Source organism: Triticum aestivum, chromosome 2D (assembly GCF_018294505.1).
Source record: "Triticum aestivum cultivar Chinese Spring chromosome 2D, IWGSC CS RefSeq v2.1, whole genome shotgun sequence".
Lineage (NCBI taxonomy): Eukaryota > Viridiplantae > Streptophyta > Magnoliopsida > Poales > Poaceae > Triticum > Triticum aestivum.
This window is the reverse complement of record NC_057799.1, coordinates 121,614,170-121,669,294: the sequence shown is the minus strand read 5'-3', so window position 1 is coordinate 121,669,294 and position 55,125 is coordinate 121,614,170. Positions and strand designations below refer to the sequence as shown.

Sequence of the window (55,125 nt, the reverse complement as noted above, 5' to 3'; positions counted from 1 at the left end):
ACGGCCGAGGCTCCGGTCCGTGACATGGAGTTCGGTTCTTTGAGAGGAGCGCGCAGGACTTGGGTCCCTCGAAACGTTGAGCGCGAGCGGAACACCCACTGGGCCGGCTAGCGGCAATCTGGCGAAGCCGGTTGGCGAGCAGCCGGTCGTGCAGCTGTCCATTTGGTGAATGGTGGGCCGGGTTGATCGACCCGGCAGCCTTTGACTTAGTGTATGAAGCGTAAAGGAGCTTCGGCCCGTTGTGCTTGCCAGCCGACAGCCAAAGCTGGATCTGTGGCTTTAGGGCGAAGTGGGCGACCGCGACATCCTAACTTCATCAGGAATCACCAAGTAAGGCGGCGGGGTGGCGACCGAGCCGGCCAGCCCCCGAGCCCCTGGGTCGAGCGAGTCGGACCGGTGGCCGGGTTCAGTGGTATAGTGATGCAAGAAAAATAGGGACACAATAAATTGGTCGACAAAAGGCAGCCCCCGAGTCTCGTTTGGGGACCCCATAGTTTCATGCGTTTACAAAAGGCGATGATACATACACTGGTGCGGCTAACTTTAAAACGGGCGGAGGAGTTTCGCGTTCCACGGCCGGGTCGTTTCTTCACCGGCGGTGTCCTTCTTGCGCTTCCTTGACTTGCGTGCGTCGATGAGGTAGTAGGCATTGCGGTCGTGCAAGGCCCTGCTCACGATGAATGGGCCCTCCCATGGAGGGGACAGCTTGTGCTGGCCTGCCTGCTCTTGGACGAGTCGGAGGACGAGGTCGCCCTTGCGGAACGCGAGGGGCTTGATCTTCTTGCTGTGGTAGTGCCTCAGGCCTTGCTGGTAGATGGCCGAGCGACTGAGCGCCAGGAGGCGTGCTTCTTCGAGCAGGTCGACGCCATCTTCGCGGGCTTCTCTGGCTTCGGCTTCGGTGTACATCACGACGCGCGGCGAGTCGAACTCGACGTCGGTTGGGATGACGGCTTCGGCTCCGTTGACGAGGAAGAACGGGGTGAACCCGGTCGACCGATTCGGCGTGGTGCGTAGACTCCAGAGAACGGCTGGCAACTCGTCAAGCCAGCTGCCGGGTGAGCGGATGAGTGGCTCGACGAGTCGCGGCTTGACGCCGGACAGGATGAGTCCATTGGCCCGCTCGACCTGCCCGTTGGACTGCGGATGCGTAACGGAGGCCAGGTCGAGGCGGATGCCGTAGACGGAGCAGTATTGCTCGAGCGCGCCCTTGGCGAAGTTGGTGTCGTTGTCGGTGATGATGCTGTTCGGCATGCCGTAGCGCACCGCTATGTCCTTGATGAACCGGACGGCTGTTGGCCCGTCCAGTTTCTTGATTGGTCTTGCCTCGATCCACTTGGTGAATTTGTCCACTGCCACCAGCAAGTGCGTCATGCCGCCTCGAGCGGTTTTGAAGGGTCCCACCATGTCGAGTCCCCAGACCGCGACGGGCCAGGCGATCGGTATGGTGCGGAGTGCTGACGCCGGCTGGTGGCTGCGTTTGCTAAAGTGCTGGCATCCCTCGCACTTGAGGACGAGCGACTCGGCATCTTGGAGGGCCGTGGGCTAGTAGAAACCATGGTGGGACGCCTTGCCCACCAGGGATCGTGATGCGGCGTGGTGCCCACACTCGCCCTGATGTATGTCGAGGAGGATGTCGATGCCCCGCTCCTGCTCGACGCAGCGCTGGAACACGTCGGTGGAGCTGCGCTTGATGAGCTCGTTGTTGATGATGCTGTAGGCGGACGCCCGGCGCTGCACTTGCCGAGCTTCGGTCTCGTCCATGGGGAGAACCCCGTTCTCCAAAAATTCTGATATTGGGAGGGCCCAAGATGGAGCCGTAACCACGGCGAAGACGGCCACCAGGGTGGGTTCCGAGTCGTCAGCCCCCGAGCCGGGTTGAGCAGCCCCCGGGTCGGGGTTGGCGACGGCTGGGTCTGGGACGATGGTGGCCGGGTCGAGCTGAGCAGCCCCCGGGTCGGGTTCAGCAGTCCCCGGGCCGGGTTGAGGTGCGGCCGGGTCGTCTGGAACGTGGATGGACTCGGAGTCCGGCGATGGCTTGACGGACGGCTTGCGCAGGTGCTCGAGGGAGACGTCGAATGGGATGGCTTGTCGTGACGAGGCGATCTTGGCGAGCGTGTCGGCTGCTTCGTTCTCCGCGCGCGGGACGTGGAGGAACTCGCGGCCCTCGAAGGATCCGGACAGCTTCTGGACGAGGAAGCGGTAGCTTGCCGTGTTGGAGTCGCGGGCGTCCCATTCGCCAGAGCATTGCTGCACCACCAGGTCCGAGTCGCCGTAGCACAGGATGCGCCGGATGCCGAGTTCCTTGGCAAGCCGGAGGCCGTGCACAAGAGCTTCGTACTCGGCGACGTTGTTGGATGCGGCGAAGTGGATCTGGAGCGCATAGCGGAGCCGGTCGCCCTTCGGGGACGACAGTACGATGCCGGCCCCCAAGCCGAGTCGCATCTTGGACCCGTCAAAGTGCATGCGCCAATGCGTCGAGTCGGGAGGCGGTGGCAAGTACTGGGTCTCGGTCCAGTCGATGAGGAAGTCGGACAGGGCTTGAGACTTTCGTGGTGCGGGGCTCGTAGAGGATGGTGTGGCCGGCTAGCTGGATCGCCCACTTGGCGACCCGGCCAGAGGCATCCCGGCACCCGATGATTTCTCCGATAGGCGCCGTGCTGACCATGGTGACAATGTGCTCTTGGAAATACTGCTTCAGCTTCTTGGCGGTGAAGTACACGCCGTAACACATCTTCTGGTAGTGCGGGTAGTTCTGCTTGGAGATGGAGAGCACCTCGCTCAGGTAGTAGACTGGGCGCTGGACGGCTTGTATCTTGCCCTTCTCTGGTCGCTCGACCACCAGCACCGTGCTGACCGCCCGCGAGGTCGCGGCTATGTAGAGCAACAGCGGCTCCTTGTCGGTCGGCGCGGCTAGGACTGGTGCGGTGGAGAGCATGCGCTTGAGGTCTTGGAAGGCCTCGTCTGCCTTGCCGTTCCATTCGAACGGGCTCGTCTTCTTCATTAGCTGGTACAGGGGTAGCGCCCTCTCGCCCAGCCGGCTTAGAAACCGGCTGACCGAGGCCAAGCATCCGGTGAACTTCTGGACATCGCGCAGCCGAGCCGGCTTGCGCATGCGCTCGATGGCCTTGATCTTCTCCGGGTTCGCCTCAATGTCGCGTTCCGAGACGAGGAAGCCGAGTAGCTTTCCGGCCGGGACGCCGAAGACGCATTTTTCCGGGTTAAGCTTGACCTTGTATTCGCGGAGGTTGGCGAAGGTTTCCTTCAAATCGTCGAGGAGCGTGAGGTGCTGCTTGGTCTTCACCATGATGCCGTCCACGTATACGTGGATATTGCGGCCGAGTTGCGGCAGTAGGCATTTCTGCATGCAGTGCTGGAAGGTGGCGCCGGCGTTCTTCAAGCCGAACGACATGGTGATGTAGCAATACGCCCCAAAGGGCGTGATGAAGGACGTCTTCAGGGCGTCGGCCGGGTCCAGCTTGATCTAGTGGTAGCCGGAGTAAGCGTCCAGGAAGGACAGGAGCTCACACCCGGCGGTCGAGTCGATGACTTGGTCGATCCGCGGGAGGGCGAACGGATCCTTGGGACAGGCTTTGTTGAGGCTAGTGTAGTCGATACACATGCACTAGGTCTTGTTCTTCTTCAGGACGAGGACTGGATTGGCCAGCCACTCGGGGTGAAACACTTCCATTATGAAGCCGGCCGCCAAAAGCTTGGCGACCTCTTCACCAATGGTTCTTCTCTTCTCTTCGGAAAATCGTCGTAGGGGTTGACGGACAGGCTTGGCGTCCTTGCGGACGTGAAGTTTGTGCTCGGCGTACTTCCTCGGGATACCCGGCATGTCCTTGGGGGTCCATGCGAAGATATCCCAATTCTCACGGAGGAAGTCGACGAGCTCGCCTTCCTATTTGCTATCGAGGCGGGCGCCTATGACAACGTACTTGCTGCAGCTGGGGTCTTCTAGGTTGAGCTTCACTTTCTTGGTCTCCTTGGAGGGCTTGAAGGCGGCCTCGTCGGTCGGGTCCGGGGTCGGGATCGACGCGGCGGAGGCCTCGCCTGCCAGGGCGACGATCCGGTCGAGCTGGCGCCGCTCCTCGGCAATGACCAGCGACTCGGCCAACTTGGCGCCGTCTCGGGCGCACTTCAGGGACTTGCAGTAATCGCCGGTGATGGTGATGAGGCCCTTGGGACCTGGCATCTTCATCTTCAGGTACGCGTAGTGGGGAACCGCCATGAACTTGGCGAGCGCGGGCCGGCCCAGTAACGCGTGATACGCGCTGGACAGGTCCACCACCTCGAACCAGATCGGTTCGCGCCGGAAGTGGCTGCTATCACCGAACAGGACATCTAGCCGGACCCGGCCAATGGGGGAGCAGGAGAGGCCGGGCACGATGCCGTGGAAGATCGTTCGGGTTGGCTCCAGGTCCTCGGCCTTGAGGCCGAGCTTGGTCATCGTGTCACGGTAGAGGATGTTGATGCTGCTGCCGCCGTCGATGAGGACTCGGGAGAACTTGCATGTGCGCCGCGCGACGATGGTGGGGTTGAGGACGAGGGCGTAACCACCCGGACTCGGCATGACTGCCGGGTGATCCTCCCGGGTCCAGGTGATCGGGCGATCCGACCAATGCATGAACTCCGGCTTGGCCGGGACGACGGTGTTCACCTCCTGCTGAAGGAGGCACTCGCTGCGCTTGTCATCGCCGAGGCTGGTGAAGACAACGTAGGCCGCGCTCTGGTCCGGGTAGGCGTCGTCGCGCATCGCGCCGCCAGCTGGAGGCGGAGGCGGCTATCCCGCGCCTGGAGCCGGAGCCGGAGGAGGCGGGACGTCGCCCCTCATGATGCGCTTGGTGATGGCGCACTGCCGAAGCGTCTGCGTGGAGGGTCTTGCGCCGCTGTGGTGCTTGCAGGGGGCGTCGAGCATCTGTTCGAAGCTCATGGCGGATTGCCATGCCATCTTGCCGGTTTGCCGGCGCTTCGCCGCCAGGTCCGCCGCGGGCTCGGTGGCTGCGACGAGCCGGTTGTCGTGACGCGGCGCCGGTTGGTCGGCCTTGCGCTTGTTGTTCTGGTGATGTTGTTGCCGGCTGCTTTCGCCGGCCGGCTTCGGAGGGGGAACCGGCTTCGCCTTGCCGGCTTCATCCAGCGCCACCTGGATCTTCATGGTGGAGTCGGCGTTGGCGTGCTTGTCCACCGTCATCATGAGCGCGGCCATGGTGGCCGGCTCAGAGCGTAGGAGCTTGTGCTTGAGGAGGGTGCCGTCTCGGCACCCGCTGACGAAGTACTGGATCACCTGGACTTCATGGACGCCATCGCAGCTGTTCCGGAGCTCGGTCCAGTGTGCGAGGTACTCGCGACCGGTCTCTGTAGGCCCTTGCACGCACATGGCGCGCTGGCTAGGGCGTCCGGGTCGCTTGTAGGTCCCCGTGAAGTTGCGGACGAAGGCTTCCTCGAAGTCCACCCACGTGTTGATGCTGCCCATCGGCAGGCTGTTCAACCACGTGCGGGCCAACCCTTGGAGCATGAGCGGTGCGTGGCACACGGCGAGACGATGATTGGCACCGGTGATGCCAATGGCCGTGGTGTAGTCGGTGAGCCAGTCTTCTGGCTTCACCGTCTCGTTGTACTTGGGGGTGTCGCGGGGGAGCATGAATCCTTTGGGGAAGGGCTTCTCCCGGATGCACGGGCCGAAGCACGCCAGCCCGATAGCGCCGCTCTCCTCCACCTCCAGGGAGCGAGTGAGCTGATCGAGGCGGTGGCGAGCGTCGGCGTCGTCGATGGCGCGCGGGCCGAGTCGACTTGCGGCCAGGCCACGGGGGGGCGGGTCGGTTGGAGCCGGACGCCAGCCATGCTGGCCGGGTCCGCGCTGAGTCTCTGGGACGGGCTCATCGCCTAATCCGCCGGCGGCTGTAGCGGTCGGGTAGCACCGAGTCCGGGCTCGGCCGGAGTGCGCCTCGCCGGGTGGCGAGGAAGCGGTGTGCAGAAGTTCGCCGGGCCCGCCGAGGCGGGCGGAGCCGGATCCCGCCGGCTTGGCGAGCTGGTTGAGGCGGTCCTGCTGGGTGTTGGCGGCATGGAGGAGTTCACGCATCCGCCCGATGCGCTCTTTTAGCTCCTCACCCGCGAGCTGGTCCAGGCCGACTGCGGCTGCCTGGGCAGCGCGCATGTTCTTCGCTGGGGTCTCGTAGATGGTTGGGACGGCGCCGAGGGCCCGGCCGATCGCTCCTCCCCGGGCACGCACATCGGCGACTCGGCTTGGCTCGGCCGTGGCGGGCGTGAATCCGTAGGTGGCGTCGCGCTCCAGCTGAGCGGCGTCCAGGCGACGCTGAGTGCCAGCGAGCGTCTCAGATAGGTCCAGCATCTGCTGGCGCCTTTCCTCGAGCTGGGTTCGGGCCTCAGCGACGTTGGTGGCGTCGACGTCGGTGCCGATGGGGATGCGGAGGATCTGCATCGCGCCGCGCAATGGATCGGACGGCTCGATCCGATCCGCTGCGGCCCTGGCTTCGGCAGCCTTCCTCGTCTTGCTCGACGAGGAGGAGACGCCGTCGCCGGTGACGAAGACCTCCACAAGGACGTCCATTGCCCCGGCGAAAACGCCGCCGCCGAGGGAGAGGGGGGAGTCGGAGTAGCTGAGCACCTCGCTAGGGTACTCGTCGGCCGCGGACGCATCGGAGATGCACAGCACGGCGAAGGAGGCGGCAAGCGCGCCGACGACGTCGTCCGCCTGCGCGACGGACTCGTCGGCGTAGAAGAAGGGCCCCGTCTGAAGCATGCTCCCGGCCAGCTCCTCGAGCTGCCCCACGGTGGGTGCCAACTGTCGTGGTGGGCGTACGGCAGATGCCAAGGGATGGCTAAAGAGAGGAGGAGGCTCGAGGGCACTGGCCGAGTCAAGTCGCGTACAGTACTCTCCGTCAGGTTGCCGCTTGCTCTCGTCAGCGGTGAGGGCGGGGGCACTGTAGCCACGCCGGCCCCGGTTAGCGGGTAGGTGAGGGGCACTATTGCCTCGTTCCTGCTGACCAGAGGCATGGGCGGGGCACTGTTGCCTCGGTCATCGTTGATTGAAGTTTCGTCCCCATCATACGGCCTGGATGGGACGGGAGTTGACCCGCGGCTGGTTTGCGCTGCACGCCATGGGTGGCGCTGGCTTGTTAAGGATGCTTTGGCCATGCCGGGTTCGGCTGTCTTGCGCCAGTTGTTGAGGCTGAGTCGACGCGTCTTGCCGAGTCAGCTAGTCTGGCCAGCTTGCGGGGCTTGGTCGGGTCGAGCGACCCGGCCAAGCGCGCGCCGGTATTGAGGGGCGGTGCCAGCCCCGTTATTTTTGAAGAGGATCCGGGTTCCGTTGCTTGCCCGGGGTCCATCCCCCCGATAGAAAGCAACCCGGGAGACTTGGAGTCCACGTCAAGAAAGCAGCGAGGAAGGCACGAGGCAGGAGGGCGCGCCCACCCCCCTGGGCGCGCCCTCCACCCTCGTGGGCCCCTCGTGGCTCCCCTGACGTACTTCTTTCACCTATATATATCCATATACCCTAAAACCTTCGGGGAACAGAATAGATCGGGAGTTCCGCCGCGGCAAGCCTCTATAGCCACCAAAAACCTCTCGGGAGCCCGTTCCGGCACCCTGCCGGAGGGGGGAACCCTCACCGGTGGCCATCTTCATCATCCCGACGCTCTTCATGATGAGGAGGGAGTAGTTCACCCTCGGGGCTGAGGGTATGTACCAGTAGCTATGTGTTTGATCTCTCTCTCTCTCTCGTGTTCTTGATTTGGCATGATCTTGATGTATCGCGAGCTTTGCTATTATAGTTGGATCTTATGTTTCTCCCCCTCTACTCTCTTGTAATGGATTGAGTTTCCCCTTTTGAAGTTATCTTATCGGATTGAGTCTTTAAAGATTTGAGAACACTTGATGTATGTCTTGCCGTGCGTATCTGTGGTGACAATGGGATATCATGTGATTCACTTGATGTATGTTTTGGTGATCAACTTGCGGGTTCCGCCCATGAACCTATGCATAGGGGTTGGCACACGTTTTCGTCGTGATTCTCTGGTAGAAACTTTGGGGCACTCTTTGAGGTCCTATGTGTTGGTTGAATAGATGAATCTGAGATTATGTGATGCATATCGTATAATCATACCCACGGATACTTGAGGTGGCATTGGAGTATCTAGGTGACATTAGGGTTTTGGTTGATTTGTATCTTAAGGTGTTATTCTAGTACGAAATCTAGAGCTGTTTGTGACACTTATAGGAACAGCCCAACAGATTGATTGGAAAGAATAACTTTGAGGTGGTTTCGTACCCTACCATAATCTCTTCGTCTGTTCTCCGCTATTAGTGACTTTGGAGTGACTCTTTGTTGCATGTTGAGGGATAGTTATATGATCCAATTATGTTATTATTGTTGAGAGAACTTGCACTAGTGAAAGTATGAACCCTAGGCCTTGTTTCCTAGCATTGCAATACCGTTTACGCTCACTTTTATCTTTAGTTACCTTGCTGTTTTTATATTTTCAGATTACAAAAACCTTTATCTACCATCCATATTGCACTTGTATCACCATCTCTTCGCCGAACTAGTGCACCTATACAATTTACCATTGTATTGGGTGTGTTGGGGACACAAGAGACTCTTTGTTATTTGGTTGCAGGGTTGCTTGAGAGATACCATCTTCATCCTACGCCTCCCACGGATTGATAAACCTTAGGTCACCCACTTGAGGGGAATTTGCTACTGTCCTACAAACCTCTGCACTTGGAGGCCCAACAACGTCTACAAGAAGAAGGTTGCGTAGTAGACATCATACAGCTACAGTAGGTATTTCCCTCAGTTACGAAACCAAGTTTATCAATCTAGTAGGAGAACCAAGCAACACTATGTAAACGGTACCTGCACACAAAGAACAAATACTTGCAACCCAACTCTTAAGAGGGGTTGTCAATCCCTCCATGGTAAAAAGATAGATTAAATTATATGAGATTGGATAAATAGATCTAGCAAGAACACAAAATAAAATAAGTAAAGAAAAAGTGCAGCAAGGTATTTTGTTTTTTCTTTAAATATAGATCTGAAAACAATATGATAAAAGATAGAACCAGGGCCCTAGATTTCACTAGTGGCTTCTCTTGAGAAAATAGCATACGGTGGGTAAACAAATTACTGTTGGGCAATTGATAGAAGAACAAATAATTATGACGATATCCAAGGCAATGATCATGTATATAGGCATCACGTCCAAGATTAGTAGGCTGACTCCTGCCTGCATCTACTACTATTACTCCACACATCGACCGCTATCCAGCATGCATCTAGTGTATTGAGTTCATGGAGAAACGGAGTAATGCAATAAGAACGATGACATGATGTAGACAAGATATATTCATGTAGGAATAGACCCCATCTTTTTATCCTTAATAGCAACGATACATACGTGCCTCGCTACCCCTTCTGTCACTGGGTGAGGACACCGCAAAATCGAACCCATCACAAAGCACCTCTTCCCATTGCAAGAAAAATCGATCTAGTTGGCCTAAATAAACCAAAGATTCGGAGAAGAAATATGAGGCTATAAATAATCATGCATATACGAGATCAAATAAAACTCAAATAATATTCATGGACATAGATCTGATCATAAACTCGAACTTCATCGGATCCCAACAAACACACCGCAAAAAGTCATTACATCAAATAGATCTCCAAGAACAACGAGGAGAACATTGTATTGAGAATCAAAAAGAGAGAAGAATCCATCTAGCTACTGCCTACGGACCCGTAGGTCTATGGTGAACTACTCACGCATCATCGAAGGAGCACCAATGAGGATGATAAACCCCTCTGTGATCGTGCTCCCCTCCGGCGGAGTGCCGAAATAGGGCTCTAGATTGGATCTCGTGGTTCTGGAACTTGTGGCGGCTGGAATTGTATTTCATCGACTCCCCTAGGGTTTCTGGAATATTTGGGTATTTATAGAGTTGAGAGGTGGTGGATGAGACCCCCATGGGCCCCACAACCCATCAGGGCACGCTAGGGGCCTCTGGCGTGCCCTGGTGTCTTGTGGGCCTGATACGTCCATTTTGCATCATGTTTACCTACTGTTATTTATAATGTTTTTTCTCTCATAATATGCAAGGTTCACACAAAGAGGGAGAATTCCGGCAGCTGAAAATCTGGACCAGAAAATGCTACGCCTGGCTACCTATTCTGCACAACTCCAAATGAGCTGAAACTTCACCAGGAATTTGTATGAAATAAATAAGAATTATTGGAGCGAATAACTACCAGAGGGGGCATACCAGGTGGGCACAACCCACCTGGGCGCGCCAGGGAGCCCAGGCGCGCCCTGGTGGGTTGTGCCCTCCTCGGCCCACCTCTGGTGCCCATCTTCTGGTATATAAGTCATTTTGACCTAGAAAAAAATAAGAGGAGGACTTTCGGGACGGAGCGCCGCCGTCTCGAGGCAGAACTTGGGCAGGAGCACTTTTGCCCTCCGGCGGAGCGATTCCGCCGGGGGGACTTCCCTCTGGGCGGGGGAAATCATCGTCATCCTCATCACCAACAACCCTCTCATCTTGGGGAGGCCAATCTTCATCAACATCTTCACCAGCACCATCTCCTCTCAAACCCTAGTTCATCTCCTGTGTTCAAACTTTGTACCGGAACCTCAGATTGGTACCTCTGGGTGACTAGTAGTGTTGATTACATCTTGTAGTTGATCACTATATGGTTTATTTGGTGGAAGATTATATGTTCAGATCCATTATGCTATTTAATAACCCTCTGATCATGAACATGTTTATCACTTGTCAGTAGTTGCTTTTGTTCTTGAGGTCACGGGAGAAATCACGTTGCAAGTAATCATGTGAACTTGATATGTGTTCGATATTTTGATAATATGTATGTTGTGATTCCCTTAGTGGTGTCATGTGAACATCGACTACATGACACTTCACCATATTTTGGCCTAAGGGAATGCATTGTGGAGTAGTTATTAGATGATGGGTTGCTAGAGTGACAGAAGCTTAAACCCTAGTTTATGCGCTACTTCGTAAGGGACCGATTTGGATCCAAAAGTTTAATGCTATGGTTAGTTTCTATCTTAATACTTTTCTCTTAGTTGCGGATGCTTGCGAGGGGGTTAATCATAAGTAGGAGGTTTGTTCAAGTAAGAACAGCGCCTAAGCACCGATCCACCCACATATCAAATTATCAAAGTAGTGAACACAAATCAAGCCAACATGGTGAAAGTGACTAGATGAAATTCCCGTGTGCCCTCAAGAACACTTTGCTTATTATAAGAAACCGTTTTGGCCTGTCCTTTGCCACAAAAGGATTGGGCTATCTTGCTGCATATTATTTGCTGTTACCGTTACGTGCTCATTACAAATTATCCTGCTACCTATTTATCGGTTACTTACAATTTCAACGCTTGCAGACATTACCTTGATAAAAACCACTTGTCATTTCCTTCTGCTCCTTGTTGGGTTTGACACTCTTACTTATCGAAAGGAATACGATTGATCCCCTATACTTGTGGGTCATCAGGGCCCCACGGGCCTCCCCTCTGGTGCTTCATTGGCTCCCATATTGTCTTCTGGTCCAAAAAAATCTCCAAAAAGTTTCGCTGCGTTTGGACACCATTTGGTAATGATATTCTGTGAAGTAAAAAATAAGCAAAAAACAACAACTGGCACCGGGCACTATGTCAATAGGTTAGTCTCAAAAAAATGATATAAAGTTTTTATAAAATGATTGTAAAACATCCAAGAATGATAATATAATAGCATGGAACAATAAAAAATTATAGATACGTTGGAGGCGTATCACACATCAATTGTGATGTGTAAGATCATAGAATGGAGAGAAGGATCTCACCACCGACCGAATGAGGTGCCCTAGCTCAGGACATGTGGGAGGATATGGCCGAGCGCTCGCGGTCAGGCCGACGCGTGCGGTCACTGCGAGGAGATGAGTGGGCTCAGGCGGTGGGGGCGAGGGTCGAGAAAGCGAGGCGGCGGGGCGATGGCGAGGATGACAGGGGCTCGACAACGGTGGCGCCAACTCGACTAATTGGGGAGTAGAGGGGGCGTGAGACTTTTGAGAAATTTTGGCTAAGTCCCCGCACGATAGGGGATAAGTAGGCATGGCTTCCCATTGGCAGGTGCCAAGAAGCACCCAACGCTGTTAATTCTTGTTAGTGGTAGGCAACGTCGTCGTCCCACCACTGCTAATAATTACTAATGGCGGGTATTTCCTGGGGCCGCCACTTGTATTTTTTGCATGTTTTTAAGATCTTAGGGTTTTAGAGTCCAATTTTTCTACACTGTATATACACCATTTGAAGTTGCATGTAAATTTTGGCACCTTTTGGGTTTAATTTCTATCTTTAGTGCATTAAATGAATTTTTGGGTATTTAATGTAGGTAAATTGTTTTTTTCTTTTAGAAAGGTGGAAATAAAGTTTGAAAAGGGTGGAACTTGGCATGGTGTCATGGTATGACCCCAAGAGGGCGTGGTAAAAATCTGAGAGAGTTATAGAAAATTTGTGATGCACTTTGCTTAGAAACTGAACCATCTTCGTGTAAGAATCCAAGTTTCGAAAGGAAAGTGCGAGGTTTGTAGGCAACTTATTTTTTCATTATTTATTCTTGAGACTTTTTCTATGTTCAATATACACCATTGCAAGTTCCAGAGAAAATTTGGGACTTTTTTGGATCAATTTCATATTTTTAGGGCATTTAGTAGATTTCTAGTTATTTACTAGATATAATTCAAATTTGAACTACATGGTTATTAAAAATGTCCAGACATTGATGGATAAATCTTATTTAATTTCTTGAGTATATATCTAGGTCATATGCAAGAAACTATTGCAAAAACTAGAGGTCAATTTGACATGCGGCATGCCTCGAGGTCGTCTTTAGTTTCTAAGCGACCCACATCATAAATTTCTTCAGACTAACATATTAATCTAGTGCCAAAGTCCAGTTGTTGTTTTATAGTTTTTGGGGGATTTTCAAATTATCTAATAGAGAGATCAAAATAATTTTGCAAAATAAAAATAGTCAATAGATTGAGGAAGGATTGGTCTAAGAAATTAGATGGTGCACTCTAGGCTTATATGACTGCATATAAGAATCATATGGGAATGTCACCGTATAAAATGGTTTGTAGTAAAGCTTGTCATTTACCTATTGAGTTAGAATATAAATCTTATTGGGTTGTTAAGCAACTTAATTATGACTTTAAACTTTCTGGTGAGAAAAGGTTGCTTGACATGAGTGTTTTAGATGAATCGATGAAGGAAGCTTATGAGAATGCTAAGATGTTTAAAGAAAAGGTTAAAATGTGGCATAGCAGGAAAACTCAGAAACGTGAATTCAAAATTGGTGATAAAGTTCTCTTACACAAGTACCATTTTAGATATTTTGTAGTTAAGCTTGTATCCAAATGAGAATGATCGTTTCATTTTCGAAGATGTTTACCGGTCTAAACCTATCAAGATCAACGACGCCGAGGGGACCAAACCGAGAGAGAAGAATGTTCAAATACTTAACCATTATATTGCAGGTAACCCTGTTGAAGTGGAAACAAGTGTTATACAGGCAACGACTCTGGAATACTTCATTGAAAATAAATTCCAGAAGGCTCTAGAGCCCTGAAAAAGAATAGGTATGTGTTCAGGTAAGAAAAAAATATCAAAAAATGGGAAAATTATATTTGGAAGTTTCACATTAAATAAATAATACCGGGCAAAAGAGGCTGCCGAGGGGGTGCCTGTGGAACCCACGTGCCCCCTGGGCATGTGGTGAGGGCGTGTGGAGGCTGCTACTTGTGAGCTGCGTTGAGATTTCCCCCGAAGAGGAAGGGTGAAGCAATATAGTAGTTGATAAGTATTTCTCTAGTGAGAACCAAGGTTATCAAGCCAATAGGAGGACCACGCAAATCGTAGTGAACAGTACCTGCACACACAAGAGCAAATACTTGCACCCAACACGGGCAAGAGGGTTGTCAATCCCCTTGAACTCGTTACTTGCAAGGATCATATCTGGCAGTGTTAGATAGATAAATTCCAATGCAAAATAAAAAGAGTAAAATTGTAGCAAAGTGTTTTTGGTTTTTGTAATATGATAAAAGTAGACCCGGGGGCCATAGTTTTCACTAGAGGCTTCTCTCTTGAATAAATAACATGCGGTGGGTAGACAAACTACTATTGGGCAATTGATAGAAAAACACATAGTTATGATGTTATTCATAGAAATGATCATGTATGCAGGCATTACGTTCGTGACAAGTAGTTGGCTAGTATCTTATCGTCACGTCCTCGACAGCCTGCACCGCAATGGTGTAGATGCTTAGGAACTCTAATGGATGAGTCTTGCCGTTGTATTTCTCCAGCACTTCTGGTTTGAAGTTCCGGGAATTGGGCCACTAGACTTGCCGCAGCTCACGAGTAAACGTTGGGCAGCCCACCTCATAAGGTAGGCCCCCAAGGTACCCTAGCGCACGCTCATCTACAGTGGGCCCCGCACATTCGTCGTACTGACGGCGCGCTTCCCGGCGCCGCTCGATGGTGGTGCGAGCGTTTTCTCTGCGCCCTTCTTGAAGAACTTGCCACTGGTCGCGGTGAGCTTGCGGATCAAACGACGCCATGGATACATCATCATGGGTGTCGAACCACTAACTCTGCCGCTGCTGTCGTCGTGGGGGAGGCTGCACCGTGTCCATACAGCCTCCAGTATTTTCGCCAGCAGCACGCACCGGCGCGGTGGGCTACTGCTGCGTGGGTCCCGCCTACTGCGGTCTGCCACTGTTGGCAAAGCCAATGAGACTCTGGATAGTAGCTCTCCACTCCTCCATCTTCTTCGCAGCAGGAGGAAAATCTAAAAGCAACTGTGCACGCGCTAGGGCTTCTTCTAGCGTAGCTAGGAGGGAACGGTGCAAAGAACGAGAGGTGTACTTGCTTCTAATAGAGTTAGAAGGAGCTCCATCTCGATCGTGTAGTCGTGGCCTGTTTTCACCGGCATGCCGGCGCGCATGTTGGCCATGTACATCTTGAGAATGATGTACAGCGGCTTTGCAGTGAGGCCGCCTGGAACCGCCGACGTCGTGGTGCTGCTCGTCGCGCGTGACCTGAGATGGTTGCGGCGTGTGCGCCGGTGTTGGTGTCTTGGATGGCACTGCATCGTCCTTGGAGTTCGCCACGCCGCCCGTAGGCAGCACGGCTCCTTCCTTGACCTGGTGGCGTGCGGGTTGTTGTTGTTGTTCCCGCTCCAGACGATATTGCTCGCCTGGCTTGGATCGCCAGAACGTCGAGGAAGTTGCTCACGGCCTCCGCCTCCTCCGTCACCACCTACGCCATCGCATGTCTGCGTTGGCATCAGTAGCTTGGACATAGACAGACCGGTCGCCGTGGCGCCCTTCTTCTTGGGAGCCATGGCGACGTGCTGACTGCTAAATCAGGCACAAGCGATCCCCCTGCCTGGCGCGCCGAAGATGTCGTGCGCACGACAATCTATGGGACCGGCAAAGGCCCCTTTGCGGTTCGACTAGGGAGATCAACGTGCACAAAGAGTAGATCTGGCAATCAACACAGAGATTTACCCAGGTTCAGGCCGCTGTGAAGCGTAAAACCCTACTCATGTTTTGTTGTATTGAGTGTATGAAGCTCAAATACAAGGAGCGCAACTTGCCGGCAAGATTGCGTGGGAAGTGCAGCTACGCGTGTAAATGAGCAAAGTTCCGACCTTTGTAAAGGTAGCCATGGGCCTCCTTTTGTAGGGAAAGGGGTCACAGTGGCAAAATGGTCTTTACATAAGGCAAATAGTGGCTACGGTGCCAAATACCTAACTCTGACGGGTTAGGACAAATGCATTAAATGCGTCGTGATGTGTCACGCCGGTGAAGCTCCCCGGCAAGGATCGTCTCTCCTTCTGTGTCGTTCGCCCAACTACCTCGTATTATCTTGACACGCTCCTGGGACGGGTGTCATTAAAGTTGTATCTTCGGCGGAGAGCTGACACGTGCCCAGACAGAGCTCACCTAACTGCCTGTCTGCTCGACACCTACTTCACAAGTGACAAGCTGGTCGCTAAGGTGGAGCGCTGGCAAGGTAGTGGGATCTTGCCGGCACAGAGCTTGCCAGGTCTTTATTTGCTTGCCGGCAACTCCAGCCTTGCTCTTCTGTACTCTCCTTAGTACTTTTCGACCACCTGCTTGGATGTCTTCTTTATGACTTTATCAACTTGTCTTGTGCTTTTTCTCAGCTGCCCCCCGACAAGCCCTGCCGTCTGGAAAGCTACTACTGCCTGTGCACAAGTCTGGGCTACTAAAAGACCCAAACTTTAGTACACCGACAAAGCTTAAATTGGGTAGGGTAAGGGTGGAATGACTTCTGATCCAGAATCTTAAACCTATTCTTCAGAGCTCCGAATGCCCTCTCAACCATCATTCTAAAGCTAGAGTATCTGGGATTAAACAGTTCCTTTGGCGTCATAGGATATTTTCTAGAAGAGAACTCGTTCAGATGGTAACTGATTTTCCTGAAGGGTGGAAAAACACCAGGCCGACATGCATAGTCAGCATCTCCAGGTAGAACTTGCCATCAGGGATATTGATGCCATCAGGTCGAGTCATGATGTTAGTTAGGATGTTAGCATCATGGGATGATCCTTCCCACCCAGCTAACACATAGATGAACTTCAAATCGAAGTCAATCACATCAAGAACATTCTGACTTGTGCAGTGCTTTCTATCTTATGGTGCGGACCTCGACACTTCAACAGTCACATGAATACCACCTATTGCGCCAATGCAATCCTGAAAATGGTTAGGTGGATAGTGTCCCCTACCCACCAGAGTTCAAGTCCTGATGCTTGCAGTTATTCTGGATTTATTTCAAGATTTCTGATGATGCGCATTCATAGGGGTGAATGTATGCGTGTATTTACGGGCGTTTGCGTCTATAATGTGTTAGAGAAAGAAGATGAAATTTGCACGAGCGTGACTGCAAATTTTGTTCTCATCGGTGTAGGGCCAACAACATCATCCTCTCCTTGTCCTTAACTGGTTTCTGACATCATCACACTCACTCAGTCGATCATCCACTATCCTTCCGTTCCCAGCCAGCAGCTAGCATAGCAATCAGTCCCCCCTTCGCGATTTCATCCTCCCGACATCTCCGATAGCTGCCCATCCTCCCCTAGAGTCCTCAATCTCTACTACAGGTATGGTGCTTGCCTGCTGCTCCACGCACGATCCCCTCCTTCAGTTCGCTGTCTCGTACGGCCCCCGCTCTCGCTCGATTTGCTGTCGATCTCCGGCTGACCGGCTGCTCTGCGAGACCCCGTGGGGGGCCTGGCAGATGAGACCGCCGTGTTACTGTGGATCTTGAATGATCCCCGACTGTGAGGTGCAGTGAAATGATTGAAGTTGCGCCGGAGATTCAGTGGCGATTATATGCCCGCTGTTTTCTTCTCAATCTGTCCCTGGTCTCGCCAGGCCCGGGGTCTTATCTTTAAGCTCAGTAGGACAACCTTATGCTGTTCCAGGCAGCAGCATGAACAAAAGCTTTGTAGTCCCGGAGACGTGCGTCCTCCTTGATCATCTCGATTAGCCCAGCCTTGATTTGAATGTGGATGTGTATTTTGTGCGCCGGGGTAGTTGGTAGTGAACTTTTGAATGTGTTTTGTGGTTTCAGGTGTCGAATGTTTGTGTGAACTGGTGCTAAGCCGTAGCTCAGCCTATCCATTTTTGGAGACGTAGTAGAGGAGTACGAGTACTTTTTATCGATAGGCCGGCTCACATCAGGTATGCAGTCACACTGTCAAAGGACTTTGTACTTGAATAGTTTGATCTGGAGCCATTTCGATCTGCCTTGTACTCTTTGATTCCCTACAGTTGTCAGTGACCAACAGTAGAAACTCACTGTTTTGCCCCTTAAATTTGCATCTACCCCGAGGCCCAACAAAAATCCTCACCACTTTGTATCGGTTCGGCCGTTTGGGCTTTATATATAAAGCTGGGCTGAATCCTGTTTCGAGGAGACTGAACAAAAATGAGTTATGATACGCATTCTCGCAGTAAAACTTTCTCTATGTAACTCCTAACTTAAAAACAGTAGAATTAGATTATAGAAAATGTTGACAAGTTGTAGTGCTCAATTATTGGCAAGTTTTTACACCTGAATGGATATTAAGTCAAATTTTGCACCTCGAGTTCAGAACTGTACTCTTGTTGCATTGCTTCTATAAATGTACCTTTCTATAAAATCTGCAGAATTAGAATTTTAACCATCTTGGCTGTGTCCGTTGTGATCGGATTATCTTCTTTAGAGAAGCTATATGATTAGATTGTCAGTAAGCTTTTGTACCAAATTGAATAAATCAAGTTTGGCACTGCAAATGTTCGTCTGACGGCACTTTACTCCATAAATGGTATTTGCAGCGTGATTCAGATATTTCAGTTTACAAACATGTTTTATTAGTACAGCTGCATCATCTTATCACTAGTACTTTGGCCTCACTCGCCTGGCTATCTTTTTTCAAATGCAATAGGCTGATTTTCTTCTATGCTTCATAGCATAATCTTACAAGAAAATAAATTTCTTATAAATTCAACTTCAATCAGCAATCAGACCTTTTTTGGATTTGACGAGTCAATAGGAATCGAAACAAGAAAAAAATCTGCTAAAAATAATTCTGCCCGAGGTCGACCAATGGAAGATGGCAGGGGCCGTGGCCTTAAGGAGCTTGCCTCTGCACGCTCGGCCTCCAGTCCTAGGTAGCAGTAGGGCTTTGGCCTTCTTCTTTCAAACCTTTTAGGCTTATGTTGGTTTTTTTGGTTCTTTCTGGTTTTCCCGGTTTACGCATGTAAACTTTGCACCAATCTAGGCGTTCTTTTCTAATACCGAAAAAGAGTTTCCCCCCGCTTTGTATACAAAGCAACCAACCGATACATCCAACGATAGGTGCTGGGGCGGAAGCAGCACAGTCACGCCCAAAAGAAAAGAAAGAGAAAATACAAGAGAAACTAATGCCAACAACGGCGTCGACAAAAAAGAAGAAGCCTCGTGGCCGCTGCACCCACCGGAGATCGCCCACCAAGCTCCGAGCCTCCGAAGCGCCGGTACCAATCAGCACCTCCAAGAAGGGACACAACGATGACGACGCTGCTGCCAAGGGTTTCCCCTGGTACGCTGTGAGGAGAGAGGAAGGGTAGCCCCGACGCCCTTCAGGAAGGTCAGGCGGTAACCACAAGCGCCACCGCGTCGGTGTCGGCCAAGCCAACAGGGATTTCTCCCGATCCCAACCTCCACCTCGGGCACTCCAGAGCTCGCCACCAAACAGACCCTCACCTTGCGCCAACCCGGTCACGAAGCTTCCCACGCCGTCTCACCACGGCACCGTGAAGCATGGTCCGCACAAAGAAAGAGAGGAGCCGGGACTAGGGCAGCAGCACCGTCGACACGCGGGAGGGCCCCACCTCCACCGTCGAAGACGGTAGCTGACCGGACGCGATAGCAGGAACATACCAGGCCCGTGGCCGCACAGGCCCGGCCGGGATCTCCGAGGCCACGTTCTTTTCTAATATAAAACACGTGTTCGAGAAAAAACAAATTGGCTCAAAGATCAGGGAACAGAAGCAATAGGTTGTCTACTAAAAAGGAAAAGGGCAGCTCTGAAAGGTGGCCAGTACTGTATTTTATAGTTCTTTCGGACGTATATATAGACTTCAATTTAGAGCTCTGTATATGTATAAAAGATGTAATGGTTTGGTACTAAAGTACTGAAAAATATGCATCTAGTTGGACAGTTGGTCATATGTAAAGAAAGATCTGAGCCGATGTATGGTTAAAATTCAGATATTTGCATCAGCTGAATGACCTCTAAACATTATATGTAGCAGAAATGGAGAATAATCTACCAGTCAATATTCGCGAGTATCAAGAACTCGCCAAGAAAGCACTGCCAAAGATGCACTATGATTATATCAATGGAGGAGCGGAGGATGAACACACATTGAGGGACAATATTGCAGCATATGGAAGAATTTTGTACTGTTCCTATACTACCTCTTCCTGGTAAAATCTTCATTGACCTGAAGAGTTTGGACTTGAAGATTTTCTCGATGTGATTTCTGCAGGTTGCGACCTCGGGTTCTTGTAGATGTCAGCAATATAGACATGTCGACAAACTTATTGGGATATGACATGCCCTCCCCCATAATTGTTGCACCAACAGGATCACACAAATTGGCAAATCCAGAAGGTCTCATAGTTCGGAACTTATTTCAGAACGTCAAAATATGATATTTAAACTCTGTAATATCTCTACATCTCTTGTATCAATGCTAATTTCAGGGGAGGTGGCTACAGCAAGAGCTGCAGCATCATGTAATACCTTAATGGTTGGTGTCAACTGACAATTCATGATCTTTCAGTCGTGTTTTATTTCACCCGTCGATTGCTATATATGTTCATATCTGTCAAGTACAGGTGCTATCCTTCTCAGCCAGTTGCAAAATCGAGGAAGTTGCCTCCAGTTGTAATGCAATTCGTTTTTATCAGTTATATGTATGACATCTAGACTTCAAGCTCAATATATTTCCTTTCGTGATAATGTGATCTCTGATTTTGTTTCATTAAAAACATTTTAGGTGTTTAAGAACAGAGATATTTCAGCAACATTGGTACGGCGGGCTGAGAGTCATGGATTCAAGGCAATTGTTTTGACAGTTGACACTCCTATGCTCGGTCGACGTGAAGCAGATATCAGAAATAAGTACAATTTTATCTTCAAAGTTCTTTTAAATATTTTGTACAACATTATGTTATTTTCCTTCTACATATACTAACCTACTTTTTGCATCAACCACATGACAAGACAATATGCTTCTATTTAAAGATAAGAGTTTTTTTTTACGGGTGAAAGATAGAGTTTATGCGTTAGAACTTAAATGTTTGCATATACTTTTAACAGCTCAAAGTATACCTGATCAATCTGCAATGTTATAGTTTGAACCCACCAAAATAACCATATGGGAATTACCCTCTTATAGGGAATCTGGTGATTATGTTAGTACCATCTTAATAATATTCTTTGTTAGAGAATACCAACTTAATAATATGATATAACTCGATTCACTGAGGTTAAAATTTGATAAGCCTACAAATGTCTCATGCCTGAAATCATACCTAAAAGATATTTATATGGCCTTTGAATGTCGTAAACGGACACCATGGCACAGAATTCTTATGTTTGGTTTGCTGATCTTATTGTTCACGCAGGATGGTTGCTCCTGCGAATGCAAACCTCGAAGGTTTGATGCCAATAGATGATCTCGATACTGTGAGTCAATGCCTGCTTGATGGAATATCTTACCTTGAGCATGTTTACTCGAGGATACTTTGTCCGTGCTGGACAGATGAACAAAATAGTTTATGACATTTTTTCTTTCTGAAAGGCTCATATTTCTCATCTGCAGGCAGACGGGTCGAAGCTTGAGAAGTATGCGCGCGACACGCTGGACCCGTCTTTATCATGGAAGGTACAGCAAAATTGGCACCCATATGCAAATTAAAGCTTTAGATCCTACAGCATGTGCGCCAGTACTCCATAAGTATAGTCAACAGTAATTTCAAGGACGATTCTGCCACTCTGCATGACCCATCTAGAGGCACGCTATACATTCAAAGCCCTCTGGCAAGAACAGGGTTGCCTCTCAGTAGAGAACGCGCCTTACATATAGGGAGACAGTAACCTTGAATTGCTCCAGTACTTGGCTGCTGCTGCTGCACTGATGTCCGAAAACAAGGAGCCAATCCTTCAGGAGCATAATGGAAGTTGGAACGTGAATTCTGACATTCTCTCTCCGGTAACCCTGTGTGCAGGACGTGGAGTGGCTGAAATCCATAACTAGCCTGCCCATTCTACTGAAGGGCATCGTGACCGCCGAGGACGGTAAGTCGGTAAACGCTGTTCGGCATCTTCACAGTCATTCAGAGGATAAATTTGTTGATCATCTTTTATCTTTTATACATGAAATGCTGAACAACCATGGGGAACAAACAGCCAGGAAAGCGGTGGAGGCCGGGGCAGCCGGCATCATCGTGTCCAACCACGGCGCTCGGCAGCTCGACTACGCGCCGGCCACCATATCCGCCCTCGAAGAGGTACACCGCACCATGCCCATCGTTTTCCATTTTGTTCAAAGGGGGGGTGTGTGTGCAGCATCATAAAGCACGTTCTGAAGGCGGTGCTTCGTGTGTGTGTGTAGGTAGTTAAGGCGGTGGCGGGGGCGGTCCCGGTGCTGGTGGACGGCGGAGTCCGGCGGGGGACCGACGTGCTCAAGGCGCTGGCGCTGGGTGCGCGGGCAGTCATGGTGGGGAGGCCGGTGCTGTACGGGCTGGCGGCGAGGGGCCAGGCAGGGGCGAAGCACGTGATCGAGATGCTCAACAGGGAGCTGGAGCTGGCCATGGCGCTCTGCGGCTGCCGGAGCGTCGCCGAGATCACCCGGGACCGCGTCCAGACCGAGGGCGACCGGTTCAGGTCGCTGCTCTGATGAGGGATGCGCGGCGGCAGTCGCAGCACATACTGCATACTGTGAAGGACACACTGCATGTGCCAGCGCCCTCATTGGTCATTCGAGATGCTGGTAGTAATTAGCTAAGGATCTGTAAAATGGAAAATTGGAGTAATGCTTTGTGCAGCCCTGAGAACAAACTTTGCATTGTTTTGCTGAGAGAAGGATTTTATCCAAACACCCAGCATATATAAGTTGGATTTTATCCAAAGAATCGTATGAGGTTATTACTTTTGAGAGTTCATATAAGGTTTGAATGGACGCGCTTGTATTTATCTGTTCCCAAAAACTTCCCACTGATCCAACCCTAGCACTCTGGTTGATCTATTCAAGTCATCTACTACGAAACAATCTCTAATGCTACACCGAGCTAGAAATGCGAACACTAAATAATCGACAGAACGTCCTGCACCACACCCACAAAAAGAGGTTAGGATAGGTGTTCATTCGCAACTTGTAGCTGCATGCCAGCAATGGTCCAAGCAAACTAACGCAACCACGCAATTGGTTTACAGTAGTAGCACAACACAATGGGCAGACATAGCCCACACATGTTACGATAGCATAACATTGTCACAGCAGTTCAGTGCTAAACATTGCATATAGCTACTAGGGCAAGGTTTTGTTGCAGCACAGAGTCTTCCATTCAAACAGTCTACCAGCTTTAGTCCCCGCCAACCTGACGCTTCCACGAGTCCTCCACAATGAGCTCGTCAACTCCCCAGTCCTCGTAGCTATTTCAAAACAAAGTAAAAGTGAGGCTATAGCACATGATAAGCCAGCAAAGAGAGGTGATGATTGGCTTTTCCCTTTCAATCTCACCTTCCATCAGGTAAGTACCGCCTAATCGTGAAGGGGATCTTGCGTGCTCTCAGTTCTTTCATGGCAATCTGAAGATGCACAAAGACACAAAGATCAGCGGAGCAGGCAATTTAATAACTAGAAATGAGTCAAGCGATGGTATTACTATGTTCCACAGTAAATGGGAGCAAAAACCATCCGGGTAGTGTCTGTAATGGACTATTGACAAACAAGGTCGAATTTCATTTCATTTACCCTTTGCAAGAGCATTATTACTTCTCAAAATATCGACCATTTCATGGTTTTTCTGCTCTTACCTAAAACTATTCAGATTCTTTTTGTTCCGACAAAACAGAGCACATATTGTAGAATGTGGTTTCAGAGAAAGGGGTAGAACCATATAGGTGATTAACAAGGACATCCTTTTGGTATAAAATGGTGTGAGTGGTTTACTATTTACAATCCCTGTTCATACAACTGGAGTAAATAAGAATCCTAACTAGCTAGTAGCTACATGTACATAGGTACAATGACTAAACCAGATTCAGTGGACAAATAGAAACGCTTATTAACTTCTGTTATATCTAGCTCTATGCTTTATAAGGAAAACACATACTTACAAGGTAGACTAATACAGCAAGAACATTTCCATAATTGCACATAAGAACATTTCCTTGTGCTGGCATATTGAAACTTCAAACTAATAAGTGCCTAATTAGATGCAATATTACAAAGCAAGAATCCCAATAATTCAGTAGAACAATGAAAACACATCAGTAACTGTCTGGATTGCTGACCCCGTGATCCTAAGAGACTATACACTATCAATTATTTAACTAAACATATCTACGTTATCAAATTCATAAATATAAATATTTCCAACAATGTTGGATATTCATTGGTTAGCACAGAGTAGTTCAATATAAAGTACTCCCTTCGTCCAGAAACAAGTGTTGCTCAAACGGATGTATCTAGATACATCCGTTTGAGCAACACTTATTTCCGGACAGAGGAAGTAGATTCCTAGATCACCACATCAGAATGTCAATCTTCTCATTGTAAAGCCTATTCATAAGTTTATATAGCTCCATATAAAGTAGATTCATAAATAAGCATGGCCGTCCTTATACCTGGCACACGACTAATTCCACAGTATCAAGGCAATCAATCTCTACTTTAAAAGTAAATTTCCATCTAAATATACTATCAGAATTTTTCTAGAAAGAGAAGTACAACAAGACAAGTGGAACTAAAGAATGAAAGCAAACAGCCAAGGCCATCGTCTAACTGGAAGCCAACATTAAAAGCATATGTAAGCAAAAAATTATACGACTTTACCTCAAGAGGATCAGTTTCGCCCTCAAGCTCAACCATAACTGGGGCATTCATGCTACAAAAATCAATGGGTCGATTACTTCATTAAATGAACTCATTAACAGGAATGTGTACTCAGATATAAGTATACCTTATCTGCAAAGCACGTGTGCCAAGGATGCGTGCCCGCTCATACTTGGTCATATATTTTGTTGTATTGCGTGGACGGGCAGTCTTTTCCTGTTCCTTTTCTTCACCTTCACCCCCTACCACGTCATCAGGGGCATCCTCGTTGTTCTCAGGATCTTCTTCAACCCCTTCCTATTCAACAGTAATACATCAGTTATACTTAAATGAAGCTGCAAGCTCTTCCTCTTCAGGATACCATCAGTATAGGAAAATAGTGACGGATCTGCACCTCAATATCAGCCTCTGGAGGCTCATCCTCGTACCTGCATAAGAAATGAGGAATTGTAACTCAAAATTCAATCAAAGAAATAAACTCTGATAGGTACAATGGCATGAGAAGAGAAATAGAAGGATCAAGATTGACCCCAAAGTAAGTTAAGTACAAAATATCTATAAATGGTAATTCTACTAAAGTTAGCGACCATATATTTTTGTTTAAGCAATTAGACACATAGTGTCACTTGATGACGGTGGCATCCTGAAAAGATAGACTTGAGTACTTGACCAACTAATCCATTAAATTCTTAACCACCAAATCACAAATGCAAGGCCGAGCTGAAATTTTTATCCCAGTTAGAAGCAAGACCTTACAGCTCCTGCTAACTTCAATGGAGCATGTGCAACTAATCTTTTAACTCAAACATTTTCCACCTTAAAAATTTGTATACCCGCAATTCCAGGGCACAATTTCCAAATCAGATGAGGAACAAAGCCTACAGCCATGTCCTCCGGCCACCGGAGGGCCTTGTATTTCACATATTAGTCAACTTGAAGACAAAAATTTGCCCTGCCAATTGACAACACACGAGCTTATTACCCTTGAGAACCAGTGCGAACTCAGAATCAGCACCGCGCGCTTTCGAAACCCAACCAACCATACCCAGGGCCTGATTCTCGCCACTACTTCCGTGCGGAGCGCCAAATCAATCATCAAAATCAAGTTTCTGCAACCCGAATGCTATCAAGAAACGAAGGGAACAGGTTCGTCCTAACGAAGACGCTACCTGTCCAAACCCTAGCCTAGATTACGGTGATCACGAGAGAGAGAGAGAGAGAGAGAGAGAGAGAGAGAGAGAGGCGAACCCCATGTCAACTTCATTGTAGTCGTCGTCCGCCATGGCTGCCGCCGCCGAGCGCTCCGGTCGCTAGGGTTTCGCCGCGGGAGGAAGCCTCGGGCGTGGGGATTGTGGTGGGTGTTCGCCGACAATGTGGAAAGGGGAAGAAGTTATTAAGGGAGTACCGATGCGGCTGCCTCTACTTAATCGGGATCTGGCTCGGGTTTGCGCCCACTGTAGGCCCAGGAAGGTAGGGCAGGATGATGGCCTGGCCCGGTTTTGCGCCCTCTTCGTGCTTGGACCGGATCGTAGCCAGCTCAATCGGCCAGGAGGATAATTCAAAAAAAAAAAAGATGATCTAACAACGAAAACATTTTCCCATATATATATATATATATATAATAAATATAATCTATCCCTCCCTAATATATTATTATATTATTATATTATTTATATATATATAATATATAATAATAATAATAAAGCACGGATTGACTTTGTCGGGTTCACCGTCATAATACGCTTTCTTCTCATGTCATAATACGCTTTTACGATTTGTATAGACAAAATCGTAATATAAACGAGGTGGTACTAATTTTATGGAATTTTTATCCATCGTCTACGAAAATTTAGTCCGAAGGCCGCTACGCGCCCAACAGACTGGGCCTCAACCTGATGTTCCGCACGCTGCCTCGGCCACATCGTCAAGATGGAAAAACGATTCCTGATGGCCGGCTCCTGCCACCGTCAAGGCGGAAAAAGAATGAAAACTAATCCAATCCACTTGTGAATCAAACTCCCAACCTCGGCTTCCATCTATGGGGAAGTAGCCAGCCGCACGGTACTATGATAGCATGAGATTCGATTTCTATTAGTCCCATATCGCTTCTTTAAATAAAATCAGCCAAGAGAGACCCGATAAATCCCACTCAAAAAGAAAGAAAAGATAACATAGAGGCAAGGAGGGGACAATCCAGACGCGGCGGATGGCGGGATTCGACGGTCGGCAGCCGGCAGGGTGCTCGTGCTGCCGGCGATGAACACACCACATAGAGGCAGGCAGGGAGGGGCCGGGGCAGTGATCGAGGTAGACTATGTCGGCGGCGGCTGCACATCGGGACTGGCGATCAGGAGGGTGCGGTGGCTTGTGTTGATGGGGACGACAGATCCAGAGTGGAGGCCAGCTCCGGACGCGGCGGATGGCGGGGTTCGTCGGTCGGCGGGGTGCTGGACGCTGGTGCTGTTGGCGACGAACACAACACAGAGCAGAGGAACTCAGGTACCAGCAGCACAGTCCGCCACCAGCTTCTCTCTTTCCATGTCGCGGACAGCCGCAGACTTTGCGGTTGGGCACGTACTGAGGACTGGAAGAGCGCACGCACGCTGCGGTCGTTTAGGACCCCACACCGGCACGTTGCCGAGACACTTGAGGAGCTGGCCTGCAAAGGCGCAGTACTGTGCGAGCACAGCCGCGCGGCCCTTCTCGATGGCGGCGGAGCCGGCGTCGGCGAAGGCGTACATGGTGGCCATCTGAATCTGGTAGTGGTATGTGATCCTGTTGAGGATGGACAGGGGATGTACTGACGCCTGACAAGACATCGACGGCCAGCGTTGTATACGGTTTAACTCCATGCAATCAAGTTGAATCGGTGACGAGGAGTTTGCTTGATAGCTGCTTGTGGATTCTCCCGATCAGAGAGAGTAGGCTGGTAGTACGAGTTATTCTGTATTTTTATTGGACGGAGCATACGCGGAATGTTGCGACGCCCGCCGGACAATGCGGCGTGTCCGCTTGAACCCGTTTGTGATGATGCAGTCAGCCCTGTGGCAGCTTTGCGGGTTTTTGTTTGACGGCGGAGCGGCGGGATGACCCGTCCATCTTGCAACCTGACGCAAGGGCGCGGCAGGCGCTGCTAGCCGGCGGTGCGGGACGCGGGAGCTGTGGCATGCGGTCGCTGCGCTGTTGAGACGTGGAGGTGGATTGGATTGGGTCTTCCCTGACGAAGACAATCTTCATGGTACCTGATGAAGACTGCCGCTATAGCTGCATGAGCGCGACCCCAAAAAAATGTAGATATACATTTTTTTTGCGGGAAGAAAAAGTGTAGATGTACACGTACGCACAGGACGCTCTTACTCTTAATGAAAAAACTAACTATACACATGAGTCTTTGTTTTGCCACAAAGATAATCCTATTTCGGGTACAATGACCAACCAAGATCATGTAAAAAATAGACTTTGTGTCACAAAAATTAATAAACTCACAATGACAAAATAAATTTTCAATATCTCTAAGAAAAAGAATGAATTTGAGGTAACCTAAATTAATTATTAGCCTCCTTAGATTTCCTCAATTTAAAATTGTACCAGCAAAAATAAGGTTTGAAAATGCAGAAATTTTGTTGGAAATGTCATCAATGAGATTTTGTATAGTAAAAAACTCTCTTATTTTGTGCACAAAGACTACAATTAACATGCTAAAAATCGACACTAGCAGTAGATACACTATAGCTATAAATCTATGTATGAAATAATGCATGTCTTAGTAACTATTTTTGGCACTATTAAAGTTGAATTGTAAATTAAGCTTTCACTGCTTATGCTATTAGTGCTTCACCATATTGAAGTGATGGGCATGTACCCATAGAGTGTCTTAAACAATTATTATTACGCCAATGATTTTATTTCTTTCGTTGCAACGCACGGGCATGTTGCAGTACAGCTCAAGGCAGATCGTAGATTACATGGCTAAGCAGCCCACCTGTTTTTTGTAATTGTTTGTTGTGTTATTTAAATTAAATTGGTTTATGTATTCTGCTGGAGCAGTCACATGTCATACTAATTTCAGAAGAACAATTTCTAATTTAATGGTTAATGTATTGTTGGTCTAAAATGAAAATCCCAAACAAAAACAGAGTCACAATTTGTATTTATGCGACGAATAATGGAAGTTTCAAATGCTAAATTTAAACTAAGATTTTTGGAATAAACTGTTGTCTCTAAAGCTTGTCTCATGTAAGCCATCAACTAAATGTATTATATTAGCATGAATAATTGTTAAGTGCAACCAGTGGTCAGTTTTATTTGATTTTGAATAAACAAGGTGGGCTATACATTATATGATCTCAGTAGTGGGCCCTTTTGCTAGTAATCTCTAAAGCACCGATTGGGTCCGGCGGGTTCACCGTCGCGGCGTTTTTACACAAAGGCCCCTCACTCTTTTTAAAATCAACCCGCACTCCATGATGGTTCATCTCTTAAGTGAAACAAAAACAATTCTACAGGAAAAAAAGGATTCTACATATGCCCGTCTCTCTATCCCCACGAGAACACGAACCATCCCGGCCGCCCGGCGCTAGGGTTCCCTCCGCCGCCGCGCCCCATCCCTCCGCTCCCAGCAACCCTCTCCACCCTCTCCCATCCCCAGTCGTCGTCGTAGCCCCTCGCCGCCGTTCGATATCCAAGACGGAGCCTCGGCCGACAGCTCCTTGGAGCACGCCGCCCGCCGGTGGATGCCCTGATTCTGCGCGACCCCGCCGGAGACTCACCTCGCCACCTTGGCGCCTCCCGCAGGATCTCCGCCACCGCCTAGCGCTTCTGTGCGCAAGGATGCCGACGCCTCTCCCTGGTACCTCTATCTCCACTCCCTCGGGGCGCTGCTCACTGCTCCACACCCCTTTCCTCTCCCATCCAATACGGCTCACGGCCTGCTACAGACGCCTGCCGGCTCCCGTGCAGGCCCTCCTGGTGGACAGCCTCCAGCCCACACAAGCTTCCCTGTTCTGGCTCTGTCGCCTACCATGGTTGAGTAGAGCGAGGAGATCGAGACGGGAAATAGTCACTTGATTTTTGCGGATTATGTTGAGCATGGAGATTGATCTTAACTTTTTGGTTGTCCGCAGATTCAATGATGACAACACGCACACCTTTCCCTGATGCTTGGGCAAAGGCATGTATGTCCGATGTGCAGGCAAAACTTTATAGATGCAGATTACATACATTAGAAATTGCCAACTCGGTGGATGATACCTACTATGACTTGGGACCCAGAAAAAAGATCAACACGTAGGTATGGGAGTTCGGAATATCCAACATTCCCTAGCTACTTCCTAATTGCTTTGCGCACTACCTGCAATTGCAAGCTCAATGTGCTTACATTTCAATTAGCTAAATCTCTTTGTTGGCAATAGTTAATGGGTTAGATGAAGTTTAGAACAGTATGTCAATATGGTAAAGCCTTATTTTATTTAGGCTAGCTGCTATATAAATTATAAGGTGTGTAAAAAATCTCAGTTAGCTGTGCATGGTTTCCTTTGATCGGATCGATTTGCCGTACACCAAGCTACTACAGGCTGATCACAGTTTGGCCAAGACGAAACTCTCACATATGAGATAGCTACTAGATCAATAGTTCAATTGTTTGCCTCAGGCCATAACCTTGATAACGATAATTTTTTCTTGTACTTACAGATGCAGATTACATAGATCAGGACTTGCTAACTCGGCGTATGACACATACTAAACGACATCAACACGTAGGTATGAGAGTTCGGAATATCCAACACGTAGGTGAGGCACGGGCTATCACCGAGGTGAAGAATTCTCTCCCGGTTGGTCTTACACATGGATGGCGCGCACTGCAATTTTATTTTCTTTTGAGCTGGATGGCACTGCGCAATCTGATGTAGTGGAGTGGTTCAGTCTATAAATTGGTTTTGGCACATTCAAAATTATTAGCTAGATTTAATCGTGAATTCATCTGGTTCTATACATGTTCTAGAGGTTTAGAGGTTTAGTTGCAAGGATACCATATCGTAAGATGCACATTCACATCTGAAGGTTAAATGTATTCAACAAATCGGGTGACCATGCGGTTGGATCGCTGTTATATATTGGTGAAATAGGAACTTCTCTTTGAAATATGTACATGATTATTTTTTGTCATACTTGCAAAAATCTCCTCCATAATCACTATGCATCCAATGTGTACTTCTTATCGAAGATAAAACTAAATTTTACATGCTTTTATACTGATATATTTGACAGCAGAATTTTTAATTCTAATATTTTAAATTGAAGAAAAACTTTGATATTTTGTGTTTCCCAAATTAAATAGCATATGAAATCAAAAATAGAATCTAAATTACTATCATATGCAAATCGCTGGTTTGTTGACTATTTTTATAATAACAAAAAGGAGTACTTTTTTTGCCGATGTTCCATCCTTTATCGCCCTTTAAATAATTTTAGATCTTTTTTTGTGGGAGAAATTGTTTTTATTTGCATGTTTTATTTGGCTGCAATGCAATGACAACATGTTCAGAGTGTATTCCCGTTGCAACGCACGGGCAATTTTCCTATTTCCTATTTCCTATATATATATATCTCCCTAATAATAAAGCACGGATTGACTTTGTCGGGTTCACCGTCACAGTACGCTTCTTCCCAATAAAGCACGGATTGACTTTGTCGGGTTCACCGTCACAATACGCTTCTTCCCAATAAAGCACGGATTGACTTTGTCGGGTTCACCGTCACAATACGCTTCTTCCCATGAATTTACGTTTTCAGTTTTTTTCACCTATATTATTTTCTACATCCGAGGTGATACTATTGCTTCTTACCATCGAAATTCCGTCCGCTCAGATCGAACACAAGCGACCTACAGCATATTGGGCTTCAACGTGTTCGGCCCAACAAACAAATCGAGCGAAGAGACCGATTAGAAGAGCTTCTTCCCATGAATTTACGTTTTCAGTTTTTTCACCTATATTATTTTCTACATCCGAGGTGATACTATTGCTTCTTACCATCGAAATTCCGTCCGCTCAGATCGAACACAAGTGACCTATAGCATATTGGGCTTCAACGTGTTCGGCCCAACAAACAAATCGAACGAAGAGACCGATTAGAAGACGAATCAGAGGCCCAAAACAAGACAGATCTGAACACGTCCTCCGTTCCTAAGTCGGCCAACACGCACGTTCTTCTTTCATCTCCCACCCCGCAGAAAAATTCAACCTCCACGGATCCATCGCCGCCACCATACCAAGATCCGGCGAGAGAGCGATCGTCCCGGACGTGGGCGACCATCTGGAACATGGAGCTGCCATGAAAACGCTCGATGTCATGGAGGGCGAGGTCAAGGTCCGCTACCTCGGCCACGAGCCCACGATCTCAACTTGAGCTTGTCGAGGCAGATGTTTTGCGAGCTGCTGGCGCGCCGTGTGCAGCCCCAGCGCCAACAATAGCCCGATCATCCCAGCAGCCGAGGTAGCCAACCGGCTTGGCCTTTGCCCTCGCTGCGCCGCCGTCGAAGTGTGCGGCCGCGGTGGAGTAGCTCTACAGGGCGGCTGCACGGAGGCCGGCAGAAGCTTGTGAAGAGCCATGACTGTGATCGATAGCAGCAATCGCGATTTTGAATTCTTCTTTTGTTTCCCTTTGAGTTGATGGGGCTAGATGTACTTCAGACAAGGCTTCAACAAGGAAGAGCGGAAGACCACTAATACTTTTTAGTATTGGATGATGTAGTGTACTATCTATCTATCCATTCAAGAAAATTGATGGCGATGGAATCCGCGTGTGTGCGTGTGTGGCTGTGCCTCTGGTCGCTCGATGGTTTTTCGGGTTCAGTAAAGTAAGAAACTGTTGGTCCTATTCTGAATTCTAATAATGTTGATCACCAGGGAGAGGGAGATCAGAGGACGGATGGAAGGGATGGCGATAACGTTATATTCGAAAGGGAATAACGCTGAAATACCTTGCTATTGCTACCTGTTAGAGTGCATAATTATGAAGTAAATTACTTGGCACTGCTTAGTTGCCAAACTTGACAGTTGCTAAGACCTTCTGTCGATAAGATACACAAACATACAATTCCATGGTAAGTTAACGTCTTCTGATGGATTTTGTTTGCCTTTCTTGACAAGAAAACTATAACTATTTGCTTATAGTTTATCAAAGGTAATCTGCCAGCGACATGAGAAGTATGTTCATTGATTTCATGTGGACTAACTTACTGGATGACTTTATTCATTTCTTATAGCTTCACTCAAATAATTCTCCCTATATTTTTGGATAATTCATTTCATCCAATAGTTGATAGTTGCTTCATTATTACAAAAATTGATCAGACCGGAAAAGAGATCTTATGATAGTTTTTTCGTTATTACAAAAAATTCATCAGAGAGAAAAATAAATCTTATCTGAGAGTTTGATCTTTTCCCCATTATCTGAGAAAAGTTCTCCCTAGATTGCGAATGCAATCGTGGCATGAAATTGTTAAGAGTGAAGACATGCATATGGGTACTTTCCACTGGCACATCACTCTGTAATGAAAAGAATAGCATCATATTTTATTTACCCAACTATTGTTCTCCAATACTAATCATATTATTTGCTTTCTACAGGTACTATGTAGAGTATTCAAAGAGGTCATCTTCATGAAGCTAGCAGAGGATAGACATTAGGAAAAATGAGAGATGAGGTGAGTTTTTGTTGTTCACCATCCAATTCAAGCATCACACAAATTAAGCATTACTATTCAAAAGATGCAGAATTAACCCGTTCATCCTTTCTAGAGGAATTAATAAGTTAAAATTTGTGTCCCGTTGCAACGCACGGGCTCTTTTTTGCTAGTAATAATAATAATAATAATAATAATAATAATAATAATAATAATAATGTAATAATAATAATAATTAATAATAATAATAAAGCACGGATTGACTTTGTCGGATTCACCGTCACAATACGTTTCTTCCCGTGTATTTACGCTTTCAGTTTTTTTCTTCAACACGTCTATATTTATTTTCTATATCCAAGGTGGTACTAATCTATCTATATATCCCCGCTGGATTGTTGTTTTCGTCTACCCCGTTTAGGTGATTTTTTTTGTCCTATACATGTTGCTCTACACACGTGTAAGGGAAAAAAAAACACAAAAGCACTGCAGACAAAGTCTACACGTTTGGCTTGATGAAGAATAAAGGAAAAATGAACTACAGTTTGTCTAATTCACATCTAGATTTTTTTTAAGGATGTCGAATCTAAGCTTCCACGAGTATATAATGTAGCAATAAGAAATAAAAAAACTAGGACAAAAAAATAGACCACAAACAGAGTGAACATTAGCTTAGATGTGACATAACTAGATGTGTCCTAGACAGACCCAATGAACTAGGCATGTCCTGCTGGACTCGATGGAAAAAAGGAAAACAACTCTTGACGACTCGGATTGGAATCCTACCGTGTAATATCCCTTCCTTAATCTGACCGTCTCTGTTTGTACCTATTTGAGACGAAAAGGAGATCACGGTGGGTTAGGTCATTGGCGATAGCTACCTCCGATGCATCTGACAAGATCTGTGTCTCGCCTACTCAAGGTTCCGTCGATGAGGTCGATCGGCTCAACCGCCGATGCGAGCCCCCGCGGCTCGATCCTACATCGACTACAATCTGAGGCCTGCACGATCACAGTCCCACGCGAAGGAACGACGGAGCTCCATGACCGAGCGCTGCGTCGGCGTACAGACACAGATTAGAGGTGGCCGCAAACCAGCAGCGCTTGGTGGATTCATTGTGTCCTGCCGATGATGCTGGTTGGACTGGACCTGGAGAAAGAACACTCAGCTAGGATGAACATCCAGCATGACTGTATGATGACGACGAGCCCTGATTTACTGAAGACTGCGTACGAGTGGATCATCGCCACCTCCGAGGCCAACTCGCTCATCTTCTCCAACTATGAGTAGCTCCTCTACGAGTTCAACATAGATATTGCCAGGTAAATACATCGTACAGGTATAGTACCGCCATGGTATTGAACCTGATTCTCATCGATATGCCTAGATGCACTTTTTGTTTGCATGTACTGTCCTTACTCTGTTGCCCACGGTCTTCATCCACAGTCATGAATCATGATCAGTGCTGGTCGGATGATTACTTAGGCCATCGAGCTGCCTAACGGCGAGGCGAGGAAGCCATGTTCCTATGTCAAGCTGGTGTCTGACCTCGTCAGCGCGGAGCCACAGTGGACAAGTTCACCAACACCATCGACGAGGAGGCATATAACAGGCACCACCGGAGCACCTACACCCACCCCCTCCGGACATCGAACCGGAACTCTATTTGACAGCCCCAGTGTTTCATCAGGTACATGCAAAAGACAGTCATAGGGCGCTTCCTAATCAAGTCCTGATCAAGTCGTGGTGTTGATGAACGTCTATTTGGCACTTAATTACCCAACGAAAGGTGAAGCGTTTGTGAGGCGCATGCATGCGAGAGAGTCGACGACAAGTAATTGTTGGCGGCAGCTTCATCACATCATCATGTTTGGTTTGTTCTCTACACGTACGTATGCAAGGAGTTGAAAAAGTACTCGCCGGCGGCAGCTCATCATCTGCTAATGTTTGCTTTGGCCTCTGCATCGACACGTATGTATCTCCTGTTGCACTCAAGTTGATGTGGGAATCATGCAGGTTTGATCTACGCCCATCCTTAAAAACCCGATGTTTGATTATTACTCAGTATGCTTTAGATCTTCTTTTCAAAAAGAAATTATACTGATTTTCTCTGAACCAAGTATATTCATACGACTGCTGGGTTAATAATTGAAAGCACGAGGGTACATATTGTTTGCTAACATCAACCCTAGATCCAAACCTCTTGTGATTTGGTCCATGCTGTAGTTTTTTTTCCTGATCTTACAATTTAGGTCGGGTCTTGTGCGGTGATAATCTTTGCCAGACAAAATCGTCCGGATGTGGCCGTGGTGGAGTGCGTCTTTCGACACGATGAGTCAGAATCCGAATGGAATCAAAAGCGAAGATAGCGGATCAGATCAAAAAAATCTCTCCTGTTTCCGACACTAACTTCTCACTCTTCCCTATTATATTATATTAGCGGCAGGATGGAGGAAGGTGGAAAATTATGCAAGGAAATTAATCTTTGTTGAAAGTTCCTATTAGGCGTTCTCAATCTCGTCGAATGTGAATCTTGACCCTTTGACTCGGCTAATTCTGATTTATGGTAATTGATGTTGGCTCCGTATCGAAGCACCGATGAACCATGTAGTGGTTGTAGAAATATGAGCTATTGAGCTTCCTTCCCAGTGGGCGAGTGCCTCGAGAACAAGAAGGGTCAAATAGGATGGACGATTGATTTTGGCTTCGGTTTTATTCGCATTGAGGGATGGAGCAACGGAGGAGAGGACATGCCAAAGAGAGAATATTCGAGCCTCCTTGAGAAAGTCATCTTGAAATAGAAGATATGGACATGTTTGTTTGGGAGGGAGGGATTAAGGCATGGTTATAAGCTATGAGTGTGTGATTCTTCCGTTGCAACGCACATGCATGTTTGCTAGTTCATATAAAATTATTTATCTTTAATCTTTATCTTTAATATATATATGTTCGTGCACCCCTGCATCCCTTCGCTACCATCCATCCGAATCAAATCCTGCGCATGTAGTTTGTTGGCTCAATTCTTGCAAAAAGACGCCCGCCTCCAACCCAGCTCACCTATGCGATTTGCGAAAAGATCCCTCATCCCCTGGCCTGTCTCCCACCTCCGGCTCCTGAATCATTCTCCTGCCAGTCCAACTCGGCAACTCCGGTTGCAAACAGGACCTAGATATCTGGCTACCACATCCCACCGACGACATGCGGCGCATGCGTCGATGGAGACACGCCAGAGGCGGCTCATAGATCCCAGCGACGACAGCCCAAGACGGAGATCCATGTGTGTGGCCGACTGGCCGTCTCATCGGCCGCCTTCACATCTCGTCGATGGCAGCCCGTGAGCACGAAATTTGGATGACTACGTTTACGTCCACATAGCTAGCCCTATTAGATGATCTCCCCTTGGCCCTTGCCGATTAGTGCCCCGCGAGATGTGACTGGCATGTGTTGGTGAATGTAAATTTCTGAAATAATCTGTTGGTTCTACTTTCGTTTTGGTCAATGTCATTTTCGATGCTGATGTTGTTTTGTAATCGGAGGTGCTCCATGCTTGATTTGCACTGCGCAATTTATATTACAAGTCTGATATACTGATGGCAAATATTTGCCTATGATACATGCTGCTCCCGGCACTAAACACCTAATGGCTATGCTTGTAATTTCTTCTAACTGTTAGCTGCTGGCCATAGGCACGAAATTTCTGAGCATGCTTCAGGTTTTGAGCATTTGTCTCGACTGTTTGCAACTTCAGTAGCTAGGTTCAGAGTGTTTGAGTACATGCCTCCATCTCAGCTTGATATGCATCCTGTAGTTTCTGAAGATTCCCATAAGACATAACAAATGGTTGTCCTTCGCTACATGACCCCAACCACTCTTATCAAACTGACGAATACAGGATTGCTTCCATTTTTGGTGCACTATATTCTCCCTCACTTTGTTGGAGTTTGCAAGATAATGACCAATTTCGTGGCTCAAGGAATGTATTTACACGATAAGTCTTCCAAACAACAAGTACAGTTCGCGTTCTGCAGATGTAGAATTTAGAGAGACAGATCACGGCATGGGAGATGGGTCTGCAGATGAATAAGTAGATGGGAAAAAAAAATTAGGCCGTTCTGATGTCTAAAGGGACGAGGGAAAGCAAGTTTCTGTTATCATAAAATAAGATTCTCCGTCCATAATCGCGGTGGCCGCCAGATGGGTCGCAATGCATCATGGGAGCAGATTTTCTCCGCCGTGCTGATCTGAACGATTCAGGAGCCGGAGGTGGGAGACAGGCCCAGGAGATGAGGGCTCTTTTCGCAAATCGCATAGGTGAGCTGGGTTGGAGGCGGGCGTCTTTTTGCAAGAATTGAGCCGACAAACTACAGACGCAGGATTTGATTCGGAGGGATGGTAGCGAAGGGATGCAGGGGTGCACGAACATAGGCAGATTCATAGGATATGACGCCTATATATTATTTTATTTTTATATAATAAAGCACGGATTGACTCTGTGGGTTCACCGTCACAATACGCTTCTTCACGTGATTTTAAGCTTTCAGTTTGAATTTAAAACATATTTGAGGTGGTACTAAATTTCTAATGGTCCAAAAATCTATTTAAGAACTTACACTTGGTTGCTGCATTGGGCTTCGGCGCGCCTAGGCCTCAGCCCATCAGACCCGTCCGATCTGAGGAGGCAAAAAATAGGAGCTGGCGTGGTGGATCAAACTTCCGACCTGAGATACTAACACAAAGCCCAAGTCCATCTGAGTTACATCATTGTTGTTAATAGAAAAGATTATTTGTTAACTTATTAAATAGTCCCACCTCGCTTGCTTATACTGCATCAGAACAACTTATATACGTTTATAATTTGATGTCAATTAGCCTCCTGAAAAATCAATTGACAGAAAGAAAAGTCATAAAAGAGGGAATCAATTTCGATATGGTCCAGGAAGGAAAGGAATAAAGAGGGCATAAATTCTCTTCTATGAGAAAAAAGGAAGGAAGGATATGGAAATATAATATGGGCCAATGGGAGAGACGTGGAAACAAAAATCTTAGAAATGTGTACACAAGGAAGGAGATGGAAATTAATATCTCAAGGACCAATGAGGCGAGGAACACACAGTGGGCTATACATGAATTGCGTTCCAGGTCGGCCAGTCGCGTGGCCGTGGCCATGGCGCCGCTGTAGCTCCGGCGACGCAAGGCAGGCAACGGGCGGCGGCGGCAGCTGATGAGCTGCGCGAGATCATATTGCGTGCGTCTAGGGACTGTCAAACATATGCACAACAGCCGTGCATAGTTGGTACACCTGCATGCAAATTAAAGAAAATCGATCCAATACTATGGACTCATGTAAAACGTACAACGGCCGTGCATTAATTGGTAGACCTGCCTAGAAAAGCAAAGGTAAGTAAAATTCTCTTTTCGCAAAAAAAATAAGTAAAAAGGCTATTCTGATTTATATGTTTCTTGTTATTATTTGCTCCCAGTCAACAATATGTTTCCTGTGCCGAGGTGACCGGCGGATCGGTGGTGCCCTAGTTGCATCAATGACATGTTTTACTATATACGCCAAATCAAGGAGGAGGACCTCACGATTTTAAGGTGCTCGACAAAGCATGTGCCGCCTAGCAGAAGTTGGCCACGCTAGACCCGCTGGCACAGTGGCACCCTTCACCATCGCACGAGGAAGAGAACCCATTGTTCAGTGTTTACTCTATAGCGACGCACGAGCGTTATGCCATAGTATGATCACAAGCACATCACTTTAGATTGATCATGTTAGTCGTGAATAGATGGACAATATAAGCATCATTGGCGATGGTGACATGGAGGAGAAATGATATCATAATAGAATAAGTTGCTAAGCGCATATGAGGATTTGTTTCTTCCGTTGCAACTCACGGGCACATTTCCTGTTGTCATTCATTTCAAATGAGGGGGGAGGGGGGATAAGCGGTAACATGGGGTGCTGTTTTGAAATAGATGCCATGTACCTATTTTTGTGGCAGGAGGGGGTTAGTCATGTGATGTTTCTCTTTCTTCCCGTTGCAACGCACGGGCATTTTTGCTAGTTTATTATAAAATATACTTCCTCTGTTTCAAAATAGATGACCCAACTTTGTACTAACTTTAGTACAATTATTTTGGAATGGAGAGAGTACATGGTATGCGCTGTGGGAAAATAATAGTGTGGTCGCGCGCTCAGGTTCTTGTTATAAACTGGTGTGTAGAATTGGGAGGGCGTTGGCGGCACATTTCGCCCGCGTCGAACATTGCAAGGTGGACAAAGCGGACGAGTGTGTGAGAGTTTTGTAAAACTCATTCGAAATTTATGTATAACTTTATTCAAGTTGACTTTAGACTACCCACAGTGGGAGTAATATAGGTGGTAACATCACACATATCTAGATAAAATAGATGATGTGGCAAATAATTAATAAAGAAAGAGAGGCATGTGGTAACATGGCTAGTTAGTGGTGGAGTAGGGCATTTTGAAGACGAGCTCCATGGAGCCCTTTATTTTGAAAAATTCAAAATTCATATATTTCAGTTTCGAAAAATTCTGAAAAAAATACACATGTATACAAGGATGTAAAGTGTATGTGTGAAAATTTTCAGGATGAAATACATTGAACTGCGAGCTGCACAAAAAAAACAAATCATGGACTTTAAAGATGAACAGTACATATGTTAAAAAGCTCTAGATTTGTCTTTTTTGTGTAGCTCACATTTTAATTTTAACCTGAAAATTTGCACACATGTACATTATGTATCTAGGTATAGGTGTATTTACTTTCAGAATTTTTTTGAAACTAAAAAAAATTGAAGTTTTCAAATAAAGGCCTCCACGGAGCTCGGTCACCGTTTGGCATTTTCGGTTATAGTATGAGTAACATCACATTTACCAAAGAAAAATGAGTCTATAACCTAATAAATGAAGTGTTGCATGACACCACACATATGTTACTCCCCACTATAGAGGTAGTAACATATGCATGTTACTAGTTAAGTTACTCCCCACTGTGGCTAGTCTTAGAAGGCCAGACCTGAGCTCATATCATCCTTTTTTTGCATGGTGAGCTCATATCATCCTGGGGCCTCAGAAACCATTTAGGTGATGCTCGTATATTTTCCTCTAAGATGTACTCCCTTCACTACACTAGTGTCAAAAACACTCTTATATTATGGAACGGAGGGGGTAGGATATATCTGTTTGGTTAGAGTTTGGACACACGATTCATGAACAAGAATTCCAGAGCTCGCTATCGATGTTTTTAGGCGCATCGGCAGTTGTGTTTGACAGCACCAACGATCAAGCACTTGAAGCTTGCAGAGAGTGAGGCGATGGTCTCGCCGAGGATCTCCACATCGCCAAACTTAAGTCATTTGCAAGCTTCATAGCATGGTAATGTGAGGGTATCCATGAAGGGAATGTAGAAGCGCGTAATTTGGCTAGATGGGCTACTTTAGCCCACGAGGGGTGCCATGTTTGGTTATGTTCGAGATCGACAGAACAAATGATCGAACTATCTCTTTGCATTAGATGAAGTGCTATATGTAGCACTGGAACAAGCGTTTACAAAGGGGGTGTCGGTTCAGACATAACCGACGCAACGGTTGGAAAAGTAACCGCCAAAGGTTAATACAAGCAAGGATTAATCCCTTAATTACTATGTTAATTAATCTTAACACTCCCCTAATCCATGCTTGTCCAGGTAGCATCATCATTTTGAAAGAGACTCCTCCAAAAATCCTGTGGGAAAAATATGAGGAGAAAAGAGTTTGATATGTTGCTAAAAACTCCTTCAAACCCTCCGGAAAAATAAGGAGAAAGATGATGCAACATATAATGGTTATTGTCTCTTTCAACTCAATATGAGAAACTCATAGAATTTAGAGGACAATAGATATGTCGTATATACTTTCCTAAAAAAACCCGGTGGGGAAAACAGAAAGTATGACATATGATCTCATGTTGATATTACCTCATTAAAAACTTTTATGAAAACATGTATAGTAAACTCACGAAGGGAAAAAGAGTATAATATGATGCATTGAACAGGAACAATTCAGGAAGATACTCCCCCTGATTCTTGCAAATTTCAAAGCCGTCACATACCAATTCCAAGAACATATATCTGTAATGTAGAAGTTGGTAGAGACTTCGTGAACAAATCATTCATATGGTTTGACTTGCAAGATATGCAATATAGCGATATTGCTTATTATGTAACCTGTTTGCATCCGGGCAACACAAGAAACATTATCGTTGAGATAATGGTTGGTGGATGTAGCCATGAGGTCTGCTTCGAAGACTCTTCATGAGAGGGCTACCACACCTAGTAGAAACACTAAGCTTGTCTACGATCTGACATAGTGGGGATCTGATTGATGTATCCAATTATCGGTGTTCACATTTCTGTGAAACTGAAAAACCAGGACAAGATGTTTGATGCCTTGGAGATATCGAAAGATATTCTTGAGTGCCAACCAATTGTGTTTGGTGGATCCAATGGCATTATGGAACGTTGGGTCCCAATATCTCATTTCCCTCATCTCTTGGTCTAAATAGATCTTTCTCTACGTCTAGAGAATGAACTGCCATGAGAGTTATGGATGGATAAGATTTGTCCACAATGAATTTCTCCAATATATTATGGATATAGACAACATAGTATACCATAATGTATGAATGAAGGTGCTCAATTTGTAGTAACGAGCGGTAATTTGGTTTACCCAAATCCTTCATTTTAAACTCTGCCATTTAGATGATTACATGTGTCGTCATTGCAGACACACAAACATGGATAATCATCATTGTACGAGTAATCCTTGTGAATAAGGAACTCACTACATCGGTTGTACCAAATGTACCGACGATAATAATAAGTCATATGGTGACTTATTGATTTTACACGATGTATGTTGCATTTTGTACTTCGATTCCGAATTGAGATTCCATCGGGAATCAGTCATAAATGTCTGAATCTAGTGATCCTCATGGATATGTAATCACTACATCTATCAACTGCAGAGATAGATGATTTTGAACTGCCAATGATATAAGTTATTGGAAAGAGATTCCACCTATGGAGAATAGTTGGGTATGCGTGAACCCTTGTGCTACAATACTTGCTCTTTGTTTCACCACCTCATTGTTCTCAATTCTGTTTCTAGAAGAAAACTAGTGTAGGTATTGCTTATGAATACCTTCCCATTATTGAGCAAAATCATTTCTACCTAGATTATACCCTTTGCTTGAGTTCAGTCCGAGTGTTGTTCACACTTTGCCATTGCCATGGTCTTTGGATCTGAATCATTTAAAAGGTTTTTGCAATCTAGTTGAGAAATGTATGTCGACAATTGTAGACTTCCGGTTGTATGATTCTCCAGAATCTATATATCAATATATAGTTGATTGAAATATCGTTACCCATAGTGACTGCTCGCGATTTCCCTGCGATTGAGTCGGGTATTCCGATGTCCCGGTCATTGTGTGCACTATGACCTAGGTTGGTGGAGGTTTCCCATCCACTGGGTGTATACTACCCATTAGGTGTATGTCAACGTGAAATTGACTTGCATTTACTGATTCACACGCCTTGATATCCTTGCTTGCGAGAAGCTGAATCTTGATGTACTTTTGCCATACATCTCCCCCTGTTGCATCGAACGGGGAGTGGAGTGGTTTTTGTTGGTACCTCCACTCTTTCAGGCATACTTTTGCAGGATTGTAGGATTGTGTGACACCTTTATATTCAGTAAATGAATCTGACAGTTTATTTGCAATGTGTTGCAAATCTTCTGAACGCATGGTTCAGATCTTTGAGTACGTGGAATTGAGGAAGAAATGTGTTGAACATTCCACTAATTTCCCGGCATTCTTTATGGTACTTGAAATCTCCCCCTAATGCCTGGAAATGTTCCTCATTGAATCAACATACTGGCCTTAAATAACTCCCCATGCGAGGGGCTTGAGGTATTGACGGAAATACAGTTATTCCTCACATAGATCCCAACTATATGTTGAGGAGCCAATGATGTATGCTGGGTGGTGATATCGGTATGCAACCGAATTACCGCAGATGGGAAATACTTGGTAGATTTCCACGTATCAAAGATAGAGGGGAATAATAGTATGCAGTTTGGTCATGAGCGTGTAAAACTGCATGACTCCAACGTAAAGTTGGTAAGTTGCAATTCCAAAGTAAAGATAATGCAATGAGCTTAACTCTTTGGATAAAGGATTCTACCAACCCATTTTGAGTATAGACATTAGGACAAATTGCTAAACTTCAACCCGAAGGCCATAGAGAAGGCACGAGGAGAATTCTACAATGTTGTCCATTCGATTTGCTTGAAATCGATGTCAGTATAATAAGCCATTGGTTCCGTGTGAATAAAGCACACACTTAAGACCATCATGTAGATATGTCCTTTAGAACCATGGAATACCTGAATAGTCTACTCAATGGTTGGGAAGAGCGACTTACCTCGACTTGATGCTTTCAAGGAGTCGGAGTGGTTCATCGTAGATCTTTAGGCGTGAGAGCCTTAAAATTAGCTTCCCTGTGTCACTTGTAGTGCACATAAAATCCAAATGTTATTAGAATTTAGCATCATAATAATTATAAACTATTGAAATTGCTGATAGTTTCGGTTTCAACCCAATGTCTCGATGACGAAGGCGAGTATGCCAAGTTTGTCATGTACAAGACACTCTGGAAAACTATCTTGTACGCAACATGTGCTACGGGTTGTGTAGTATGTGTAGTACAACCATGATGATACATAGAGAATGTGCTTGCCATATCCGTTGCATATGGTAAAGAGAAGATATTCCTCTTTGTTGTCATCATAAGTTTCACTATGGAAACTATTTTGACGGATACCTCTATAGTTTAGTAGGGTATGAGTTAAACCCGGAAGCAATAAAGCATCCTGACGTTACTCGAGTACCCACAGGGACAGTAAATATGACTCGATTTGAGCCAACAAATACCTCGTCGCGTCTAGCGATTTTAAAATATCTCCTTTCTTTCAACAAGAGTGGAAACATTTCACTTCCCTGAGTATAGAGTTCGTGGTGCATATGTCCACATGGCACAAATCATCTTTCATCAGATTGATCCCCGTAGAAATCTATATATAGACATGAAGATTTTCGATATGAAAAACACTGTCAGATATATATAATACATACAAATGTATTTGTACCAATGTGCTGATACAATATATGATGACAACAATAGTTATGTTCTTATTAGAACATCAGAAATGGACATGAATTTTATTGACCACTCAGGAGATTGAGAGACTAGACGAAGTCTTCAAACATGTTAGTGTTGGGGATCGTAGCAGAATTTTAAAATTTCCTACGCATCACCAAGATCCATCTATGGAGTATACTAGCAACGAGGGGAAAGGAGTGCATCTACATACCCTTGTAGATCGCGAGCGGAAGCGTTCCAATGAACGGGGTTGATGGAGTCGTACTCGCCGTGATCCAAATCACCGATGACCGAGTGCCGAACGGACGGCACCTCCGCGTTCAACACACGTACGGAGCAGCGACATCTCCTCCTTCTTGATCCAGCAAGGGGGAAGGAGAGGTTGATGGAGATCCAGCAGCACGACGGCGTGGTGGTGGAAGTAGCGGGTTCTCGGCAGGGCTTCGCCAAGCTTCTGCGAGAGGGAGAGGTGTTGCAGGGGGAGAGGGAGGCGCCAGGGGCTGTGGTGCTGCTGCCCTCCCTCCCCCCACTATATATAGGGACCCCTGGGGGCGCCGGCCCTGGGAGATCAGATCTCCAAGGGGGGGCGGCGACCAAGGGGGAAGGGGGGTGGCTTCCCCCCCAAGCCAAGCGCCCCCCACCCCTAGGGTTTCCAACCCTAGGCGCAGGGGGAGGCCCAAGGGGGGGCGCCCCAGCCCACTAAGGGCTGGTTCCCTTCCCACTTCAGCCCATGGGGCCCTCCGGGATAGGTGGCCCCACCCGGTGGACCCCCGGGACCCTTCCGGTGGTCCCGGTACAATACCGATAACCCCCGAAACTTTCTCGGTGGCCGAAACTGGACTTCCCATATATAATTCTTCACCTCCGGACCATTCCGGAACTCCTCGTGACGTCCGGGATCTCATCTGGCACTCCGAACAACTTTCGGGTTTCCGCATACTAATATCTCTACAACCCTAGCGTCACCGAACCTTAAGTGTGTAGACCCTACGGGTTCGAGAGACATGCAGACATGACCGAGACGCCTCTCCGGTCAATAACCAACAGCGGGATCTGGATACCCATGTTGGCTCCCACATGTTCCACGATGATCTCATCGGATGAACCACGATGTCGAGGATTCAATCAATCCCGTATACAATTCCCTTTGTCAATCGGTACGTTACTTGCCCGAGACTCGATCGTCGGTATCCCAATACCTTGTTCAATCTCGTTACCGGCAAGTCACTTTACTCATACCGTAATGCATGATCCCGTGGCTAACTCCTTAGTCACATTGAGCTCATTATGATGATGCATTACCGAGTGGGCCCAGAGATACCTCTCCGTCACACGGAGTGACAAATCCCAGTCTCGATCCGTGTCAACCCAACAGACACTTTCAGAGATACCCGTAGTGTACCTTTATAGTCACCCAGTTACGTTGTGACATTGGGTACACCCAAAGCACTCCTACGGCATCCGGGAGTTACACGATCTCATGGTCTAAGGAAAAGATACTTGACATTGGAAAAGCTCTAGCTAACGAACTACACGATCTTTTATGTTATGCTTAGGATTGGGTCTTGTCCATCACATCATTCTCCTAATGATGTGATCCCGTTATCAATGACATCCAATGTCCATAGTCAGGAAACCATGACTATCTGTTGATCAACGAGCTAGTCAACTAGAGGCTTACTAGGGACAAGTTGTGGTCTATGTATTCACACATGTATTACGATTTCCGGATAACACAATTATAGCATGAACAATAGACAATTATCATGAACAAAGAAATATAATAATAACCATTTATTATTGCCTCTAGGGCATATTTCCAACAGTCTCCCACTTGCACTAGAGTCAATAATCTAGTTACATTGTGATGAATCGAACACCCATAGCGTCCTGGTGTTGATCATGTTTTGCTCTAGGGAGAGGTTTAGTCAACGGATCTGCCACATTCAGGTCCGTATGTACTTTACAAATATATATGTCTCCATTTTGAACACTTTCACGAATGGAGTTGAAGCGACGCTTGATATGCCTAGTCTTCCTGTGAAACCTGGGCTCCTTGGCAAGAGCAATAGCTCCAGCGTTGTCACAGAAGAGTCATCGGGCCCGACGCATTGGGAATCACCCCTAGGTCGGTAATGAACTCCTTCATCCAGATTGCTTCTTGCGCTGCCTCCGAGGCTGCCATGTACTCCGCTTCACATGTAGATCCCGCCACGACGCTTTGCTTGCAACTGCACCAGCTTACTGCCCCTCCATTCAAAATATACACGTATCCGGTTTGTGACTTTGAGTCATCCAGATCTGTGTCGAAGCTAGCATCGACGTAACCCTTTACGACGAGCTCTTCGTCACCTCCATAAATGAGAAACATATCCTTAGTCCTCTTCAGGTACTTCAGGATATTCTTGACCGCTGTCCAGTGTTCCATGCCGGGATTACTTTGGTACCTTCCTACCAAACTTACGGCAAGGTTTACATCAGGTCTGGTACACAGCATGGCATACATAATAGACCCTATGGCCGAGGCATAGGGGATGACACTCATCTTTTCTCTATCTTCTGCCGTGGTCGGGCATTGAGCCGTGCTCAATTGCACACCTTGCAATACAGGCAAGAATCCCTTCTTGGACTGATCCATATTGAACTTCTTCAATATCTTGTCAAGGTACGTACTCTGTGAAAGACCAATGAGGCGTCTTGATCTATCTCTATAGATCTTGATGCCTAATATATAAGCAGCTTCTCCAAGGTCCTTCATTGAAAAACACTTATTCAAATAGGCCTTTATACTTTCCAAGAATTCTATATCATTTCCCATCAATAGTATGTCATCCACATATAATAAGAGAAATGCTACAGAGCTCCCACTCACTTTCTTGTAAACACAGGCTTCTTCATAAGTCTGTGTAAACCCAAACGCTTTGATCATCTCATCAAAACGAATGTTCCAACTCCGAGATGCTTGCACCAGCCCATAGATGGAGCGCTGGAGCTTGCATACCTTGTTAGCATTCTTAGGATCGACAAAACCTTCCGGCTGCATCATATACAATTCTTCCTTAAGAAAGCCGTTAAGGAATGCCGTTTTGACGTCCATTTGCCATATCTCATAATCATAGAATGCGGCAATTGCTAACATGATTCGGACGGACTTCAGCTTCGCTACGGGTGAGAAAGTCTCATCGTAGTCAACCCCTTGAACTTGTCGATAACCCTTAGCGACAAGTCGAGCCTTATAGATGGTCACATTACCATCCGCGTCTGTCTTCTTCTTAAAGATCCATTTATTTTCTATGGCTCGCCGATCATCGGGCAAGTCAGTCAAAGTCCATACTTTGTTTTCATACATGGATCCTATCTCGGATTTCATGGCTTCTAGCCATTTGTCGGAATCCGGGCCCGCCACCGCTTCTTCATAGTTCGAAGGTTCACCGTTGTCTAACAACATGATTTCCATGACAGGGTTGCCGTACCACTCTGGTGCGGAACGTGTCCTTGTGGACCTACGAAGTTCAACAGTAACTTGATCTGAAGCTTCATGATCATCATCATTAACTTCCTCCCCAGTCGGTGTAGGCACCATAGGAACATCTTCCCGCGCTGCGCTACTTTCCGGTTCGGAAGGGGTGACTATCACCTCATCAAGTTCCACTTTCCTCCCACTTAATTCTTTCGAGAGAAACTCTTTCTCCAGAAAGGACCCATTCTTGGCAACAAAGATCTTGCCTTCGGATCTGAGGTAGAAGGTATACCCAACGGTTTCCTTAGGGTATCCTATGAAGACGAATTTTTCCGACTTGGGTTCGAGCTTTTCAGGTTGAAGTTTCTTGACATAAGCATCGCATCCCCAAACTTTTAGAAACGACAGCTTAGGTTTCTTCCCAAACCATAATTCATACGGTGTCGTCTCAACGGATTTCGACGGAGCCCTATTTAAAGTGAATGCGGCAGTCTCTAAAGCATAGCCCACAAATGAGAGCGGTAGATCGGTAAGAGACATCATAGATCGCACCATATCCAATAGAGTGCGATTACGACGTTCGGACACACCGCTTCGCTGAGGTGTTCCAGGCGGCGTGAGTTGTGAAACGATTCCACATTTCTTTAAGTGCGTACCAAATTCATGACTTAAATATTCTCCACCATGATCTGATCGTAAGAACTTTATTTTCCTGTCACGTTGATTCCCAACCTCACTCTGAAATTCCTTGAACTTTTCTAAGGTTTCAGACTTGTGTTTCATTAGGTAGACATACCCATATCTACTTAAGTCATCAGTGAGAGTGAGAACATAACGATATCCTCCGCGAGCCTCAATACTCATTGGACCGCACACATCGGTATGTATGATTTCCAATAAGTTGGTTGCTCGCTCCATTGTTCCGGAGAACGGAGTCTTGGTCATCTTACCCATGAGGCATGGTTCGCACGTGTCAAATGATTCGTAATCAAGAGACTCCAAAAGTCCATCTGCATGGAGCTTCTTCATGCGCTTGACACCAATGTGACCAAGGCGGCAGTGCCACAAGTATGTGGGACTATCGTTATTAACTTTACATCTTTTGGTATTCACACTATGAATATGTGTAACATCACGTTCGAGATTCATCAAGAATAAACCATTGACCAGCGGGGCATGACCATAAAACATATCTCTCATACAAATAGAACAACCATTATTCTCGGATTTAAATGAGTAGCCATCTCGAATTAAACGAGATCCAGATACAATGTTCATGCTCAAAGCTGGCACTAAATAACAATTATTGAGGTTTAAAACTAATCCCGTAGGTAAATGTAGAGGTAGCGTGCCGACGGCGATCATATCGACCTTGGAACCATTCCCGACGCGCATCGTCACCTCGTCCTTTGCCAGTCTCCGCTTATTCCGCAGTTCCTGTTTTGAGTTACAAATATGAGCAACCGCACCGGTATCAAATACCCAGGAGCTACTACGAGTATTGGTAAGGTACACATCAATTACATGTATATCACATATACCTTTGGTGTTGCCGGCCTTCTTGTCCGCTAAGTATTTGGGGCAGTTCCGCTTCCAGTGACCACTTCCCTTGCAATAAAAGCACTCAGTCTCAGGCTTGGGTCCATTCTTCGACTTCTTCCCGGCAACTGGCTTACCGGGCGCGGCAACTCCCTTGCCGTCCTTCTTGAAGTTCTTCTTACCCTTGCCTTTCTTGAACTTAGTGGTTTTATTCACCATCAACACTTGATGTTCTTTTCTGATCTCCACCTCCGCTGATTTCAGCATTGAATATACCTCAGGAATGGTCTTTTCCATCCCCTGCATATTGAAGTTCATCACAAAGCTCTTGTAGCTTGGTGGAAGCGACTGGAGGATTCTGTCAATGACCGCGTCATCCGGGAGATTGACTCCCAGCTGAGACAAGCGGTTATGTAACCCAGACATTCTGAGTATGTGCTCACTAACAGAACTATTTTCCTCCATTTTACAGCTGAAGTACTTGTCGGAGACTTCATATCTCTCGACCCGGGCATGAGCTTGGAAAACCATTTTCAGCTCTTCGAACATCTCATATGCTCCATGCTTCTCAAAACGCTTTTGGAGCCCCGGTTTTAAGCTGTAAAGCATGCCGCACTGAACGAGGGAGTAATCATCAGCACGTGATTGCCAAGCATTCATAACGTCTTGGTTCTCTGGGATGGGTGCTTCACCTAGCGGTGCTTCTAAGACATAATCTTTCTTGGCAGCTATGAGGATGATCCTCAGGTTCCGGACCCAGTCCGTATAGTTGCTACCATCATCTTTCAGCTTGGTTTTCTCTAGGAACGCGTTGAAGTTGAGGACAACGTGGGCCATTTGATCTACAAGACATATTGTAAAGATTTTAGACTAAGTTCATGATAATTAAGTTCATATAATCAAATTATTCAATGAACTCCCACTCAGATAGACATCCCTCTAGTCATCTAAGTGAAACATGATCCGAGTTAACTAGGTCGTGTCCGATCATCACGTGAGACGGACTAGTCAAGATCGGTGAACATCTCCATGTTGATCGTATCTTCTATACGACTCATGCTCGACCTTTCGGTCTTCCGTGTTCCGAGGCCATGTCTGTACATGCTAGGCTCGTCAAGTCAACCTAAGTGTATTGCGTGTGTTCCGAGGCCATGTCAGTACATGCTAGGCTCGTCAACACCCGTTGTATGCGAACGTTAGAATCTATCACACCCGATCATCACGTGGTGCTTCGAAACAACGAACCTTCGCAACGGTGCACGGTTAGGGGGAACACTTTCTTGAAATTATTATAAGGGATCATCTTACTTACTACCGTCGTTCTAAGCAAATAAGATGCAAAACATGATAAACATCACATGCAATCAAATAGTGACATGATATGGCCAATATCATTTTGCTCCTTTGATCTCCATCTTCGGGGCACCATGATCATCTTCGTCACCGGCATGACACCATGATCTCCATCATCATGATCTCCATCGTTGTGTCTTCATGAAGTTGTCACGCCAACGAATTACTTCTACTTCTATGGCTAACGCGCTTAGCAATAAAGTAAAGTAATTTACATGGCGTTATTCAATGACACGCAGGTCATACAAAAAATAAAGACAACTCCTATGGCTCCTGCCGGTTGTCATACTCATCGACATGCAAGTCGTGATTCCTATTACAAGAATATGATCAATCTCATACATCACATATATCATTCATCACATCTTCTGTCCATATCACATCACATAGCACATGCTGCAAAAACAAGTTAGACGTCCTCTAATTGTTGTTACAAGTTTTTACGTGGCTTGTATAGGTTTCTAGCAAGAACGTTTCTTACCTACGTAAAACCACAACGTGATATGCCAATTTCTATTTACCCTTCATAAGGACCCTTTTCATCGAATCCGTTCCGACTAAAGTGGGAGAGACAGACACCCGCTAGCCACCTTATGCAACTAGTGCATGTCAGTCGGTGGAACCTGTCTCACGTAAGCGTACGTGTAAGGTCGGTCCGGGCCGCTTCATCCCACAATGCCGCCGAAACAAGATAAGACTAGTAGCGGCAAGAAGAATTGGCAACATCTACGCCCACAACTGCTTTGTGTTCTACTCGTGCATAGTAACTACGCATAAACCTGGCTCTGATACCACTGTTGGGGATCGTAGCAGAATTTTAAAATTTCCTACGCATCACCAAGATCCATCTATGGAGTATACTAGCAATGAGGGGAAAGGAGTGCATCTACATACCCTTGTAGATCGCGAGCGGAAGCGTTCCAATGAACGGGGTTGATGGAGTCGTACTCGCCGTGATCCAAATCACACGTACGGAGCAGCGACGTCTCCTCCTTCTTGATCCAGCAAGGGGGAAGGAGAGGTTGATGGAGATCCAGCAGCACGACGGCGTGGTGGTGGAAGTAGCGGGATCTCGGCAGGGCTTCGCCAAGCTTCTGCGAGAGGGAGAGGTGTTGCAGGGGGAGAGGGAGGCGCCAGGGGCTGTGGTGCTGCTGCCCTCCCTCCCCCCCACTATATATAGGGACCCCTGGGGGGGCGCCGGCCCTGGGAGATCAGATCTCCAAGGGAGGCGGCGGCCAAGGGGGAAGGGGGGTGGCTTCCCCCCCAAGCCAAGTGGGGCGCCCCCCACCCCTAGGGTTTCCAACCCTAGGCGCAGGGGGAGGCCCAAGGGGGGCCCCCAGCCCACTAAGGGCTGGTTCCCTTCCCACTTCAGCCCATGGGGCCCTCCGGGATAGTTGGCCCCACCCGGTGGACCCCCGAGACCCTTCCGGTGGTCCCGGTACAATACCGATAACCCCCGAAACTTTCCCCGTGGCCGAAACTGGACTTCCCATATATAATTCTTCACCTCCGTACCATTCCGGAACTCCTCGTGACGTCCGGGATCTCATCAGGGACTCCGAACAACTTTCGGGTTTCCGCATACTAATATCTCTACAACCCTAGCGTCACTGAACCTTAAGTGTGTAGACCCTACGGGTTCGGGAGACATGCAGACATGACCGAGACGCCTCTCCGGTCAATAACCAACAGCGGGATCTGGATACCCATGTTGGCTCCCACATGTTCCACGATGATCTCATCGGATGAACCACGATGTCGAGGATTCAATCAATCCCGTATACAATTCCCTTTGTCAATCGGTACGTTACTTGCCCGAGACTCGATCGTCGGTATCCCAATACCTTGTTCAATCTCGTTACCGGCAAGTCACTTTACTCATACCGTAATGCATGATCCCGTGGCTAACTCCTTAGTCACATTGAGCTCATTATGATGATGCATTACCGAGTGGGCCCAGAGATACCTCTCCGTCACACGGAGTGACAAATCCCAGTCTCGATCCGTGTCAACCCAACAGACACTTTCAGAGATACCCGTAGTGTACCTTTATAGTCACCCAGTTACGTTGTGACGTTGGGTACACCCAAAGCACTCCTACGGCATCCGGGAGTTACACGATCTCATGGTCTAAGGAAAAGATACTTGACATTGGAAAAGCTCTAGCAAACGAACTACACGATCTTTTATGCTATGCTTAGGATTGGGTCTTGTCCATCACATCATTCTCCTAATGATGTGATCCCGTTATCAATGACATCCAATGTCCATAGTCAGGAAACCATGACTATTTGTTGATCAACGAGCTAGTCAACTAGAGGCTTACTAGGGACACGTTGTGGTCTATGTATTCACACATGTATTACGATTTCCGGATAACACAATTATAGCATGAACAATAGACAATTATCATGAACAAAGAAATATAATGATAACCATTTATTATTGCCTCTAGGGCATATTTCCAAAAGTTAGTTTGTGCATATTCAACTTTCATGTTCTCCGTGCTCATAGGGTCCCGTGACAGCTGGATAGTCATTATTGCTCGGTTCTAGAAGAACATCATACAAACAACTAACTTCCATGATGGTGTCAGGTTGAAGGTTTGAAGTGAGCTTCAAACCTTTTGCCCTTGAGGTTCTTTGTATCCCAGGGATTGCTAATATAGAATAACCAAATGCTGAGATCTGGATCGATATAATGCCTTATGATGCATAAAGCAACATGTTTATTCTGTTAGTGGTGTGACTCCAATCGTAGGAGAATCCGACAGGTCTTGGATTGCACACATTATCCCACAAGACATAAGAGTGATCATGATGTCCATGGCCCAGGTAGGGCAGTGGTGGCCATTGAGGGCGAATGCCTCAATTCTCTAGCCATCGGTTACCAGAGATAATTAATTTACGATCATTAAATTAAAGACCATCATGGTTAGTGTTGTAATGAATTTTGCAAAATTAATGGAAATTTTAAGAACTTGGCTTGGAACCATTAGTGTGAATCTCAAATTGCTAAGTATGACACCTTGAAGATAATCTCCAAAATAGAGTAGATCTGCAACATAGGGAGTATAATCTGATGGAATCATTAGATACGCACTCGTAATGCCTTATGTCATGACTTAGTAAAATGTGTAGGAGAGCACTTTGTAAAGCAATTATAATGTCAAAATGATAAAATATAGGCTTTAACAGTAGTCATTGACAATCTGCGAAGGCAGTAGATCTAAATGACTACCTTGTGATCCCAATACATCAATTTGAAGAAATCACTTTGAATTTTGCATTCTTATTTGCAAGAAATTAAAAATCTCAATTGCAAATAGACGTATTAATCTCAACATGTAGCGAACATGGAGATACATACATTCCGGAATACATTATACTCAACAGAAATACACCACTATTATAATGAATAGTAATGATGTTGCAAACTTGATGTTCAAGTGAAAAACTTGAATTGTACAGATCTCAAATTAAATGAGATGATCCTGTATCAAGTTGCAAGATAATTCAGCTGGGTGAATTAATATTTTGTGAGAGAAAATTAATCTCAATCGCTATGAGATTGTTTTGCGAGAAAAAATATATTTCTCAATTGCAAATCAATATTGTTGTGCGAGAAAATTTAATCTCAATCGCGAAAAACATGTTCTAGAGAATGTGGTAAACACATTGAACATGTCAAATATAAATATACACATATTTCTGGAGTTGTAAAACTCAACAGAAAATGAGTTGAAATGCATATCTATACATACATGGTCTAATAAAGATGACAAGTGCTAATGAATAGCACGAGTAGTTGAACCATGTTGAGTTATCCTGAGACATACAGGAATTACTCCCAAGATTTATACACGCAAGCCTATTATGAAAATAGGTAAAGCTGCATGGGCTAAAGTGTATAATCGCGAAGGGATAAGGCTCCATGGCCTTTCCAATTTCCATGTGCGGTTACGAATCGAAGGATTCGTTTTGGCTCACGCCGCCGTGCTACGCACCACCGTTCGCTGCCGATGGGAGGGCACTGCCGCACGTATTCGTGCTGCCGTAGCGCTAGAAGACGCTGGTGCGCCGCGGGCGGCGGACGGGCACGCGGTGCAGCATGGCACACGGCCGGGCGGAGGCCGTGGCCTGGGGCGCGGCGCGGAGG

The 55,125-nt window shown here is 46.8% G+C and overlaps 3 protein-coding genes across 12 annotated transcripts; 2 read left to right on the top strand and 1 right to left on the bottom strand.

Annotated features, from left to right (window-relative positions):
• The first annotated feature begins 17,020 nt into the window (after positions 1–17,020).
• On the top strand, positions 17,021–22,799 carry LOC123052086 (peroxisomal (S)-2-hydroxy-acid oxidase GLO4). 4 transcript variants are annotated; one of them, XM_044475170.1, is made up of 11 exons: positions 17,068–17,211; positions 19,892–20,039; positions 20,129–20,253; positions 20,346–20,392; positions 20,481–20,558; positions 20,642–20,766; positions 21,273–21,333; positions 21,470–21,532; positions 21,876–21,945; positions 22,057–22,157; positions 22,262–22,799. In XM_044475170.1, exons 2-11 carry the CDS (start codon positions 19,894–19,896, stop codon positions 22,544–22,546), a joined length of 1,101 nt encoding a protein of 366 aa, XP_044331105.1. In that variant the 5' UTR covers positions 17,068–17,211; positions 19,892–19,893; the 3' UTR covers positions 22,547–22,799. The 4 variants fall into 4 exon arrangements, with proteins under 4 accessions (XP_044331101.1, XP_044331105.1, XP_044331103.1 ...); XM_044475169.1 differs by adding an exon at positions 17,685–17,794 and having other exon boundaries at positions 17,077–17,211; positions 21,876–22,157; XM_044475166.1 differs by having other exon boundaries at positions 17,021–17,211; positions 21,876–22,157.
• Positions 22,800–23,005: 206 nt separating this feature from the next.
• On the bottom strand, positions 23,006–26,172 carry LOC123052087 (DNA-directed RNA polymerases II, IV and V subunit 6A). Its single transcript, XM_044475171.1, has 6 exons — positions 25,955–26,172; positions 25,101–25,134; positions 24,834–25,003; positions 24,707–24,758; positions 23,390–23,457; positions 23,006–23,301 (listed from the first exon to the last, which is right to left on the bottom strand). The coding sequence occupies exons 1-6, from the start codon at positions 25,987–25,989 to the stop codon at positions 23,232–23,234; spliced, it is 429 nt and encodes a 142-aa protein (XP_044331106.1). The 5' UTR covers positions 25,990–26,172; the 3' UTR covers positions 23,006–23,231.
• A 3,048-nt stretch (positions 26,173–29,220) lies between these two features.
• On the top strand, positions 29,221–36,315 carry LOC123052084 (vegetative cell wall protein gp1). 7 transcript variants are annotated; one of them, XR_006424480.1, is made up of 5 exons: positions 29,221–29,555; positions 29,830–29,996; positions 30,398–33,413; positions 34,312–34,712; positions 34,837–36,315. XR_006424480.1 is itself a non-coding variant. In XM_044475165.1 (3 exons), the coding sequence occupies exons 1-3, from the start codon at positions 29,231–29,233 to the stop codon at positions 30,447–30,449; spliced, it is 540 nt and encodes a 179-aa protein (XP_044331100.1). In that variant the 5' UTR covers positions 29,221–29,230; the 3' UTR covers positions 30,450–30,853. The 7 variants fall into 7 exon arrangements, 1 of the variants encoding a protein (XP_044331100.1); XR_006424481.1 differs by having other exon boundaries at positions 29,666–29,996; XR_006424477.1 differs by having other exon boundaries at positions 29,221–29,996; positions 30,398–33,232; positions 33,337–33,413.
• Positions 36,316–55,125: the final 18,810 nt, after the last annotated feature.

Coding starts and splice junctions, on each gene's coding strand:
- LOC123052086 (XM_044475166.1), top strand. CDS start 19,894: ATGGAGAATAATCTACCAGTCAATATTCGCGAGTATCAAGAACTCGCC. Junction 20,767..21,272: donor GAAGCAGATATCAGAAATAA/GTACAATTTTAT, acceptor TTGTTCACGCAG/GATGGTTGCTCCTGCGAATG. Junction 21,533..21,875: donor ACCCGTCTTTATCATGGAAG/GTACAGCAAAAT, acceptor CCCTGTGTGCAG/GACGTGGAGTGGCTGAAATC.
- LOC123052087 (XM_044475171.1), bottom strand. CDS start 25,989: ATGGCGGACGACGACTACAATGAAGTTGACATGGG. Junction 25,135..25,954: donor TACAATGAAGTTGACATGGG/GTTCGCCTCTCT, acceptor TTTCTTATGCAG/GTACGAGGATGAGCCTCCAG. Junction 23,302..23,389: donor CGGTACTTACCTGATGGAAG/GTGAGATTGAAA, acceptor GTTTTGAAATAG/CTACGAGGACTGGGGAGTTG.
- LOC123052084 (XM_044475165.1), top strand. CDS start 29,231: ATGCCCGTCTCTCTATCCCCACGAGAACACGAACCATCCCGGCCGCCC. Junction 29,556..29,829: donor GATGCCGACGCCTCTCCCTG/GTACCTCTATCT, acceptor GGTTGTCCGCAG/ATTCAATGATGACAACACGC. Junction 29,993..30,397: donor CCCAGAAAAAAGATCAACAC/GTAGGTATGGGA, acceptor TTGTACTTACAG/ATGCAGATTACATAGATCAG.